We start from the raw sequence: 60948 nt of genomic DNA, 5'->3' as shown, positions 1-60948 counted from the left end.
AGCCCAAAGATTACGCATTTCATTCATTTGACACCCTGCTACATTTGCAAAAAAAAAAAAGAAAGAAAGAAGGAATGGAAAGCAACAGAGTGTATTGCACATAACAAGGATAATCAGCTAGGTGCATGAGATCTGGCACGTTCCTGTGGAGCTTTAATCAGTGTGAAGTCGCCTATAATGTATTAAAGAGTAGATCTTAGACAGCTGACATTCAGGGACAGGGTGAGGTAGCAAACATTTGCAGCAAAAGACCACGTCCTAATAACCCAACACTTTGCATTATACAGATTAAAGCAATGCTAAATCCACACGATGAAACTACATTATTACATAGATTTCGGTTGATTAATCAGAATTTGTACATTACAAATCGATCAATGGTCAAGTGGGAGATGTCACGTGTAGTGATAAGCTTCTGACGCATTGTTTGCTATTCTGGTCCACAAATTGTGCTCTTATCGAAACCATCTCCAGTAGCGGGTGGCTATTTTTAGAAAAAAAAAAAAAAAAAATGTTTGATGAAACAAACGATTGCTACCTGTCCAGCACAAAACTGCTGACAACAGTCATCTAAAAAGTCGTATAATTTTCGCAGGAGTTGGTAGAGACCAAGAACAGAGCTAAAAAGCAAGTGGATATCGGGCTAACATTCATCTCAATGCTAAAAATGCTAATGTTGCACAGTGCCTTCGTCAGCTAAAAGAGCGTTGGTGATGTTTCTCAGTTTGTTTTGAAGTTCTTTAGGCATCCAGTGGGCAAAAACATCAATGCTGCTTAAACTATACAGCCAAGAGACAGGTGACATGCATTCAGGTGTGCAAGGCGGACTTGATAGATGAAAACTAGAAAAGCTTTTCCTCCAGCCTCCTCCTGAAAAGCCTTTTGGTATTGTTGACTTTAATAAGATCTTATGTCCGTGCACGTGTTTGAGGGATCAGTTCTCCTAGCAGCACCTCATTGCTGATTCTTCAAGAGCTCGCTCAAAAAAAAAAAAAGAAAAACAACAAAAAAAAAAAAAAAAGAGCCTTATCTTCTAAATTTAACTGTATAAACCTTTGCTATAAATGGTCAGTCTCTGACTGACTGAACCACATTTGAGAGGCAGGTCCTCACTGTTATTTGAAATGAAATATGGTCTTTGAATGCATTTTAAATGCTTCTAAAAGTTTTCACCTGGATGAATGGAAATCTTTTGACAAACAAAACACGGTTGGACGTAACTACAAGTTGTTTTTATAAAGTGAAGTTAATGTGATAGGAATCAGGTTCAGCAGTTCCCACATTCTTTTTTTTTTAAATGACCTATAGAAGTAACAGGATATTGCACCATCATCATCTTTGAACCACTGTAATACCTTGACCTGCCATTGTGACACAATGCTTCACAAATCCACACCCTGGGTGAGTAATCCAATGAACAGGATCATTGCAGGTAGTGTTGCAAAGTCACAGTGAATCAATTGTGCATCGGAAATTGTCACATGTTAGGGCTAGCAGGCAGTTTTATGGCTAAACGTGCTGTACGTGGTGGGTGCTGTGTGGTTTTCAAATAGGTAAAATAGGTGTAAAGTAAATGCTCTGTGAATGTTTTTGTGCAGCTGCTGTTTGTAAAATGCTTTCATGATTTCAAAAAAACACACAAGAAAGTGGAGAAAAGTTCCATAACTCCTCAACAGAACTGTATTTTAGGAATAAGGGCATCGAGTCTGCCTTGAACGTCACATCTTGACCTTACGTTTAAAAGTGGAAAGCCAACAGAATACACGAGGAAGGAATGTTTATGCAGCAACAGCCTATCATTGCCTCAGGTCCAGAGAGTCATACCAGGGTAAGTCACTGTTTACACAGCAAGAGCCAATCACTTTAAAGACCTGTCATTCCAGGCCCGCCTCCAGCCTGTCACACTCCGGACCACGGCTGGAGAGAAACTATAAAGTTGCCTGACAAATCAAGAGGGAGCAGGAGAGGTGACTGAACCATGAGAGAGAACCTTACTGCTGTTTTATCCCAAAGCATGGCGTTCCCAGACTGTTTGACACCCACTGACCTGCTCGCAGAGAAGAAGGGGATGAAGTAAGTATACATGGTGTTTGAGAGGGATGTTCCTGGTTGTGATGGCCTTGTAAAATACATTACTGAGAATTTGCACTGCCACAGAGCACTGACAAGTGAAGTCTGTCTTTTTTTACAGGAGGAAAAACTGGAGAAACAGAATAAGATTTCTCCTGAAGACAAACTCTTCCAAGTCAGTATTACGTCTGATGAAAAACAGATCCTACAGGTAGAGCACTGCCTTTTTTTTTTTTTGTATTTGAGGATGAAAAGCTCATGATTATGCATAAGATCCCACTTTGTGTGCATACATATAACATGTAGTTTGTGCTTCCTGCTGGTCATAGTCAATTTAGTTCAACTGAAATGCATTTCATTTTATGTAAATCAATTCATTTTTATAGTTTAAAGTTAGATAGCCTAGTCTCAAGTTTTATATCTAATGATTCAATTTCATTTTTTATCTTTACGTAGCCGTAATCCACACTCTTTTATATTGTCTATTTCTGTATGTATGCTATGTGTATAATGTGTTATTACCAAATCAAATTTTATGATTTTATGAAATAAATAACAGGATTCAAATTGTCTTACTGTATAGCAAAATACTGTATTGCAATATGGTATTTCTTTTTAGCAATACCCGACTACAAGTTTGTGAAGGAAGTAGTTGCTCCTACTATAATTATCTCTTATACAATCACTGCTCTCTTCCGTCAGGCCATCTGCTGATGACGTGAACCAATGGGCGCAGTCACTTGAGAAACTACTCAGCCATAAATGTAAGTATCATTCACTGCACTATTGCTACATGATTACATAAAAATTGTCTCGAAAGGTCACACGGTCAGCTGTGTGCTGTGAATGGAAGTGGTTTATTGGCGTCAATAAAACAAAGGCTGTAATGTCTCTGTGCTTACCATACCTTTCATTAATGGGCAAACAGCAAGTGGGTGTGTCACACGGCTTATTTTAGTGGCCTTGTCTTTAATACTTCTCCCCCTCTCTCTCCTTTCTCTCTACCCCACCCCCTGCAGATGGGAAAGCTGCCTTTTGTATCTTCTTGAAGTCAGAGTTCTGCGAAGAGAACATTGAGTTTTGGACAGCATGTGAGGACTTCAGCACACTCACAACACACACAGAGATGGCGTCCAAGGCCAACAGCATTTATGAGGAGTTCATTAAAAGTGAAGCTCCCAAGGAGGTAACAGCTAACAGATGCCTTTGAAATATGTATAAACACTATAAATGTATCGCCGGTAAATCCAAATAAATGTGTTCTCTGATTAGTTTCTTCAGACTAATTTTAATCAGAATTTATGTACCTTCAAGTTTTATCAAGTACACATGATATTGTGTAGTTAAAATGGATGTCAAAGACTCATTCTGGATATTTCTCTTTGTTCAGATAAACCTGGATTTCCACACCAGAAATGCTATCGTCCAGAGCCTCCACGAGCCCACCACGACTAGCTTCCTGGCAGCTCAGAGAAAAGTCTACAGTCTGATGGAGAACAACTCCTACCCCAGGTTTATCCACTCCGACCTCTACAAAGAACTGTGTGTAGCTGCCAGGGGAGAGGGCAAGCACATTAAGTCCTAGTCAAACTAGACACCCACTCCTGAAGTCATTTGTTTACCGGCGTGACTGTGTGAATAGACCACTGATGATGTTCAGTCCAGGCACTGCCTCGGGATAATAGACCTGAACGCAAATCCTGAGCATAAACATTAACAGCAAGTGCGGAAAATGCAAAACTGAAGCCATTTTCAGTCCGTCCTGCTGACAGCTTTCAACAATGAATGAAGTTGGGACGATTGTGCTGGATGCTTTTTGCTGCTGTAGGCAGCACACAGCGTTTCAACCAGATGGGATTAAGGCTACGTTTTCTTCACTGCGCCATTACCTGCACTGTCTTTACTATGCTATTAGATTGCAGTATTTTGAGGAACAGCGTTCAAAGAATGAGAAGAAGCCTTTACATTTAGCTCTGTATCTATTTCCGACAATGCTGTTAGAATGTATTTTATGCTGTACGAAGTCACAGATATACACAGGACCTCCCATGTGAACCTGGTTTTACTTGCCATAATATTCTGCTGGTTTTGCATGAGTTTACACAAAAAGTGCAATTTTAATTTATATAAAATTTCCACTTTAGACTGTTCTTGGCCTGAAATGACTGTGACAATGTTATTTATTGTAAATATTGTGATGCTGCATGACATGTTGAATGTGAATTTTAAGTTTGGGGCAGCTGGACTGCCTAAGAAATAAATTGTATTCTTCAGCACTAAAATATCTCTGATGCATTTATTTCAAAATTCAAAGAAAAATACTTTTTTGGGCATGAAAGTTCCCTGGTGATCTTTGGAAACGTTCAACCACATCTCACAGAGATTTTGTCAAAGCTACATATGAATCTCCAAATATCTATTACTGCTAAAGTGAATATTTAACACTTAATTAACTTGAACTTGCATCAACTGAAAATGTACATATTATCACCTTTGAAGTTGATATGGTTAGCATGCTAGCAAACACATCTACACATCTAACTGATCCTTTTAACTGTTTTTTTCTTCTCCAGGAAATATCTGTTTCTTTGGATGCTAAAATCTTCACTATCTTCAGTAGTTAAATGTGTGTTAGAAATTAAATTAGACTATAAAAATGCACATAGACTCTGTGATGTCACCGATAGGTTTCTGAAGAGCGGTTTTGGAGCTCAGAGTGGGCTGCTCCGCCTCCCGCATCTTGGCAGTGCATGGGTCCACCTAACTCAAATGTAATCCAAAAATGGGCATGAGGTGGGGTATGTGTGGAGCACTTCAGTGCATACGCTTCTGTTAGCGGCGTTAGCAGAGCTGAGTATCGGCGTCGTGCTTGAAGCCTAACCCAAGGCTAACTAATTTTACTGGCTAATTAGTTAACGGGCTAAGCAAACAAGCTTAGGTATGGTGAGCACAGACACCAATACCTGCTAATTAGTAATACTACTAGAATTTCTGTCTGATGTTTGCATGGAAAATCCTCCAAAATGCTGAGGCGATGCTGAGCAGGAAGCTAATGGCTAGACATCTAGCAACTGTGATGGCACCTTCCTGTCATTCACAGTGGCCACGCCCTCAATTATACATAGCTTTCAGTGACTTATACAAGAACTCACGCCTTGTACAGTTGTCATGGAGAGGGAAATTGGCTATTAAGACCAAAATTGTTTTTTGTACAAGGCTGTAACCATGTTTATTTCTGCTGAAAAGTTGGACATTTTAACATGACAGTATATGGGGATTGAATCACTTTTGGAGCCAGGTTCAAATGTTCATTCGAGGAACTGCAGTATGTGGCACTGTGCTTCACTTTACAGACTTGGAGGTTTAGCTAAGCTAAGCTAAGCTTATCTGTGTGTTGGTTGGTGATGTACAGGAATTTTTTTTTGCTGAAAAAATTCTGAGAGTGGTGAGAGTAAATTGAAACAGTTAAGCTGTGGGCCATAAAAGCAAAGCAATGGGCTGAAAGATGCTAAAACGCTTAGTAGAGCAAAGAAGAACACCTGAGCTGGGTGGTAATTAATTGTGAGCATGTCACTTTGACACACTTTCACATATCCAATGTTAATTCCTTGTTGTAGACAGTGCCAACACAGGCTACTTTGTGCTTCAGACAGTCCTAAAATCTATTACTGAAGCACAGTGTTTTGAAATATATTTTCTAGAGAGAGAGAACAATATGTATTTTCTGACAGATAATTATTGTTTGTCTACAATGTCCAAACTGGAAATAGTTTCAGAGAAATGCCGTGCACTTCGGGTCTTTGGCTAAACAAAAAGGTCAGACACATCTACATACTGTACACTGACATATTCCCAGAGACAATGTGCTGGATGTTACACTGCACAAACAAATACAAAATTCCTCATCGTATTAGAACATTGTATTCCTCTTTGTGCAGCCAGTAGGGGTCACGTTATCACAGCTGCGTTGTAATACTGTAACACTGGCCCCTGTACAGAAGAAGAGAGAACACCTTGACTGACAGCAGTGAGTCCTCCTCTGCTTGCTGTGCATCTGCTCTCTGATACCGGGGCTGTTTCCAGCCGTGAACTCATAGCGGAGCCTGACAGTGGCCAGACACCCGGACATTGCTCCTGACAAAGCTGACAGCTCCCGCTCCCTCCTCAGACCTGTGGCCTGCTGTCGTGGTGTAATGAGATCATCTTTTACACCAGCAGCTCTCCAGAACTGTATGCACTGCTGGCTGGCTTACAGGTTACAGGAGCACGTAGATTTGTGTGATCTGAACATGAACGGTTTTGAAACCCACACTGGCTGGAAAAGCATGTAACTGTACTAATAAAGAGTTATTTACTTTAGTGCTGGATTTATTATAAGCCACGCTAGGAGAAAGGCCCTAGAGATGGCAATGGTCAGCTGGTTTGTCCATCTCGTTGGCTCCACAGTGAAATAACTATTGGATGAATTGGCATGAAATCAGGAGATTTAGGTCAGGAGTCAGGAGATCACCACGGTCAGTGGTGATCTCCTGACTCCTGATGTTCTTCTAGCACTTCCACAAGGTTGACGTTTGTGTGTTAAGTGAAATGTTTTGGCAGCTACTTGGTGGACTGCTTTGAAATTTGCTACAGACACTCATGTTCCCCCTCACGATGAACTTTGGTGAACCCTTATCTTATCATAGTGCCATTATCATGTCAAAACGTCCAATACTTTGGTTTGTTACCAAATACCTGCAGAACTAATGACACTCCCGTCAGCCAGCCGTAGCTCGCATCAGATTGATGCTTAAAGACTATTGGCATATATTTGCATGCAAATGAGCTAAGCTAAGATAGCTTCCGTGGTAATTATTATATCTTATAAATTTCAGTTTGTATATCAGCATGCTGATGTTAGCACTTAGCTCAAAATACTGCTGTACCTAAGTACAAGCTCCGAGAGCTACTAGCGTGACTCTATACTCTTGGTTTTATTTGGATTATAAACACTTCATGGGCATTTTATATGAACTTGTTTTCACTTCATTTTCATTTCTGTTTGTCTTTTCAACACCTACTGCATAGTTGATAGTTGAAGGAGAGGGGATTTGTCTTTGAATTGCCTCTCCCAAGGTTTCTTCCATTTATTTATTTTTTCTGTAAATGCTAATTATAAAAACCTATTAATCCTCCTTATCAGCATAAAATGCCAAACATTCGCTGGCTCCAGCTTCTTGACTTTAAAATGATATCAAAAATAACAGTAGCAAAATTAAACGCCTTTGGGTTTTGGACTGCGGTTCAAAGAAAAAAACAAGCAATTTAAGCCCATCTTGGGTAGAGTAAACGATTTAAAAAATCAACAGCAAAAAAAATTATTAGTTGCAGCTCTAATGCTAATGTTATTTTTTAAGGACTGTTCGTTGTCTGGGTTTGGAACCACTGCTTTTATGGGCCTCCAAAGCCCTTTGAGACACTGGATGTGATAATAAGCTGTACAAATAAACTTTCCTTGACCTTCAAAGTAGGCCTACGCAGCACACATTCCATTACGCAGCAGTCTTTGGCTATTTTTAAGCCTTAATTTTTTTTGTAGCATCTGCACCAGCATCCGCCTACCACGGCATACATTTATATGTCATGTGACCTAAGCCAAACAACAAGGATACAATGTCGATTGAAAGACAAGATGTGTTACGTTCAGTGATAAAGCCTGTATGGTGAGGTAGTACCTGAAGAACTGGCACAGCTGCCGTGAATACTTTTTGTTTGCTCATCCATGTGGGCTGCCATCAGATAGGATAATACAACAGACAGACTGTCCTGTCTCTATGAGCTGGTAGTAAAACCTGTGGGTTTTCATTTGTTGCCATGAAGGATCTTGGCAACAGATGACTGGGATCAGATCCAAGGAGTACTTAAGGTGTGTATGTAAACACGAAAGCCAGAAATAGAAAGGGGCCACGTTCTACTTTGGTTGGGAGACTGCAGATACGTCAGACTATACAGGCCTTTAGACACACACACTGTGTACAAGTGTGACCCGCAAGTCAGCAAAGTATGCCGTCTTTGTATAGTACAAGCCAAAAGTTGACTTACAGGACAAATGACAGAGGCCACTTCAGACTGCCATGTTCAAAAACTCAACATACTGCTACGGGAAGCCATCCAAAAAACACACGAGTCACTAAATTTGTACCAGCCCTTTCTTAATGATGCACTTATAAGGACTTGGCAGCTTGTTACTGTGCTCTCTTCGGGTCAGATGGTCTAATAAACACATCTCAATGTTAGATTGTTGGAATAGGTTTTTAAAGGATTTGGTATTTATCTCACCGAATAGATTCTGTAGCTTCACTAGTTAAATCTCGATGCTCGAAGAAAGTTTATCAGATGACTTTTTGTAGTGTACCATAAACAATTCTCATTCCTCTGCTGCACCAGTAGGTGGTGGCAAAGATCTACCACTAAGTCTGTGAACTGCAGTGAACAGCTTTTATTAGAAAAAAAAAAATATCTGGAGACAAATCTATAAATTGAATCTGTCCAAAAGAAAACAATTGTTTTCAAAGTCTGTCCGTAGAATCAAACAATTCACAAACATCTAAACATTTTATTATGAAAATAAGACAGACATAATTTGAGCACATATTTCCTTCAATCATGCAATAGAGCTGATGGACACACATGAAGACAGTGTTTTGCCGACAGTCTCTCTGCTACACCTGCAGTGCAGTTCATAATGTCTGGATGGTTCACGGGATGCCACAGTGAGGAAGTGCTGTGGACCATCCATGGTCATTAATATGAATATGACAAATGATGTACAGTATCTGTATGTGGCTCACTGATGAAAGAGTGACTGTGGGGTTTTCAATGTGTCCGTGTGTGTAATTGGAGGCTTCTCTGTTGGAAGTGTGGTGGTGGTGGTGGTGTTGTTGTTGTTGTTGTTGTTCACTTGGCCTCCTGGGCTTTTTTTGCGCTCTGTTTCTCCTTTGCCTGGTGAGACAAGCCCAGAGAAATCTTCATTAGTATCCCTCATGTACACAGAAATCAGCAAAGAATACAAAATCTAATCACCAAACATGGACACACATATCAGATATTTAATTGTAACTGCTGTGTAAAAACAAAAACAACTTCCACGTCACATTCGTGGACTAGGCACAGCATGCTATGCTTGTGGGACATTACGTCTGCCATCTAGTGGATGGAACAAACATGGAAATGCTGGGTTTTTTGGGGATTAATTTCATTATGTTTTTAAATCCCTTTTCCTCCCTATAACCGTTGACATTGACCAGTCTTTCATTATTTGTCCTTCAATGTCCCTAAAAAAAATTTATCGGCGATCTAAATGAGCCAAGATCATTAAAAATAATGTGCATGTTTTAATAAAGAGAAATATCCAACCATGTTTCAAAATGTAAAGGTCTTCCCTGACACTCGTGCTCTGAAAGCAAATAGGGCTGTGGAAGTAATAAAATAGAAAAAAAGAAAAAAAAGAAAAATTACCTTCTCCACCAAAGGTATTAACTGCTGATACTCTGCCAGCGTCTTCAGTAGCTCCATGATGAAAGGAAGGTAGTTGTGCTTTCGTCGAATATTTTCAATCTGTAAGAACATAATACATAAATCCAATTGGAAAAACTGGGTGAGACTAATTTGGTGGAAGGGAGGAAATGTACAAAACCTCTGTGGCTAAAGTACATTCAGAGGTGGCAGAAAACATTGCAGTAAACACAGTCTCTACATTTATAATAATGCAGAGACTAAAATTGTACTGTAGCATTTTGAGCTATTTCCCTGTACTTCTACCACAAAGAATGTGGCATGAAATGCAGCCTGTAATAGTAGGGAATGTAATGTTGAGGAGAAACCCACCTTATATCTTTTAAGTTTCTGATTTTCCTCTTCAATAAGGAGCTGGTACTTGGCAATTTCTGACTGGATGGAGCTAAGAAACGTGCTGCTCTGGTCTGTATCCATTGGCTCGTCCTGGGAAGAGAAGGGGGGAAAAAAAGGTTTCTATATATCCACGATGCATCCTGACTAGTTGGAACAGAAGTTAGGATAGAAAAATAAAAACTTCAGCACTCTGGTGAGGGAACATTTGGTGATGCTTATGTTGATTAAACTCAAGCCACTCGAGTAATCCCAATATTAATTAAATTGCTTGGCTTTGTCAAATTAGGACTTCCAATGTATATTAAGAAGTGGTATCAAGAAATAAAGTTCCACACTTTAGTTAATCACATCTGACATACCATTTGAAAAACCTTGTTTTTGCTGGCCTCCAGTGGTTGAAGGTTTAACTTTGCAGCAGTAATGCAGGTGTGTGCTCAGGGTGTGATCAGTACATATGGACTGTAGGGTGTGGTTGGCTACACTTGCAGCAGAGCGCATTTCTGACAACACCCAATAATGATGCAGGTGTGTCACCCAATGCAGACCACACCTTTCAAATGATGGCCACTACGGATGGGTGGAAAACTATTACTCTGTACAACACGTCTAAAAGATGTACATTTTCATATGACCCTGAAAATGTGTGAAATACATTATATTCCTTGTGTTATTAGAAATCCCATCTCCCAACTCCCCAACTCTTTTGTCCTGAACATACATACATCACTGGTTTTCAAAATCCCTGCCTTTTCCCTGTTCTGTTCTTCTGGCCTGAAAACACCTCAGAAGCCCCCAGGAGGAGCTGGAACTAGCTTTGTTAGACTGCTGCCACCGCCATCCGACACCGGGTAAAAGGCTGAGGATGGATGGATGGATGGCATTTTCAGTCAGTCACCGCTCCTTCCATCGGGAACAATCTACGTCTTTTTCTAAATGTTGCAACTCAGGACATGATTGCCTCATTACAGCGGGCTTTATAAAAACCAGAGTAACTGTATGTGTGTTGAACAAATATGAGTTGACGAACAAGACTAACAGATGAGTGGATGAAAACAAAACACAGCGCTTAAGCCAGGGTTCCCACACCTTCCTAAACATCTAAGTCAAGGACTTTCAAGGCCCAGTTAACTCAAGTTCAAGGACCCAACACAGCAAAGTTTGAGACATGGATCAAAGTTAATTACTTTTACAACACAAAGAATTTTCATACCGAGAACTGGCAGCTTTAAAGAAGCTCACAAACAACAATTAAAAAGAGAGAGTTTTGAACGCTTCTCAGCTGTGTTGTTGCCTTCTGTAACGCAGCAAAACAATACATTGTGTAAATTGAAAGACAGAGACTTACAATCTGAAGAGAAAATATATAAATTCAAGCACTTTCAATGACCAGATTTATTGATGAGTATTTACAAAAATCTTTCAAGGCTTTGATTTTGTCCCCCCTCAAATTTACAAACTTTCAAGGATATAAAGGACCCATGGGAAGCCCGTAAAGTACACCACAGCTATGATCTGGAACTTTTTGAAAGACTGACAACTGATGAATTTCACATGTGGCCTCCCAGGCAGAAAGCAAAATAATAAATGATTCTTTCTCATGTCTGCGCTGAATCCAGCTCTTTCACTGCCACTCACCTCAGTAAGCTGAGTCTGGAGCTCCGCGATTTTCCTCTCATATATCATCTTTCTGTCAGACACGATGGCCATTAGGTTGAATCGGATCTCGCCTTCACTGTACCTGAGGAGGAAAACAGTAGAAGTTCAGTGAGAACAGAGTGATACCCTGTAAGGAAATCAAGGCAGTATTTAGCTGGCAGAAAAACAAGTCAATATTTTACGGACAGAGTGTCATCTGTGCATGATACGATCTGAATCTATATGCCAATAAACCATAAGAAATGGATGAGAAATGCCCACTACTTAACTTTAAATCATTTCTAGTGTCTAAATCCAACCTGAACATACAGAAAATCATCACGGCTCAGTGTTTTAAAAGTAAAAGATAAAATTACAGCATTAAAATTCCACTTTAATCATCGGTTCAATAAAATAAAATCTATAATAAATGTAAGATATTCACTTCTGTATTCTTTTCTCAATCACTGGGCGAACAGCGCTGATCCAGTCATCCTGGTTGCATGCACCTGGCGAAGAAAAAAAAAACAAAAAAAAAAACAGACGGGAATAAATAACACTGCAGGTGTCTGCGGATACAGTGACTGCAAGCACACACTGTACATCATCATAAAAAACAGACAGTTTTACGGGAAATGGTCCATGGCCAGCAAGACAAAATTTCAGCTTTGCACAGCAGGGCCTCACACAGAGGGACTTCACACATTAAACTGCCAGTTTTTTGCTGCTGAAACCTTAAAGCCATAAGAGAAAAACAACAAATTACATTTTTCTGCTTACCCAGGTCAATTGGTCCCTCTCGAAGTCCATCCAGCTCGTATAGTCTGCCGTTTACAGGAACGTAGCTCACAAAGTGAAAGGCGTCCTCGTCCTTTGCTGAGGACTTTGCATCAAATTCAAACATTTGCTGTCTACAAAATAAATAAAACAAATGAACAAGAGGTGAAATGGAAATGATTTCTGCTCCAAGAATATCATGTGATGTATTGAATGTTAAATATTTATTATCCTCAATTAAATTCGTTACTTGGAAAGTTTGTTGAAGTGCTTTACATGACGAAAACATGTTTTAATTTGCCATTTACTCAACGGCAAATAACTTTTGCAAGTGACCAATAAATGAACCAGCCTCATATGTGCATGTTTCACAAAGGTAGACTGGTGCATTAGCGATAAATGGGCCAGTCGCTTTCCTTCAAGTTAGAATGAGAAGCTAAAAATAACATGAAGCCAATCTCTCTCCAGCTGGATATGATATGAGCAGGAGCTTACCTGGCAAAGCCGTTGTGAACTTGTCGGATCACTTCAGAGTTGCTAAGAGCCAAACCCTTCATCTGAGGAGAGTGGGAGATATATTATTATAATGCTGACGGTATAACCCCTACATTAAAAGATGCTGGTGTTGCAATGAAGCACTGCATGGAACAAATTATACATTTGTCTTCCGAGAAAGTTTAGCATCCAATCAGTATTTCAATTTCAGAAACATTACAGTTACTTATTAAAATAAATGACTTATTTGTTGTTTCTATAACAAGCCAATAAACATACAGATTATAATATGCAACAATCCCAGCCTGGTTTGCCCCCCCCCCCCCCCCCCCCCCTCCCCAATTGCTGCCATGTCTAAAATAACACAAAGCAGCAATGACTGGCAAATTTGAGATTCTCCAAACCAAGGAAGTCGAGCATCATAAATCAGTACAGCTTGCTTCTCCTGAATATCTGTGGGACAGACAACTAAGTCATCTAAGGTTTTAAGAGGTAAGAGGATAAAACTGTCAGTGTTACAGACAGAAGGGGAAATTACTACAGTGAGCTGTGTGTGAGTTACTGCTCAAAAGGGAAAGCAGTACAAATGTTATTTTTAGAAAGTGAGGTGCATATAATGAATCACTTACTGTTAGATTTTTAGCCTAATGTTGGTGATGCTGAACTTAAATGGAAAGGTTTATACACGTTAACATGCAACAAATAAACCAACAGCCTAATAAAAAAGGCTGCATAGTCGTGAACTAAATCACACAGAAAACAAAATCCACGGTTACGTACAGCGGCGTCAAAGCTCTGTGAAAACTCTCTGAACTCTGTCAGTGTGTCTCCAAGCAACATGTCGGAATGGGAACAGTTGAGCAGAACGCTGACAATAGCCTGGGTGGCGCAGGCGTTGTTAATGACCTGTAAATAGACAAGTACACAATAATTACTTGGACAGACAAAGGAAAATCCTTATTTATGCTTAAGATGACTTTAGAAAGAGGGCACACAACATGTATCATAAATTGAATTATCAGATTTTGAGGCAACAGATTACAATTTATGATTTGCTGCAAATCTGTAACAAACAGAGCTTAAAATCTGACAAAGGTATGTTAATGCTCTTGTCCATAAAGAGCAAGATCTTCCTCCCACTTTGTGTGACTCCTCACATTTTGTTATGGGGTGTGCCCTTAATGTCATAGGCCAGTCAATTCATTATCTAATTCATTATTCAATTTGGCTGAACAACTCAGCATTAAAGATAATGTCTTGCAATTGCACTTAAGAGTTCTCTTTTGTTCTGGCCAGTGTGTTACCATCTGATGCACCCCATATTTTTCTAATTGATTTATCGTTTAAGAAGTTGTAATGGGCACTTCCTAAAAAGGTTTTACACCAAGCTGTTAATCAAGAAAACACTTTTTTACTTAATTTTGGAACTGTATTTCAGCTGTAAGATGCTGAGTCAAATGGATCAGGAATGACACACTTTTGCATAAACTTAGAACCAGCCAGGTATAAAATAATACGTACAGAAGCAGATAGAGGCTGCTACTTAGTGATGAACTTGTTTAGAGTTACTTATACTACAGTTACAAAATAACGATATGTTGCTATTATGTAAATAGTTCAATGTGTATGTTTTCTGAAATAACAATGCAGAACATGCCTGTTTTGCAAAGAAGATGTGGTCAAGTCTTGAATCCTGGACAATTGATCCTGCTGGCTCTTCACCTGGCTGCCACTTGAACAGGAAAATCAAGCCGTGAACTGGTCTGGAACAGAACAGATAAATTAAAACGCCAGTCTTTAGAGGGAGCATGCTAAGATAATGAGGCTGCACTATTAACATACTTCAGGTTGTCAAAGTTCTCTGGCTCCATACTCCATATCTCCTCAACCTGGGCTCCTTTGCAGCCTGACAATGACAAGTGAAGCATCAAACACTCATTCACACTTGGAATAACTGTTACAGTAAAAAGAAAACACCTGTCCAATAACAAAAGTTAGTGAGCAGCTTCTCTCAGTGTCGGTTTTACGGCACAACAAATGTCATCATTCATGAGCGACGATTTGTTTTCACGCGCCGTTGTTTTGAACGCTGAGTAATGCTAGCCAGTTAGCTTGCCCAATTAAGTTAGCAAAGACTGCCCAATCAGTACATGCAACTTTATGGAGAATGCAGCGTTTGGTTGGCTGTTGAAAATGCACAGCATCTAAACTGTCTTAGTTCCATCTTTCTCGTTGCATGGGAAATCATTGGTAGCCAACGGTAGCTAATTTAGAAGTTACCGTTAGCTGTAGAGCATCAAGCTAACTAGCACTGTCGCATAGCCACGTTACATTGAATGAGCAGCTAGCATTGAGCTACGGGTCTCTTACCAAAACCTTTTATCAGCTCTGTAAACACCCCGGGGTCACTCTCCATCAGACACCACTCTCCCGCGCTTCCAGCCATTCTTTACAATGTTGTTTATTCAACCTACTGTGCACATAAACAAGGTGCTAATGTCCTAGCTTAGCAGTACACCCGTGAGAAAAGCTAATTTCACTGAAGCACTGAAGTGACGTGACCGAGATGCGGTGCAATGTGGGTAATCTGGATGCATACGTTTTATTTTACAGCGTACACTGTAGTAGGACGACTGTCGTTTTACAAAAACAAAATCCTCAAAATGATAGCGAGACGTGTTTTGTTAAATTATACTAGTGACTGTCATTGTAAGGACAAAACTGAAACGGATTAAATTTGATTGACTAAGTTGAGCTCAGCTCTAAAATAGAACTAATGTCCGCCCTCCTACGAGGACGGGGGGACCAAATGAAGCACTCTTCGGCAAAGCGGCAAAAAAAGACATGAGAAGCTGATAGTGGACTTTCATTCATATTTATTAATAATTATAAATATACATTCAGTGTATCAAAAAACATTTAATATAATTGTGACTTTATACATACGTTCATTCATATATATATATTTATAACACTTTCTGTCATCATGATTCCTAATTCCTACATTTATTTAGCAAAAATCAACTACCTGCCTAAGATTAAACACAACCAAACATAGACACTGCCATAATGTCAGACTGACAGTGAAAAGATTTGACAGGCAAGTAAAAAAAAAAAATACAAAATGGCTATTTTTTCCAAAATCCATTCAAATAAAAAAAAATATATATATTTAAAAAAAAAAAACATTTTTCAATGAGATGCAATGTTCAAATACTTACCACAATAGATTGTGCTAATCAAACAAAAATTAAAGTAATTATTTCAGTGTTACAAGATATGAAAAATTAACGCATATAAATGCCATTAATAGAATAGGCATAAACACTTCATGATGTTCACATGTTTGATTTGATGATACTTAATGCTTAGAGAGATCATGCTTGTTTATGACTGTATCATTGATAAATAAAACAACCATGCAGAAGACAAGTATTTGAAGTAGTTCCACTATTCACAGGTTTTGTTTAAGAGATGGCAGCTTTAATAATAACACTGTACATTCCTGGATGAAAACTTATGTGACTTAAACATCAAGTATCTAATGCACTTTGATAAATATATAACATGGTCATGCTCAAGCAATGTACAACTTGAAGCAAAAGATCAAGTGAACATTTAATAAAGACAGGATTGAAAAAAAACTACAAAAACGGTTAGTCATTTAGCGGACTCAAACTGTCCACTGCCCGAACCCTCGGAGCTGGACGCAGCGCAGCAGGGAGCACACTGTTCGATCAGGGGCACCAACTTTCCCTGCTGATGGAGCTGTTTGGTATCGGAGCCGCCCCCGATGCAGTTTCCGTTAATGAAGACTCTCGGCACCTGAATACACAAATCATGTCATAACATTAGCACAGTGTGAGCGAGTCACAACTTAAAAACATTCTCTTATGGAAGAGTTTCTGAAAAGTTTTTTCATAAAAAAGGAGCTTAAAAAAAGGATTTTTAAATTGATATTTTATATTGCATTTATTTGGCTCTGATGTTTCCCATATTATTTTGACTCTTTTCGACTTTCACTAACATGTTTCAAATTTCTGTTAATACATTTTTTACTATCCTGTGCTTGCGCTTGACCCAAATACCGGTTTGTGAAAAGTGCAATACAAAGACTGACTGACTCACTATAAAATCACTATTAAAACACAACCATTTATTAAGTTGTAAAGTAACCAAAAATACATCTGAAATCGAGAGTTGAACTGTACATATTTTAACTTGTCAAACTCATTGACAACTTTCGCAGTTGTGGAAGAAGTAGAGGAAGGACAAAGTGACTTTACAGTGATTTAAATTGAAGCAGAAATGCGTTTTGCATGTGCAGACCACATTAAAAATGTCAGTTCTTAACTCTCATTTTGCATTTTGTAACTTTCAAACCCTGTTCATGTTGCTCAGTCTATATTATACACTGCTGCACGTGACCTTTCTCCAAACATGTAATTATATGTATATTATATACTATATTTTCAGAGCTTCAGTATTTCATACTCAAAAATTAGTGCTATATGATATTTTATATATCAAACTGAAAATGTCATTACTTTCAATTTACTTTCAATAAATGTTATATATTTTCACATATTAAAGATTATAGTCTGGGAAAAGATGCAACTTGGTTTGCTCTTCATCTTGATTCAGCTGCATCTATTTTGAGTCAGGATAAATACCTAATTTTTGGCTGCAGCCCTAACAAAAACCTCAACAAGTCAACCTAAATTTAACTTTAAGGCAGAACTGCCAGAACAAACAAGCTGTCAAATATCCCTGTTTTGATTCTTTTTTTTAAATTAGGTGCTGAAATAGCATACTGTGAAGTTCCGTGAAATTCCAATCCCAAAATATGATATGAGGTTCTTACTGTTCTGGCACCAGTCATCTGAGCTAAGGCCTCTTGCAGTCTTCTCCCATCATAGTGTTCATCCAGTTCAACCACTTTGTAGGTCGCACCAATTTCGTTGAATACATTCTTGGCCATTTTGCAATAAGGACAGGTGGTCTTGGAAAATATCACAACACAGTTCTGTGACACCACCTCCTGAAAAGTCAGGCAAAAATACGATGTTGTTAAATATCAGCAGAACACAGAAATAGACCACACTAGACACAAAAGAACCTTGACTGCATTTTTATGAAATAATTCCCTGGTTGATCTTTAGACAGTGATTAAACTGAGACAGAGGAAGATAACTTGATGCATTCATCCTCTACAATCAAACAACTTTGTAAATCATACAATTTAAGTTACAATTACAATTTAACCCAAATTTCATCATAAAATAAATGTAGACTTGCTAATCACATCCTGCTATATTCAGTATATTTCAGGGCCTTGTTTGTCATAGCTATTGAAAATTGATGTTAGTTCACATACAGAGTTACAGATGCTACTTCTGGGTCCACTTCCTAACAGATTTGTGATTCAGAGATGCAGAAATATGGAAGTAATATATTGGAACAAACTGACAAAAGATGACAAGATATATGATTGAATAAGAAGCCAAAGAGTGGTGGTGAACTGAAGGAACCACCAGGAAACCAAAATATGTAGACATGTCTCCTGAAATAGCTGTAACTTAAGACATTGTTTTTAATGCCAAATTTATCAGACACAGATAAAACCAGGTTGTAGTGAGATTCACAGCACACTACTGTACCAAAGGCTTCAACAAGCTGACTGCAGGTAAGAGATCTATATGTATATACTTACCCGAACATACTGTACACAGGCTGTGCTGGACAGACCCCCAGTAGTGGAGGATGTGAAATTCCCCATTCTGAAAAAAGACAAATCACAATATTGGAGCAGTCAGTACTTAAGAGCATTCAGTTAACTGTTACATTACTGTATATTAGAGTCTACTGGAGTAAATGACACACACAGCGAGAATTAACAGAAAATGTCCAGGTTATTTGTGCAATAACCTTAGATGGGAGACGATATCATAGGAAGAGACGAACTGAATTAGCATCACAATTATATCTAACTTAAGGATGACTGCTGGTCTGAAAATACACAAGTACATAGTTATGGTCTTCAGTTGCCTTATTTTACTCCTTATAACGCCTGGTCTACAAAAGCAGCACGGTTTATGTGCTAGTTAATCCAGGATAAGTAGTACACATGCTCTTCACCTACTCTGGTAATTGGCTAAGATTTGACGGGGGTAGGCGGCATGGCAAACACCATTAAAAATCCGTCACTATCAAGAAGGCACGTTAAAATGAACACGAATAACATTTCGTACAACCTGGCACTAAGTATTCAATGAAACGTAGGTGTCTTACGGTAAATTCGGTATACATTTCATACACATCGCAGCACTTGTTTTAATTAAATTTAAATGTTTCGTCTTGCTTCGCTGTCGACAAGCGCAAAGCATTTGGTGGAGGTGTCGTTAGCCAACATTGGCAGTAAAAGGCATGCCAAAGGTATAAAGGTTAACTTTTATGAATTCATGTACTAATGATGGATCACATGTATGCCGAATTTGCCAGAGGACCCTACTGAAACATCAAGGCTACGATCAATGTGTGCCTCTCCATGAGCAAGGCACTTTTAAACAGATTGAACTTTGAATTATACGAGATTATTATGAAGATTGGCGTTTAGTAAGCATGTAGCAGTGAATGGACTAGCACTGTTTCAACTTCTCTGAATCGACAATGATTTCCAGCAATGTTTTATTATTTACTGCTGTTGACGGTACATTTTAAATTAGTGGTTTCCCTTTACACTTCTGTGGTTGATTTGTGAACTAGCTAGCTAGCTATGTTTCTAGTCAAGCTAGCGGGAATGACCTTCGACAGCCGGTCCATGCCACTCTAGAAAGACATCCAGCTCGAGAAAACATGGCGAAAAAAGAACAAACGGCCAAAAAATAATCGAGCTGTTGTCCTGGATGAAACATGCGGTTAGTGTACAAACAGTTCTGGCGCTACACACTGCCCTGTCTGGTACTGTACCCTCGCTTTCGCCTCTTATTTGCACTGTTTATGTCTGAAGCCTACCTTACGTGACCAACGGAAGCAGTTTCTGACGCAAGTCGTAACGTCACAACAACACAGCGTGTCAAACAAGTGACCTCACACATTGGCATGATAAAGGTACAGCAAGTTTTCATCCACATTGAACGCGATTTGCGCAAATAAAATAACATTAAAATACGTGTTAACAGTATATTTTCAACGCCTTAAAACAACACAGTTTATTATATATATATATATATATATATATATATATAGCTATATTTTTTTTAATCATTTTATACATTTTAATGGGTAAATATCACACCACTTTTGCAAGATATGTTTATGTTTTAACTCTGCACATTTAAATAGTGTCTAAATATTAATAATAATATATAATATGTGAATATATGTTTATATACATGGTAAATTACATCCTGACTTTATATAGCCTATATGTTTCTTGACAATAAACAATAAAGAATCCTTGACAGTTCTTCTGTGGCTTTTTTCTATCTTCAATGTTTTCGGGACACTTTTCTCCTCCTTTCGTATAGTGTGGTCGAATTGCCAATTAGCCTTCATATTGAAAGAGGAAGAGAGTGCACCAAAATGCACTCAGTACCAGATTTTCAAAGGATTTAGTAAGAGGTTATATTAATATTAAAAATAGTAGCATTGATAGGAGACATCCCAGTGTCAGGGCCGCCTTGAGTAAAACATAACCTGTGCTGAGTGTGTTGAGGTCAAAGAGACCAGTGGCAATCCAGCAGAGAGAAGAGATAACCTTCTTCAGTCATCTCACTCTGTCTGCACAGCACAGGCACCAGTGCTGGTACAAATGCAGATTATTTCTCCCTTTATCCTCAAAGAGTTTCATCTCTCCTCCCTCTTCAAACGCAGGTGGAAATGCATTAGTTCAGAATTAACTGTTCCCCATTCACCAAGTCATCCCAGAATAGGCTCACAGGCTGAGGAATCAATCACAAATCTAAAGATATCTGATGAGGCAGCACCGAACAGCTTCACTTCAAATAAGTTTTTTTTTTTTTTTTGTCAAAGCCAACAGAGAAATGCATCATTTCAGAATGGATTCACACCATCAAAGAGATCTACAGCTTTGCCCTGGAGTGGGTAATATCCTGACACAGAGCCAAAAGTATTATGAAAGACAGTGTAGAGTAACATTAGGGTTCAAATACCTGCTCAAGGCATGATACATATGATAGCAGACAAGAAGGAATGGATAAAATAGTCTGAATGTCTGTACAACCCCAGTTATTTTGGTCCAGCCTGACCAAAATAACTGGGCCTCAACATAAAGCTACAGTCTTTGCCTTGCTGTAAACCCTTTTCCTTCATACAAGAGGTAAGTGCTTCTTTTTGGAGGAAGGCTTCATCTATCATCTTCAGACATGAGTGTGTGTGTTTAGATTACACTTCCTCCCAGGTAGAATCTCAGAATCATCTTTCTTCCAAGTAGATCGAGCCGACATAACCTGCACTGGGGCTATCATACCTTATCAAAGGTTGGTCATGGGGCAAGGGAAAAACTGATTCCCACTGGCCGGCCAAAGGGTTGCCATGGCAATGAACACCACCTCTCACTAAAAGGCATGTAACTTCAGAATAGATCCATGTCATATCATCAGAGCCCGTGTTCCTAGATGGAAAAAGAAGCACATCCTGTATTACAAAGCATCATGGAGGCACTTTGAGCTCAAACTGATTTAGCCACATGTAACAATTTCTAAGATAGAACTAGTGGCATAAAATGCTTTTCCATGTTGGCAAGAGGATATGATAATCGACTAAAAGAAATATTTTTCATGTCTCATATCAGGCACAGTCAGGGAAATGTGACCATAACACATTTGCAGTCTCCTGGCACAGATGTGATGTACACAAATGTATATAGGCATAATCAAGATATCAAAAAGCATTTCATTTGCATATCCTTATAAACTCTAATCATGGAATATCACTTCAACAACACAAGCAACTTTTGGACTGTGTTCACAATATAGAAAGGGACAGACATTTTTTTTGTCAAGATGTGGATGAATTTAAATGTAAAGTATATAACTTCTGCCTCTTGGGGTCTCTCAATCAAAACAAGAACAAAAGACAGCATTTGGTGACGTGTAGCGTAGGATCATGGGAGCTGTTGTCTTCGCCACCTTTGTCATCAGCTTCTCCCGGTTTGGATTCCTTCAGTGTCAGTCATTCAGGAGGTTTTTACTGGAAACCAAATTATCCACAGAGGTCTCCTCCTGTCCAAATCAAACAGACCCATAACTGGTAAAAACACAGTAAAAAGGAGTTTCACATTTAAAGTCAGTGTTTTGCCGATATTGTATTGCGGACACAAGACGAAACAGACGTTCAGGAGGTTTTTACCAGCAGCCAAATCATCTGCAGTCGTGTCCTCATCTCCATAACAAACTACCAGGGGATTAAAATGGGTAGAAACACACAGTAAAGCATTTTCACTATCAGTGATTAACCAATGCGCTTAAGCAGAGACAGGACATCTTGGAGCGGCTGGGAGCTGAGCTGCTTAACATTTGCTTGGCTTTTTTCTCTGATAACTTAAGATCCAGACGTCCAATGACTAAAATCCTTTATCTGGTTGAAATATATAGTTGAAAACAACCAAAGTGTAAAAAGTGTATCTTAAAAATGTGACTCAATTTTGAGCTTCTGGCAACCACAATAGGTGATGTGGTGATGATGTAATTGACAGGAAACGGATTGTTACCATGATTAAAATCACAGATTTCTCTAGGTTTGAGAATTTGGGGATAATTTAACAACACAAGTCAAAAATATAAAACATGGGTCTAGTCATTTTTAGACATTTTAATGTGGAAAAGTTACATATATACACATATATGTAACTGTAAGAGGAACTTAAAAATCAGGACATTATTCAGAAAACAGACTCACTCTTGTTTGTCTTCGGAAAAGAATGAGCAGCCATTAGTGTGATCTTTATCACACAACACAGTGGCATCAGGCGACTGATGCTTCACTTTGACAAATTAGAACCGACGTGGGGTCGGTTGTTGACATTGCCTCTTCTGGTTTAACATTTGTTTGTGATGTGCAAGACATTCACAAAGCGTTTAGCAACAGGCTTCATTTATTTATGTGATTTTTCTTCCACTCAAGGTCATGTGACTTTGGAGCCTATTCCGGTGATACTTCATATTGTGCAGCAGACTGACTCCCATGGGAACCTGCTCATGGATTGGAAAACTGTCCATCACAGCGCTAGTACTGTCACATTCATGCATGTCAGCAATTCAACGCCTCAGATCCACCTCATATGGATCTTCAGTGCTTCGGTGGGGGGAAACCCACACAAACACCAGGCTCATGTTCTCCACAGGGAGGCCATGCAAACAGGCACGACAATAACTCCGTACAACGTGTTTACGGCCACTCTTGAGCTAAAGGGGCGAGACGTGATATAGGTTAAATATGGGGGGCACACGTATTCAGACAATCTCTCTTGGAAGGGTATTCACAGTGTCGCACTTGGTTCTTCACGTGAAAAGTGACAGTTTCATCAGCAATGAGGAAAAATACAAAACAGATAGGGACATTAGTTCAAACCCTGGAGCCGGCTGCACAAAACACCTCAAATGTTTGACACTTAAGGTTTAATTTCTCCTTAGCTGATGGAGTTACACAGAATCTCTCAAAAGGTTTCCTTAGTTAAGCTGTTATGGGCTCCGGGTACAGCTCTTGTTGTTGTTATGTTATGTTGTATGGTGCAGTCTTTCCTTTTTTAAATTAAGGTCGGGTCCACCTGTCAGACCGCTGCTCCGGAAGTGGATTCCCTCCTTGTCAACGCCTTCGCACCGCTCCTCTGTGTCTGTGCCCCGGTGTTCCTCGGGTCCCAGCCGCCTGTCACAAGCCTGCCTGGCCAAGTTAACTTTGGTTATTGTGGTTGTTAATTAATGTTGACTCGTTTGAGGCACCAGGTCGTTGACACGGGGTCATGGGCACTAGGGTTTAATTTAACTTGTTTATTTTTCTGTCTAGCAACACGAGGATGGGTGGCTGCTAGAAGGTTTTTTTTGTTTTGACAGATAAGATTGTAGATAGGCTTTTTACTTTTGTTTGTTTTCTGTAGGAATGGGGATTGGTCGGGTTTAGGAAGCGGGGTTTGTTTTGTTTGTTTTATGATTTGGCGCCACTCGCAGCCTTTTCCCTTTGTCCTTTGCCTCATGTGATTCCTTTGTTTTGTGTTTGTAAAGTGTTTTGGTCACTATGCAATAAAAGGCAGAACTCGCCTGATAACATCGGCAAAATGTTGCTTCCCTCATTCCAAAACATTGGTTGTAACATACGGAAAAAAACTGAGGCATTTGCAGCAGTGAAAGAGATTTTACAGCGGAAAAATTCTATTGTTTCCATGGAGACCGTTGATTTGCTGCCATTAGCACTTGTGATAACTGTTAAAACATTAGGACAGCCGATGACATTAAAGAAGTGTGCTGCAATGTCATCAGACCTTAAGAAAAATCTTAACTTAAGGTATTTTCTGAAACCGGTCCCTGGCTCCTTTCTCACCTCCACTCAGCCGGCCAATCTCTGATGTGAATGTAGGATTGCCCCCCCCCCCCCCCCCAATCCAATGTTGAAAAGGTGTGTGGGAGGGCTATTCAACCATCTGACACTTCAGTAGAAGCACACTCGCCACATTGTGGTGAGTGGGATTATGATTAGGCATTTTGATTTTTAAAATCAAATAGGCCACAATGAAAGAAAGTTTAATTGAAATCATATTCTTGCATGTTTCTCCACTGTACTGAGCTTTTGATGTATTTTTGCTCGCTTTGAAAAATGCAACGAAAATAACATCTTCCTTTTGCTCTTGTATTTTTAATACGTATCGTTCAATTTCTGTCATCTGGACTTCTGAGGACAGAAAGAAAGGCGAATTTTCAGGTGTTTGCCTTCTCAGATTCTCTGCACGATTGTATTTCTTCCACAGTTAGCAGTTGCTTGAGGCCAAGTAGCCTGATACTAAAGAAAAATCTCAATTGTAGTCCCCATTGATCAAAACATAGCTCTCGGCCATAGAGTGATTGAGTGCGGTGGAGTTTCTGCTTAACAGGCAATTGGCAAAGTGTATAATAACTCATTTTTAGTCAGTTCATCAATAAGCTAACACTAAAATCTATAGCACTTATCATGAGGATAAGTAAAGCGTGTGTCACTGTGATTTTTCACTCCATGTGAGTTTCAGTCAGGACTGGAGCCGAGCTGCAGCCACATGTCCTATTTTTATGTGTTGAGAAAACTGTCAGTCAGGACGTCCTGGCTTCAGTCCAAGTCTGCTTAAAACCGGGTCCAGAAGGGTCGAGACTGAGCCATGACCAGAGAAAATCAGGACCTACAGTATTAAGGGTCAAGATTGATTGTAAAAACTGTTCTGGATGGATTTTTCCAAATATAAAGATACTATTCAACTCTATATTGATTTTTGATGCTAAGATTAATTCAAATGACTCCATGGAATTTTTCATCCTCTTTACTGTGAGTCGATTGATCTTGGTTTTCTGGCCACAACTTTTCTGTTATTGTTATAAAACTAAAATTCCTCAAAATACTTTGTTGCTTCTCCTTAATTTAATCTAAGGGTATATTAAGGAGTAATTTATAGATCCCTTAATTTGCTGATTCATTTGAAAAGGCGAAAACAAACCGCCTTGAAACATCTAAATTCACAATAAACAAATTAAGTACAGTCAAAGGGGTATATGACTTTCCCCTTAATTTATCAACTTCAGATATAAAAGGGGTTAAAGGGAAAAAGCTTAACCCCTCAAAAACACCTCAATTTGAGAGACCCTTAATTAACTAATTATGTGAATGGGTGTATGACTTTTCACTTAATGAAAGGGTTCTTAAAAGGAAAAACTAAACCCCTCAAAAAAACTTTGAAACGTTGGACTCAAATTTGAACAATGACTCAGACATATTATTATTTATGGTCAAATAAACCATCTCTGTGTCCTAGAAATTACTTTTATATACTACTAAACAGCAATAGCAAATATTTTTTTGCAGGAAAACGTAATTGCACAGCTGTGGTCACACCAGAGACCAGGTTCACATCCACAGTGCCGTCAGTGGTTTCGGCGACAGACTGGATGGGTTAAGTTGGAGGAAAGATTGTGGCTTTGGATAAATGTAAACAAACACGTGTCTAATGTAATTTCTGTATTAAACCAGACCACAATATTTCTAACCATAACCAAGAGTTGTGAGTTTATTAAAAATGTATTAACGCTGTAGTCACTGCAAATGTACAACAAGATTATATATTTTGGTGGAAAACAAATGTCATCTATGAACATGTCACTGATTTGCTCAGTGTCAACATATTGGTGACTTGCACATAAGTAAATCAACAACATCATCACCAGCCGCAACAGCAGGACTGGTACGGCTTTCACGTTGTAAGTCTGTGTGTGTGTGTGTGTGTGTGTGTCGTCATGGCAAATGGACTCACCTACTGTAGCAGGAACTACCACAGAGGTGGTTTTGAGAACTTTGGCGAGTGTTCGTATGTCTGTCTGTGGACAGATTTTTTATCAGAGTGATAACATCGCAGCTGTGTGAGATACAATCATGAAACTTTGCAGGTGTGTGGCTGACATCCAAATGAAGGCCAAGTTCAAAGACAGGTGCGGTCCGACCCATGAGTACTGACTACTGAGTACTCATGTGTTTGAGCGTCAACATACTGATGGGCGTCACAGCTGGTGTGGTTCATTTAACATCATAATCTGCTCACAATGACAGTATGTTTCCTAAAGAAAACACATTTGCTGTTGCAAATTTGTTGTAGCCTACGTAAACATAATTTACAGCGAACGGGGTTGAATAAACACAAGATTTTGAAAAATTAAAGACGTCAAAAAAATGGCCTAGAGACCAGACTCAAGCGCAAGCACAGCCCTGCAAGTCAGCTAAAAATAGAGACTCTTTTGTTCAGGTGACAGTGAGCAGGTTGTAGAAGCATACAGGGTCAGTGGGATAAAAAGAGACAATGCTGCCAGATTTTTTTCTGATTTCTTTGGTCTCAAACAGCTTAACTTCACATCAGAGGGCTTTAAAAATCTTTACATGGCAAGTGATAATCACTTTTGATGGATCCAGCCAAGCTCCTGCTGTGGGGCAGGTGTATTTTTCTGCACCCACACTCTATTGTTGACTGCTTATCCAACCACTGCCCTTAAAAGCAGAGCGGCCTCCCAGTGCAAACAACGGATACTATGGCAGCAATATATTTCTCAGACAGGACAATTTATGGGACCATCACTATTAATCATTGCTGTGGAAAGGAAGATTGCCTAACTCATCCGGAGCCCCCATAGAAATGTAATTCTCCCAGTGCCTCAAGAGCTTATAGGGGTGAGCTGCAGATGCATTTTGCCCACGCTCGGACTCGGCCCCTACACTGGCATGGCAATAAGCTGTGGTGATTTAATATTCGTTTGCCGCATGCATTTTCTCGGACGTGTAATCAGTCCACAAGGTTCTGCAAGAGGCTGTCATGAATCTCACCCAACCCCCACCCACCACAATCACGGGCTCACCAGCAGGACATGGCAGATCCAGCAGCCACTCCTGATTACATTCATGACTCAGGTTGCCGATTGGCTGTCGGGGTGCAATCACGCATACAGTTTGTTTTCTTTGTTTTCGTTTCTCTAGTTTTCATGGATTTCTTTGGTGGAGCATTGTCTCAGGAAAGTTTTTTGTCACCATGATTGAATGTGATGTTTTGAAATGCAAATATATGTGTGTCTCGCACAAAAAGTCAGAAAAATACTGGATGTTTTATTCCAAGACTAAAAGTATTGAGAGGCGGGAGAAACAGGCGGTAGTTTAAAACCTGACATAATAAAGATGATGTGGACAGATATGGATTTAAAATCACGGGCTCTGTCTTGCCTTTCACAAGCTTGAAGCCTTGCATATTTCATTTACATAGTTGGCTCAAAGTGGACAATTACTTTCTTACAATGCCACTATAATGGTACATGAAAGAGGACTTCATTTCCATAGTGTGTTTCCGTGCAGTATTTTTCTTATTAAAGTCCAGGTAGCCTGATTAAGTTAAGCTATAAAGACTTGGGAAACTGTTGACTGCACGAAAAAGGAGAGAAATCTAATTTTGGTGAAGTTCTTTTACTTTGTTGAGTGGAAAACAACGTGATTTTGTTTTAATTAGGGAATCAAAAGAGCACCAATGTATGTCGCTATTGTCGCTCCCACATATTAGCCCACATTTGCATAAAGATGAACTTCCCCATGTCACGATGGTAGGTAGCATCAGCGTTTTGAAATGTTTTATCTGAACTTTACTCCAGTGTCATAACCTGTAATCATGAAGAGAGGCCTAACAGCAGAGCACTATAGGACAACAATGACTCATAACAATGGCCCACAGTTGTTTTCAACGTTTTCAACCATTCTGTCCGATTAGACCTCTGCTCACCAGTAAGAATGATTTGTGCCACCTCAACAGGTGCAAAACTGCTAACAGGGGTTTGGGGGAGGAGTCAATCAAGCATGATCTGTACACACTCACACGTCCACTCAGGCACTAGTGGAGAAAATGCCTGAATGGGTAGAACAAGGGTGTGTAGACGCCTTAGGGATTCCCCATTGTATTGTTCACCCATTCACACAATGACAAGTTGTTTTATTCCTTAAAGGAGATATTTCTACGTTTTGATATTGCTACGTAGCTAACGACTTACCAGTCTAGAAGAAATGTTGCGAGTTCAGCATCAAGCATTCATTCCGTTACTCACCAAGAGCTGTCTTCAGAGGTAGAGAGAAACGTCAACGCTGCCACGGCCCGTTTCGTCGCTTTCCGAAGGCGACTCACACTCTTAATATAGTCAGTTGTAGACTGGCCTACGTCAGAGTAAACTCAAGTGTTTTTCAACTCTAATCAGACCTTCGTATCATTGTTTATGAATAGCAGCTAATAACCTCAAAACAAGGTACCTCTTTCTGAATGGTATATGTGTGTATTGTTGTGATGGTGTGTGTATTTATGTGAGTGTTTCATAAAGGACATGTTGGACTCTCAGAGACCTTCAGAGACCTTTGCTTCGCTTGAATGAGCAATGAAAACATGAGTTTTCAGACAGCACTTATGGCAGACTGTTTTTCTTTATTTATGAGAGATATTTTCTGGGTTTGGAAAAAGAATGCTTATTTTTTTCAACTATAAATTAACAGGAAGCCCAAACTCTGTAAATAACAAAACAAAACAACAACAATTACGATTACAGATCAAAATGTCACTGCATGGTTTAAACAATGTGGACAACTTGTCCAAGATAACAGTACAAAGTTCAAAAAGGGCACAAAAATATATTCTTGTTTTCCAGAAATCCACCAAGTTGTCATCTAGATGAAGGATTACACTGAAGAAAATCAGGAACATGTGTCCGCTATATTCTATTTGTATGGTTTAAATGAATTCCGTGCTCCTCTCCTGCTACATGTGTCATCTTTAGTTTTTAAATGTCTCGGCTGAAAGATTGGACGTGGCTCGTTGACAGATGATGGTGACATTTGTTTAAGGGAAGGTTACGACAATGTGTCAAGTAAGTATTCTCCTGACCACTGTCAGCACGCATTGCTGTTTTTGTTGTTGTTGTTGTTGCTGGTGTAGAGGGGATGGGTGGAGGGACGGCGGTTGACACAAATTGGATTGGTGGCATGTCAGGTTAGTGTTTAGAAGTCTAAAAAGGACAAGTCCCAATTCTTTTGACTGTGTGTGCGAGAGCGACAGAGGTTCTGTGTGTGTGTGTGTGTGTGTGTGTGTGTGTGTGTGTCCTTGTTATTCAGGTTGGACGCTGGCCGGTGTGTGTCTCTGTGATAGGAGAGGCGGACACCAGTTGTTTTAGTGGCTTGAGGTGTCGGAAGAGATTTCACAGCTCCTTGAGCACAGTAATCCTGGAGCTCTTGATACAAGATGGCAAATAAAAGGGCCCCATGGAAGATGCTGAAACACTTACTGAACGCTGCATCCACTGATCTGTATCGCTCCACAACGTGACACGCTCTTGTCCCCTAAAAATAAGGTCAACAGCTTCTTCCAATCCAGTGTTATTTTCTCTGAATTGATGAAATGCGTGTTTTTTTTTTCCTTATACAAGCTGCACATTAAAATGGTAATGCATGAATACAATTAAATTAAATGGTCAAAGGTGCACAGTGACCCCCCTGCTTTGTTGCTTTTATATTTGATTGATATTTCTCTGTCTCTCTCTCTGTCTCTACAGGCTCTCTCTCTATATACAAAATATACACACACATGAATATATATATATATATGTATATACATTTATATATACACAGTATGTACATAGTATATACACACACATACACAAATGTACATATAAATATGTGCACAAAATTTGTGTTGTATTTTCCTTGTTAGGTAGTTAGTTAGTTAGTTAGTTAGTTAGTTGTTGGTGTCATATTCAATAGATACTCTATCGTCTTGTGTATTATAGCTCTTGATTTATCCTGTAAAGGTATCTGTCAATTTTGTAAAGTGAGCTCAGATGGACATTTACCTAAAATAACACATTTTGGAATACGTGTTTAATTTGAAATATTTTTATAACAGAAACTATGATTAATTGCAGAAACATTTTGAGTAATGTGCAGGAAAAGAAAATGGGAGTAAAAAACAAACTGATGTTCTCAAAAGAATGGACACATAAAGTGAGTTAAACAGGTAAAATGTTTGTTAACAACGCAATGTACAGAGGAAGGTATGAATGCATTATAAAAAAAAATGCAGATAGGCTGGATAAACATTTGACAGATTAAATACTTTTGATATCTCACACACGCTTTCATTCAACTTTAAAAGTGTGAGAGGAACTGGCTTTAAATTCACTCCTCTATCCAGTCTGAGTGAAAGCCAAACAAAGGTGTGTGCTTGGTGTAATGTCCGTTTTAAACTGAAGAGGGCAGAGTTGCTTTGTTGTATTGCTCAACAGCCAAAACTGCAGTGACAAAACCTGACATTGAATATTGAAGTCCTGTGAAAGGACCTGGTCAGTTGAGAAGTGAAAAAAAACTTTGCAGCAGAAACAACCAGACACGTTTGACACTTGCGGCGATCTGTTCTGTTCATACTAACAAACAGCAATAATTGGTTTGCTTTCATTTAATATTACCCGTCAAATGCATTTATCAAATTTAACTTCGGCTTTGTATATACAGAGTGGGCATAAACAGGACTGTTACTAATACAGTTATCTTGTGTGCAGTAGTCCCACACATCAGGGGGAGAAATGCAGCATTTATCTCTAATAATCCTCGACCCCTGAAGCTCAGTAGGCCAAGGTAGATAAGTAAACGGCCTGTCGCTGCTGCTGTTCCTGTGTGGGTGGCCTGCAGCAATCACAGATGACGTCCTGTTGGCTGTGGAAGCTGGCGATCCATCTTTCCCCTTCTTCTTCTACTCCTCCTCTTCTTTTTCTCTCTCTCTTTTTCTTATCTTTTTCATGAATCCCCCCCCCCCAGTGCAGTTTTATCAGTTGGCTTCAGAGCCCCCAAGCAGAGTGCCAGGTCTCTATGTGTTGCTTTATCTGGAGCGGGAATTACGTTGACCTTGCAACAACTTAAACACTTTATCACAAGCACAATAATCTTATTCTCAAGAAAGCGAATCAGCAGAAAAAAGAAAGTAAAATAAAATAAACGAGGTGCGGGCCGGCAGGTCTCCAGGTTGACGGCACGGGGTTAAAGCGCCGCTGGCCTCGAGTCAAACGCGGCAAGGATTCAGCACGCTGAGCCTCGTCGTCCTCAAAGAAAGAAAATGGAAAAAGATGTTCTACTTTATCCGTCCATAATTACTTACAGTGGCAGAAACACATTAATAATTAATGTGTTCCAATATGAGAGATCAGGTACTGGAAAATAAGTGTTATTGTGTGTCTTATTTTTTCCTTTTGAAAAAAGAAAAGTGTGACTGACAGTGAGTCCTTTCATGTTGCCACTGAATTTCGCCTGTGTTATTTTTACATGTGGTGTTGAGACGGGCTGATTTTCCTACAACAGGATTACAAGCGTTTGATCAGAATGAATGGTCGGCACTGTCTGTTCCTATAAAGACTGATGATTGACAGATTTTTTTTTTTTTGCCCATTTTTTTCCACAAAAGATTTTTGCATTTCTTACAAGTCCGCTCTGATAATAAGACGCTCCACCGATGCATCTGTGAGACAATTCTTCTTCATAGGATCCACAATCCACTTATCACTTTCTTCTCCAAGCACTTCTCTTATCTGCAGACTCTGTGTCTTGTTGTTTTATCCCAACATTTCGTGGACTTTGTTCACACTGCATTTGAAAGTATATCGGTTCTGCTTTTTAAAAAAAAAAAGTTTTTATTAACCGTCACAGGTGGTACAAATCTGTTGTGGCAGGGCTGCAAGGATACAGAATGAATCCTAAAGCAAATGACTTTGGATGAGCCTGAATTTGCACATAAGCCATGATATGGAAAAACAACTAGACAGTGGAGATACTGCTGAAAGAACAAGGAACAATCAATGTATTAGAATATGTATGTTTTCAGTTCATCATTTTTCTGCCTCCGCACTGGCAACAGCTAGGCCCGGAGGCATTATGTGTTTGGGTTGTCCGTATGTTCCTCCCATTCTCATGAATGCAATATCTCATGAACACCTTGCGGGAAAACATTCATTTGGACTGAAGGATGAAGTGATTAGATTCGGGTGGTCAAAGGTCAAAGGTCACTGTGACCCCACAAAACACAGTTTTGGCCGTAACTCTCCCGAATACATACACTATGACACAATTTAACTCCAGTGTCCATAAAGATGAAATTAAGTGATGACATTTTATATCCAAATGGTCAAAGGTCAACTTCACTGTGACATCATAATGTTATGGCCATTATTCACTGCTGTAACTGAGGAATGGGAGATTGTGACGATATTTCCTGCAACTTGGCTGGTTGGCAGAGGCATACAACCGCAAGGCGGTAGTTCAACTTTCTTTCTAAAATTACTTTCAGCCACCAAGAGCATCACTGTGAAGGGGACACCAGGACCTTCTTTGTATGAAGGCTTTTGTTTTTTGTCTGAAAACTTATCCATTCCAAGTCCCAACTAATTGTTTACATGATTAAAACAATGAAACCAGGAAATGTGGGCAGCACTGTTGCACTCTGTGTGGAGTTCACAGGTTCTCTGGTTTTTCTCCCAGTTCCTCCCACAATCCAAAGACACGTTTGGTTCATTGGTGACTGCAAACTTCATACACTCAATGCACAGCATAGTAAGACTTGGGTAGAAATTATGAGTACAACTAAACTGCAACACCAAATATGCTGCATATGAAATATAATTGCTGTCTGGATTATGAATGAAGTGCTATTAACAGCGGAGTTGGTTGGGGTGGATGGAGAACGTACAAAGGGCACAACTGTGACACCAGAGACTGAGATTCGCATTCAGAAATAAGTAATTAATAGGAGACAGAGCTGCGGTAGTTCCTCCCTTTGCTCAGACTCAGTTCTTCGTGGCATGGATTCAACAAGCTGTTGGAAACATTCAGATCTGGTGACTAAGGAGGCCACTGACATTCACTGAACTCACTGTTCATGAAACCAGTTGTGATGACTTCCCTGCATTATCCTGTTGGGAGTAGCCATTTGAAGATGGTAAACTGTGGCCATAGAGGGATGCACATGGTCAGCAGCAATACTCAGTTATACTGTGGTATTCACAACTATGTTTAAAGAGCCCAAAGTGAGACAAGAAAATCTTCCCCACACCATTACACCACCACCACCACCAAACTGGAGTGTTGACACAAGGCAGGTTTGATCAATGGATTCATGCAGTTGAAACATTTTTCCCCATCCTAATAATGTTTGATGTCAACATTGAAGCTTCAGACGTGTATCTGCATGATTTTACACATTGCACTGCTGCCATATGATGCTGATTTGATAATGCATTAATAAGCAGGTAAATAAATAAAATGCTCGGGGAGTGGATGTTGAACCTGTGATGTGCCTGCCAGTGTGTACCACACCTCTATCCCAATTTGACCTGTTACAGGTATCGTGTACTTACTAGTTGAATGGATGGAAACTGGAAACGATTGCTGCCCCTTCACAAACGTCTCTGTTACATACAAAATGCATACATAAGTTTAATTGGCTGCAGGTCCTATTAATTCATCTGTTTAGGCTCTGGTAACTCGTGCTTGTTGGATTAAGTAATCAATAGTAAGGAGATATCCTAGCTTTTAGTCCTTAGTGTGCAGCTGCCATGCCAAGTACAAACAGTGGAGCTGACTGCAGCGCCAGCCTGTGCCTCTCACAGATAGCCGGTAGCACTGAGAGATGACATTGTGAATGAACCGGGTATATTTCACACGGGTCCGCCGATAACTGTGCTGTATTCAGAGGGGCTAACGAACAGCAACATGAACTTAACCATGATAAACACGGGGCGAATAGCTGCATGTGCACCAGCACTCCCACACAGTAACTCTCTCTAATGGGCATAAATGTGCTTCCACTGAGCGTAAAAGTTCACAGCCTCCCTATCTTTACAGAGGAGACATGGTGACCCCAGCAATAAACATCACTTTTTTTCAGACCTGACAAAGATCCTCCAGAGCAACCACAGACACTATCCCAGAGATGAAATGGTATAAAAATTTTATATCAGGATTATAGTGACCAAAATTATCAGGCTTATTATTGTTGTGATAACCATGCTGAAAATGAACAAGGGAATAACAAATGTATTATTATTATTATTTCCCGAGCTGTAACGCCTTTCAGAGCACAGACTCTATGAACAGACCTGTCACCTGTCCGGCACGGTGCCGTTAAACCAGAAACACCGCAGCTACACTACGAGTTCGGGGGTGAAAGAGTGAGCTGCAGCCCCGAAATAAGTTTCAAAAACACACAACACAGCGCCTCACATGGAGGCTCCGACACTTACAGGAGCACCAACCCGGCTGTGAGACGCAAAAGGTTATGTTTTACCAGTTTCCACAACGACCAGCAGCTCACTGTTTCTCCGTCTGTGTGTTTGTGTGTGTGCTCTGTAAAAGTGCATGTGATGTCATGTAATCGCTTGTTGTGTATCCTGAGTCCGAACAGAAAGGCAAACTTGTCTGGCAGCGTAAAAGGAGTCAATCACTTCTTTTTAGCAGGTTTACCCGCGTTTAAAAAATCTGCTTACATCCATTCACTTTGGTGTAAAAAGGGTGTTAAAAGACTGAAAAATATCTGGAGGATCGCTGTCGTGTCACGGCCTTCCACCATAACAAACCTGACACATAACAAACCCAACTTGCTTGCCATGCATGCATCTGAGAGACTTGCTGCCTGATGTCATACAGCACCTGACGTGAGTTTAATTAACCACAGTAATCGACCACGATTATAGTGGATTTAAACGGTAATACTCACAGTCTGACATTTTAATTGTGATTTAGCGTGAAACCGGTAGCCATTTCATCTCTAACACTGTCCATACAGCTGTTTTCATGATCTGGATTTTAAAATCGTCCTTTGGCAACAAAACAAGATTTCAAAAACTGGAAAAAAAAAAAAGAAAAAAAAGAAAGAAAATGCTTTGTGAAATAGATAAAAAAATTTCATGGGATTTTTTATTTTCATCACATGCCAATGTGGGTTACAGCCACCAGTTCATACATAACATTAGAACAGTCAACCTCACAATCAGCAGCGAGCAGCGGTTTAAAAATCGAGCATGAAAGCCTGCAGTGTGACAGTGTCGCCTTGCAGACATGGCCAAACACAAATCATTCTACATGCTGCTTCCTTTGATCCTTCCCTCGGCACATTAGTGAGCCTCTGTGTGCGTATTAGCTGTTTTCTCACTCACTGTCCCATCCTCTGTCGCTCCTCCCTCCCACCGTCATTAATATTCTCCCTCTCTCACACGGCATAACTCAGGGGATCAATCACCGGTTACCATGGCGATGAAACCTCCCATGCAGGTGGTATGTGTGTATGTGTGTGTGTGTGTGTGTGTGTGCGCGCATGTGGGTGTGCATGCTAGCGTGACTCTTCCGCCGTGTGTCTGTTTGTGTGTTTGCTGTACACTGACTGTACCTGCTTCTCACCAGTCAGGGCGGTGAGGCCTCCGCTGGTGATGCTGCGCTCCTGCACTGCCCTTACATTCAGAGTGGCTTTGACAGCTGTCTAGTCGAGATGCTCTCACCTGCCACACTTGGCTTCCTCTCAGCTCTGTGCAGAATAATGACCAAATTCAAAGGAAAGGGGAAAAACACACACACACACACACACACACACAGAAAGAGAGAGAGAGTGCTGTCAGGCTTGTTTTGTTTCTTTCTAGTTAAAGAAACACTCTTTGTGTGAAGGCTATTTATTGAAATATCTCTAAAAGAAGGACTTGAATAAAAGTAGCTCCACAATGGAGAAGCCTGTCATCATAAAACAAAGTTTTTGCTCTCTGATGGCACGTCTTTCGGTATTTAGAGTTAACGCTGAATGATGATAAAAAAAATAAATAAATAAAAAAGCAGCTTAGGGGTTATACATCTCTCTCCCAGAGGCACACAGCGAATTGTAGTCACACAAACTTGTGTGTGGCCTGGTTGTTTAGAGAGAATAATCTCTTTCTTTTTTTTTTTTTTTTGCAGAACCACTGCAGTTTAGGAGGACGTGATCCTTTCTCTCTCTCTTTCATCCCTTCTCTCAAATCACTCTCCTCCCCATGCCATGTCTTCCTTCAGATTTCACACCTTTACTTATCTCTCCCCTCCCACATATTTTTTTTTTCTGCTTACTTTGTCACTTCCTGCAATGCAATGCATCCCCCCCTTTTCTCTTTTCTATCCTTCCCCAGCTCCTTGATTCCTCTGCTTTCTCCCCTTTCAACTGTCTCAGCGATGACTGATCCGGTGTATTTATAGAAAGACAGACTTGGATAATTAGAATAAACGGAGAATGATGTCGCTCCCTTCTCCAAACGATTTGACTCTATCGTCTCTGCGGAGTGGTAATGGTGAACTGTAGTTACTGTTGTACATCACATGCAAAGAGCTGACCTTGTGAAAGAAAGGTTGCTGTGCATGGTAATGAGAATGAGTGTACAGCGAGAGAGAGAGAAAGGGGTGGTGGTGGGGGGGCTGGCAGAGACAGACTGCATCATATTCATCAGGCCTCAGGACGCACCACATACACCAACCGGGTTCCAAGTAAATTAATCATGTTTTGTAATTGCAGGGAGCGCCAGAGGAAGGTGGTCATCGGACGGTCAGGGGGATGTCAGAGGAGGAGGATTCGAAGAAATATGAGCCAAACACAAAGCTACACCAGAAACTAATATGACTGAAAATAAAGTGGAAAAAATGAGAGGGAAATGAAATGGCAGCGTTGGCTACATGCCCCAGCTTAATCTTTCGAAATCTTTGGGTCAATTAACTTAATTTGGGAAAATGAACCGAGCGGAGCATCTTGTTGGTAGATAAGTCAGAGATTAAAATTACATTAATTCTCCTCTTGATGCCTGTGGTTCTGCGATCAGTTTTTCATCATTTGCTGAAATACTCTTGCATCTTTTAGAATTCATGTCCTAGAGAGGATTCAAAGAAGAGGAGTCAACATCCCAAAGCCTGCTGAAAAAAAAAAGAAAAAAAAAAAAAACACACACACACACACACACACACACACACACACACTTTAAGTCTTCCTTCAAAGGGAATGGTCTTATTTTATTTTGCATTTTGTCTGAAGATATTTAAAATTTTGTTTTTCATGTTTTTTGATGCAATTTGGAACTTTGGAGAACCGTAATAATGAAAAGATGTGGTTTAGCCAAAAAAAAAAGAGGAAATATAAATAAATAAATAAACAAAAACCTCCCCGGCTGCAGACACAGGCTTTTGTTCCTGCAGACAAGCGAGATTGATGCCTCCTCCCTCCAGAGGGTAATATCGCCCAGACCAGGAACCAACCAACCTTGAATTCCTGCATCACTTTTGAAATTTGTGCCTTTGGTGTAGTAGCAGCAGCAGCAGCTGCAGTTGCACTTCATAAAATGTTACAGTGGATGGATAGGCGGTGAAGGATGTACTGAATAAAGAGTCTTTAGAGGTTGAACAGGCTGTTCGGCGGCACATCAAAATCTCTCAAAACTCTCAGCCAATGAGCACAAAGTGTTGAGTCTGTTTACCCAAACGCTTTTATTCCTACAAATCTAATCCTGACAAAGCTTTTCCACTACGGTGACAAATAGAGATGTAAATACACATGTATCCTCAGTGTTTGGTATTAAGTCATTTATAAAGAACACAGCAGCATTGAAGAATTTCACATTTTGTGGTGCTTTGACCTATTTCGAGAGTATCCTTGAATTGAATGTTAGTGTCTTGAAGTGCAGCAGCTCTATCCTCTGATAATAGGACTCGTTCAAGTCATTTCTTGAGATCAAAAAGCAGCAGATATGGATCACAGTATATCCAGGGCTTATATGGATACCAAGTCAATATGATAAAAAGTAGTGCATAGCGAGTAGCATATTTTTGCTATTCAGAGTTTGTTTTATTGCAGCCTGTGAAGCTGATTTACCTCGTTGACCCTGGAAGTTTGTTCTTGAACTTTGGGACCAGAATATGATTCATAAAAGGGGCTATTTGTAAGTTTTCTCTGCCGCCGAACGTGGTGGTTTCTTGTTGGGAGTGGGTGGTGGAGATCGACAAAAGCTTCACCATCATCAAGAGGTTATAATATGTCCTCTGAGTAGTGCTATCTCTTCAAGGCAAACTGGAGGCTACAGTGAGTCGCTATCGGAAAGTGACGAGATGCGCCCAGGCTAGCAAGTTAGCATGCGAACTATCGTAGAAGAAAAGACGTGATAGAGACAAGATGTTTGAGCCTCAGTCAGACCCAGACTCAGATGAGGAGTCTGTTGAGACCAGAATCAGAGACTAGCAGACGTATCAGAGCGGTTAGCGTAATTAGCATCTTTTATTTGTTTATGTTGTTTGTTAGCTTGGAATGACAGTGGCTGACACAGTGTTAGTGGTTGTGCAAATGTAAACTTTCACTCTCTGTACTGACAAGGTTTCTGCTTTATTTAGCCCCACCCGCCCATCCACACATCCAAGTTGATAGGATTGGTTCTTTAGGTTTGTGACGTATCAAACCCTGGCTGTCTGAATCTGTTTTTATGAGACTGTCATTAGTTGAATACAGTTCCAAGGTGGAAATGCGCAGTCATGGTGTTGAGTGTTTATTACGCTCATGAGGCCTTGTATATATGGACATGTTAACAAGGTTAAACACTAGATCTTCATCTTTAACAACAGCTTTTTGTGAGTAAAAGAATGATATTTGATGCTGAACTCACATTTCTTCTATTCTGGTAGGTTAAGAGCTGTTAATGCTATTGTTAGATATGTAGCAATAGCAAAACTTATAAATAGCTCCTTCAAGTCCATAAGGTCACATTTCTGAGCTTTTAACCACATTCTATCTTTTCCTCTTTTGGTTCAAAGGTTCATTTTTGATTATCATGTTTATTTGTTTAAAAATGTGAATAATTCTCAACACAAGGCTCCAAGGTAACATCTTCAAGTTTGTCAGAATGCCTGTCCAAAACACGACATTCAGTTTACAGTGAAATAACAAAGAGAAAACCCATAACTTTCTATATTTGAGTCTGAAGTGTATAGTGACACTAGGCAATTTGCATTGCAAAATGGCATCAGAGGAAGCTGGAAATTTTCATCCTCATTACCTAGAAATGATGTGAAGTGATATCAGTAAACTGCACACAGCACACAGATAATTACCAACACAGCTGGTCTGTGATACTTGATGATAAAGGATAGCATAGGCATGATTATGGAAAGATCAAATGGCTCCGAGTCCCAGTTTCTTTGGGTGGCGCGCTCTGTCGTCACTGTTTTGTCTCTCGTTTTGTCTGTAGTTCAGTGTCAGAAGAGGCATTTTCTGGTATGCCAGTTAATTGTACTAATTAGTCAAAATGGAACAGTTTTCTCAAATGAGTTCTCACTTTGTACATATCATGGAAAACAGGGAGTGACTTTACACTCCTGCTGATAGTATAGGAAGGTCATTAGACCATCAGGGGGAAGGTGGGGGTGGTGGTGGGGCAGGTTTGTAGACTGGGTTGAGTGATGTCCAGGCCACCGTGGGGAAGGAAGAGCTGCCAGTTATTATGGAGAGAAGATGACTGAAATCTGTAACAATACGAAGTTACACTTCCATAACAGCAGGGTTTTGGATTTGATATGAGCAGCCAACAGGAAACAGCAGAGAGAGTGGATGAAGGAAAAACTGAGGCTTGCACATCAGGATGTATTCTTAAAGCAGCCTTTTTCTACACTGAATCAGCAACTTAAAACTCAGTGGTTGAATGTAATTAATGTAATGTGCATTTACTCAAGTGCTGTAATTAGGTGCAAATTTGAGGTTATACTTGTAATTTACTTCAATATTTCTATTCAATGCCATTTTAATACATGAAACTACATTTCAGAGTGAAACACTGTAGCCTACTTGTTACTTCATGACATTTCTTTAAAAACTTCTATGTAAAATATGTATTGTAAATCTAATTGAATTATAAGTATAAAAGAGTCCTTGACAAAGTCTGTAAGAGTATCACTTAAAATCAATAGATGTTTTCTTTTGAGTACATCTTATGTCTTGAGTACAACTCTTATGCATCCTAATGCCTTTGTGATGTTCCATCTTTTGATTTGTTTTTGTTTTCGTTGACTCCTCCACTGATGAATCTTCTCTCATGATGATTGTTGCGGAATCAATAAACATTTTGGTAGTTTCCTCAACAACGGTTGCTTTTACTGTCATAGATGTCTTTTAATATAGAAAAGCATCGTCAAAACCAGATGTTGATTTAAGCTTTAATCGAAAAGAGAGATAGTGAAGCGCTAATGTCTCCCATCTGTCTCACTGACACAGCATCCTTTATGGTTGCAATTAGAGCAAGTTCCAATGATTTGAGTTCTGAAATACAAACCAACACTGCCCTTGGACTTGGAGGTTTTGGTGCTTTGTACCATAGTTATAGCTACATATGTCAATGTTGCCGCCATATTGGACTGGCCTGTAAACAAACGCAAGTAAAAGTTTAGTTCAGTTTTTCTGTATGAAAAGCACAATAACGTTTACATTTCAATGAGTCATTTTTATATTCAAGGGTTTATGATCTACATGGAGTATAAATACAAGTTTTGTCTCCACTTACTTGTAACCACAATAGTTTAGACGATAATCACTGTTTTCTATAAGGAGGAGTGTGTATCAATGTTAGGTTTAATGAACTGAATTACTTGGAAAATAATTCATTATCTTAATTGTTAAAACTCATATTACTGTATTTTTTAGTAAGTAATTATACTATGTTAACGATTTACTATTCCTAATAAAATATCATGCTGCTCCTATAATATTACACTATATTCATGTTGCACTTCATTGTACACTTATATTCCATATTATACTGGAGTATACTTTATTTGTAAATATGTTATATTGATTTAACACCTGAATTTCCCCTTTGGGATCAATAAACACGTATCTCATCTCATATCCTTTCACTCCTATACAAATATGGAAAGCAGACCGACTGCCACTATCTTACTTCATTTATTTTATTCACTAGTTTTAACAATTCCTTATGACAATTGATTTTTTTACACCTTGAAAGTAATTCAGTTCATGTAAGACTAACCTTGATGTGTTGACATATAGCAGCAATGCTAATGCAGCCAATGTGGCCTCTACGTATACACATCTATGCCTTGTACAGTCTTGTACAATGAAAATGCGAGTTCAACTTCTTTCTTGGCCATCTGTGTGTTAAAATGAGGGAGATAGAAATGTTTGTGGTGTGAAGAAATGCTTAAAAAAAAGCACCCAATTAGGTTTGTTTGGGGGTAGCGCACTAATTAAGGGAAATGCTGAGATTTTTTTGGGGGGCTATTTTTGCCTTAATTTGGACAGTACAGTGAGAGATAGACAGGAAACTCAGGGAGAGAGAGAAAGGGGACGACATGCAACAAAGGGCCACGGGTTGGACTCCAGGACCAAGCCCATGCGGTACACGCTCCACCAGGTGAGCCACCAAAGCGCCCCGAAATGCTGATATTTTACAAGCCTGACTCAGGTTTTGGGATAGCCAACAGTATAGCAGTCTGACATTGGACTAAACCTGTGCAGTGCAATGGCAACCAGAGTTTGGCCTCAGGCAATTCGTTCAGTACAGGTGTCGTTCCTCATGTTGCATTTTTATATGTATGAATCTGAAAAAAATGGTGTGGAAAGAAAGCCTAGCCTCAGCGCTGCTGCCATGAATAATGAAAATGTTGACTTTCCCTTTTATCATCAAGTCTGTGACAAGAGGGAAAGACCTCCATCTGGAATTTGAGAAAAACAGGAGTAATAAAACCATACAATGGAGAGAATCATAATAAGGTAGACTTAACTAGACTCCTTTTGGCTAGAGTTGGTGGAAATGCTGAGAAGTAATTTGTTTATTAGCCTTTTTCACACTTATTGACCCAGTTTCAGCTGGTTTTCCATTCAGCCTTTTTTTGTGGTATAATCACTGTTTGTCTGTGCATTTAAACCTTTTGAAAGCACAAGTACCACTTCCTTTCCCCATCAGGTCCCATGGGGTCGACTAATCTAACAGCTTGTCCAAATGCTTTTTTATTTACTCAACAAACAACAGTCCAGTGGCTTAGTCAGGTTTCTCATTTATTTACATGCTGCACTCCCCAGACATTTTTTAATTTTTTTGTTTGTGTGTGTTTTCACCTCAATCTGCCTTTGCTTTAGCCTAATCAAGTTTGATTATCTCCTGAGAATTTCTCCCTACTTTGGTCAGATGAGAAAAAACCTTTCTCCAAACAGACATTTTGACTTGTCAAACAGAACTGTAGCATATACTATTAATAATGGTGCTGGCCCAGTTAGTAAGCCTTGTCTGTAGGCAAATTCCTTGGACAAATTCCAACTAATTTTCCGGAAAATATGCAAAAGAAAATGCAAATTAGCGCTACTTTCCATCCTCTGCTGTTATGCAAATATTAGGGGGCTGGGCACATCGAGATAAACAGCTGGTGGTGCTAATTCCCCAGTCAGATGCCATTCAACCACTGCAGAAGAGGAAGGTGCAACAAGATCAAAAAGAGCTCCAGTTAAACCGTAAATGATGGAAAATATGGAAAATATAATTCCAACTGCTAATTCAAAGACAGAAAGAAGAGAAAGTCTCACCGGTCCACACAGATCTGATGTTTTCATCTGCTGCCTTTTCTAAAATGTAGCAGATGTGATTGTAAACACACATGGTTGAGCAAATGTGCACAATACAAGGAAACTGGAACAGATATTGTGGTCAGGTTTGCAAAGCTGAAAGAGCCAAAAAATAAGAATGTGAAGATAAAGCATTATTATGCAGTTCAATACCACATATGTCTTTATTTTGCATGTTTTGGGTCTGTCCTTTTTACTTAAATATTAGTCTATATTTGAGTATCTCAGTTTTATGTAACATGAACACATTTATCCTAAACAGTTAACTGCTACATTTGGAATATTGATAATATTACTATTATTAAAGTCTTAAAGAAAAGCCCTAACATTTGTAAGTCTTGGCTCAGTTATTAACACTTAGAAATTGGAAGTCTGATACACCTCCTTCCTCTATGCTTGCCACAAACCAAGCAAACACAAGACACAAGACAAGAAGAGTCTCTGCTCCATACACACCCGACATCTTTATCCATTTTAGGATTAGCTGGGAATTATGCGGAGTCAGGCACTGGCAAGATGGCGACAGCAGAGCAGCCCACTCTGAGCTTCAAAACCACTCTTCAGAAAGCTGTGGGTGACCTCACAGAGGCTACGTCCATCTTTATATACAGTCTGTCTTACTTTTCCTTAAGTCAAAAATAATCTGCACGACCTCTACAAGCTGCTACATGTAGCAGCATTTGTCACATATCCAAAAAAACTGTGTTGCTTCTTTTTCAAATATTTATCAAAATTGATTTAAGTATTAAACTGAGCTGCAACTAATACAACAGATGCGTCTGATTCAGGGGTGTCAATAAGTCAGTAATATAGCCATCAGCATTGTTCAAGGCCTGTCAGGTACACTTTAGTTGGGTTATGCAGGAGTTCAGTTTCCCTACCTCGGGTTGTTCTCATAATATAACACAGACTACATCTAAATCAATCTCTTGCACTGTCTAGTTCATCAGTAGGAAAAATTTGTGATGGATTCTGGGTAAATTAAGAATTCTTTTTCAAACTAAAAAAACATGGCAGACTTAGCAAATCCGTTTACTCAAGGGGATAATGTTTACCTTTTTGGAACAATGGGACATTGTACTGTGAAAATACAGCAAAGAGCTGTTGATGTAGCAGTCTAGGGCTAACAGGAAGTACTTCTTTCAGTCAGGCTTAGGATAGTTTCTAATAAATATGTCCTCATGGGTTTCTACAGTCTCTCAATACTCTTACCTTTCTCATTGCCTTCACAGAACATCACAAATTTACTGTTTTTTTTTTTTATCATTTGGTGCCTGGTGGTACCTGCAAGTGTCAGTGACTGTTACCATGGTAATGCAGGCTAGCAGGTGTCACTGACTGTTACCATGGAAATAAAGCTCTTAGTTCTGAAATAGCCTAGGGGGTAAGGTGGCTAACTATTTAGGGCTAGAACTAGCCAGTCAAACTTCACCAGGCACAGCTTTCACAAAGATATTTTAGACTGGTGTGTAGTGTTGGTCCAGTCTTAATTTTACAAACATTACTCACCTTACCCTCAGGCCAGCTCAGGTCTAAGACCAATGTTGCCACGGTAACAATCAGTGACACCTGCGCTGAGGAGTTGCGCCCAACAACAAAAAACAGTAAAACTTGGCTCATAATTTGTGTTTTTCTAACATTGTTATGGAGAGAGCAGCATTTTTTTTCCAAAATAGATTTTTCTTTTGATTGTTACACTCTTGTAACTGTTGAATTCTTCCAAAAGACAAACATTTTTTGATAGGGTAAATGGAGCCGAGTGGTTGGATGTGGTTCCTTGGCCAGTTTCACAAAGACAGACTTTGACTGTGGGATACATATCAAATAGTCAGACTTCAGATAAACGTCTCAATTCATACATTGTACAAAACAGTTTAGTTCTTGACTATCTTGAGTGTTGTGAAATGGTCTTACTTGCATTAGACTAATCTATGAGCAAAATTAAGACTGGACCAACAGTACACACCAGTCTGAAATATCTTTGTGAAACTGGCCCCAGTTCTTTAACATGTTGAATATCTTATATATAATATAGCAGCAGATGCTCATTTCCCTTTGATTAAACTGGAACCTAGTGTGTGTAGTGGTCAGACAGGTGTAAGGAGGTATCTGTGGAATAAACATACACAGTCACTCAGAACATCTCCATAGTAAACACCGTCCTCTGACTGTGTGTTAATCCAGCTGGTACTGTTTGTCTGCAAGTCAGTGGCATTGTTTGTATCGACAGATATAATGGTTAAACCATTACGGAACCTTAGTTAATTTTTTATCCTGCAAGTTACCTTATAAACAAATTGGTGACCTATGAAGACCAAAGGTGTAATTTATCCACACAGACAAATAAAAATGTATGATACAGGTTATCAAGGGCGTAGGTTTGGTCTCAACATAGGGACACAACAACCCTGCCACCCCTCCAAAACAAAGAGGACTTTTTAATGCTGCCAACCAAAAGGTTTATTAACATATAAGATCTGAATTTAAATTCAGAAATGAATTTATATTTAAATAAAACTACACACTATCAGATCAAAGACTAAAACTTTAGGATATTATCATGTGTTATAGAAACTTACAAGTTAACATCAGAATAGGTGGACTATGGTTATGTTAGATATAAGTTAGCAATTTTGAAATTAATCCATAATAGTGCATATTTAATCACACTATCATTTTAAAACCTCATGTAAAACCCTGACAATGCACCTGTTTTCTCATCAGCCTCCTCTATTTCCCTGGTCTGGTTCCAGCAGACAAAAGAATTCCTCAAAAATGTTCATACAGTTGAATCAACAACAGTCTAAAACAATTTTAATAAAAATGTAACATTATAATCTTATCTTCATGAAGGAGGATTTACTGCAGGACAGTTGTATTAGGCTACATTAGTTTTAGCTGAATGTTTCAAATAAATTGCTAACTGAGTGTATATTATTAATTGTCAGTTGTATGCACAGGCTGCAAAGTGCCTGACTGGAATTAATTGGTTGATTTCAGTGCTGTTCTCACCTGTGCACTGATACACCTGGCAGCCTAACGATGCTCTTTAATTAAAATAGTTTTAACATATATTATTTTCACCATATACACACGTGGACAAAATTGTTGGTACCCTTCCGTTAAAGAAAGAAAAACCCACAATGGTCACTGAAATAACTTGAAACTGACAAAAGTAATAATAAATAAAAATTTACTGAAAATTAACTAATGAAAATCAGACATTGCTTTCGAATTGTGGTTCAGTAGAATCATTTTAAAAAACAAACTAATGAAACCGGCCTGGACAAAAATGATGGTACCCCTAGAAAAGATTGAAAATAATTTGACCATAGGGACATGTTAAACTAAGGTGTGTCCTGTAATTAGCGTCACAGGTGTGTTCAATCTTGTAATCAGTCCGGCTGCCTATTTAAAGGGTGAAAAGTAGTCACTGCTCTGTTTGGTACCATGGTGTGTACCACACTGAACATAGACCACAGAAAGCCAAGGAGAGAGTTGTCTCAGGAGATTAGAAAGAAAATTATAGACAAGCACGTTAAAGGTGAAGGCTATAAGACCATCTCCAAGCAGCTTGATGTTCCTGTGACTACAGTTGCACATATTATTCAGAAGTTTAAGGTCCACAGGCTGTCGCACATGTGGATACTCGATACGAGATTCATGCTGTGGCTTCAAACATTAACATTTTTTCCCCCTCCTGAAATAAACTATTTTCAGCCCACAGTGGAATACCAAACAACATCGATGAACATTTTTTTGTTATTCGTGAACATCTGCTCATATTTCTAGGTTGTGTTTGGTGGGGGATTGACATTGTTTTGATGTGGCATGTGCAGGTTTTCATTCCAACCAAAAGTATTACTTCAACAGCTGATTTCAATGATTAGCACACATTCAACCACATGAGTTAATCAGTAAAAGCACCTGCTGTTGTTGCTGCTGCTGTTTTTAGGAATTCATATGGCTCCTCAATGACAAACGCATGAACGGTGCTACTGGAGGAACGACAGGAGCCTATTATGAGGTGTGCGTGTGTTTACATTTGTGTGACAACCTGACAAAGTGAGACGGAGACAGATGAGGAGCTGCACACAGCTCATGTGGATTGAAGAAAAAATAGTTCTAATAACAGTTGGGATTTTTATGTATTACCTGCTTTTTTTTTTCACTTATTGAAGTCCACTCAAAACATGTCAATCTTAACAGGAATAAAGTTACTTATACATGAAATTCTCAGTTGGATTCTGTAATTCTGATGGACCTGTCTATTCTGTATACCAACAGTTCCCAACCTTTCTAACTCATGGCCCATTTGAAAAATGTTGGCAGCCCATGTACATCAGACCCAATAACAGAAAAGAGGCCAAATAATGATAAGAATCGAAATGATGAAATGAAAGCAGGGGAAACATATAGGAAGCTCCACAGTTACTAACACAACATCTGAGCTGGACTGTCTCAGAATTTGTCTTTTTTGTATGACAGGGGGAAGGGGATCACTGGTCGACTCACCGTCTGTCTCTGGGGTCTCCTTCCTATTAATTCTTTCTGTTGCCAACCAGTTTTCCCTTTTTTAACTCAAGTTTTTACCATGCATGTAATCTTTTAGTGCACAATCACACTGAGCTAGCAAACAAGTAGGCTGTAAGATGTGGTCTGGCCTGCTACATCATAAAAATTCCTATCATTGGCTTATCACATTGATAGGCCTTGATACAAAAATAGTTTTAAAAAACTGGAATTACCACCTCAATGTTGTATGCCGCCACCACTCATATTAGTTACAGGCTTACAGCCCTGTGAAGGCTTGAGTTATGGCCAAAAAGGGTTTTGTACGTTCACGCTAACCTTTGACCTTTTACCACCAAACTCGAATCAGTTCACCCTTGCGTCCAAGTGAACAACAGAATGCACAATTTTGAGTGAAATAAATAAACTTGACTTGAGAAACAGACAGAGATTGTACTGTATCAACTGCTTTTTCTTTGTCAGGTGAACATGCCAATATCCCTGTAGGGAGTATGAACCATATTAGACAATGCTACACCTCACGCTTCACTTCCAATAACCAGTGTTCAAAACCAATACAGGAGGTAATATTTGCCTCATATGCAGTGAGGCAGAAAATGTGTGAAGGGCAGGATGAGCATGTGACTTCATGCAGGAGACCAGAGTTTGTAAATATAACTATTGTTGTCCATCATAATGCGCACGAGCCGGAATTCTGTATTTTATTTTTATCAGAAGCACAGCAGTTATCAGCTGTTGTCACAAAAGGAACCATTTGTCTGCAGCTGCCATTATTTGCATAAGCAAAACTGGTGTGACGGACAACATGGGTGATATGCGAGCTAGCTAGATAGCTTTTCTGTTTGTCAGCACAAAATTTACTGTACTTCATTTTGCACATTAAAACCACAACAAATGATCTTTTTCCCAAGCCCTTCTCCCAGCTAAAAAGCATGCAGCCATGATTACGGCTGTGACCTTTCTTCTGTCACCGATAATACCCAACTAATTACAAACAGAAAGTTAGAAAAGCCTCAACTATGTTGTTTGTCTCAAATAGTGCGTTTTAGGAATTAAGTGAGAACTGGGACTTATACCTGCTCCAATTTCAAGGCTGCCATTTTTATTTAGGCCCCCTGTGCCATTATCTTGATTCCTGCATTTTGTTTTAATGAAACTCTGGATGTTACAAGTTCGTGCACAGCATCAATCACCTCAATTAGGCAAGAGGGAGCTCAGGTTATAGTCTGTGCATCCTTTATTCCTCTGAGTGTGTGGAGGTTGCAAAGAGATTCTTTTAAAATAAAGTAAACTTAAAGAGGCTCTACATCTTGGTGCCCTATATTCAGTTCTTGCACCTTTCTTCATACTTTATATACTTTTGCAAATGTGGGAGCTGCTAAATCTGTCTGTCTGGATGGTGTCACTGTAAATTTGTGTCCTGACTTTTCCTCTCAGCTCCTCACACATCTTTTCTTTTTCTGCTTACCTGTCTTTCTTTTCCTTTTTTTTTATTGCTACTGTTAACCCACACCGTTCAGCAGATAGGAACACAATGCGAGATTGTCAGACCTGTCTACCATATGCAAAGAGCCTTGTCACAATCTCCTCTCTCAGCCATAGATCTGGTGATGCTGGAAATGGCTGCCCGCTCTCCTGTGTTATCCAGCTGCCTGGATCCACCAACAAGGTCTTATGAAGGTCTCTGAAAGGAGTCAGCAGTAGTTCTACAGAAGGGATTGTGGATGAAATGTGTGAGGGAAAATGGGGTGGGGGATTGATATGTGTGTTTTTGTGTGTGGTCTCGGTTGTGTGTGTGTTGAAAGAGATGAAGGGCACGCTGCCAAACTGATGTCAGCATTCAAACTAAATCTAGTAGCGATTGACAGTGTTGGCTGCCAGCACTTGTGATCACTGGATTATTTGAAACAAATAAAGTGTAACACGTTATACATGTTATGGGTGACACATTTTTGATACATTATTTTTTTTTTATGTCAGATAACATTTGCATATTAAAAACACCATTTAAAGCAATAGGCTGACACATACACTTACTCGCTTCTTTGCCGAGCGTTAGATGAGAAGACAAATACAACTTTCTGTCTGGTAAATATGAAGTCTGGAGTCAAGATGGTTAGCGTAGCTTAGCATAAAGACTGGAAGCAGGGGTGAACGGCAAACCTGGCTCTGTCTGTAGGTAACAAAATCCACCATTACATTTAAAATTCATAAGCCAACATGTTATATATTGTTGGTTTAATCCATACAAAGAACAAAGTGTAAAAATGTGGTTTTACATGGGGGTTGTGCAGGACTATTTCTTGGCCTAAAGTAGTGATATCCTGAAGTCTTATAGCGACAGTGAGGTTGCCTATTGCTTTATTTCACCCATCTAACCAAAAGCCCATTCAAAAAACCCATAGACTACAGGAAGAGTAGGGAAGTGCTAAAATGCTCATTCCTGCAGTACTTAGTTTAACGACAGACATGTGACTGTTATCAATCATGCGTTGCAATCAAAAGATGTCAGTGTACCTTTAAATTCACAGGATCCACTGCTCAACTCAGGAACTGCTCAACTGCAACCTGAGCAGTTGTCTAACCCATAGACTGGACATAACGATGGATGTAGCCTCCGTGAAATCACCCAGAAGGTTTCTGAGGAGTGGTTTTGAAGCTAAGTGTGAGCTGCTCCGTCGTCGCCATCTTGGCAGTACCTGACTTGCCTAACTCCTGGCTAATCCAAAAATGGGCAAAGAGATGGGGCATGTGTGGAGCCGAGACTCATTCCCCGGTTTTGTAGATGAATCAAAGCATCAATTATACATAACTTTAAGCCTTAATAAAAACAGTTATCATGAATGAGGAAGTTAGCTATAGAGATGAAAACAGTTTTGTGTACCAGGCTGTAAACATGTTTATTTCTGCTGTAAAGTTGGACATTTTAACATGGGAGTCAATGGGTATTAACTCGCTGTTGAAGCCATTAGAGGAACCTCAATTTTTGTCTTCATTTTTCAGGCCCGGAGGTTGCTGCTTGGTCTAACCAGACAGAATGAGTGAAAACACCAGCGTGGGTTTGCATGTTCTCTAATAGTTTTAGAATTCACACAGCTTGCAGGGAGGGATGCAATTCTTCAACCGATGTAAAAACAGCAAAACCTCCAAAATTGGGTAAAATCCTCATATTGTCAGTTTCATTCTTGTTCTTGAGGAGATCTTTACCTCTAATAGTGGAGCATTTTTTAGCAGCTGAACAGACAGATATTTCCCTCAGGAGTTGGTGGGACCAAAACGAAGCTAAAAGGAGAGAGAATATCAGATTTATATCTGTCAGGATGGCGGGAACATTGCTCGAAATGAACATGGGGTCACTCTATCAACTTTTAAAAACTTGATATTACTGTATGTCAGCATCGTGTTTAAAGCCAGTTAACTTTCCCATAGGGGCCAGAAAATCAGTTTAATGGAGAAAACAAATTTGAAAACTTGGGTTTTCTTTTCAAGACACCACATCTAACATCTGCTTGATGTCATCCGAATTCTAAGTGTTGCTTCTTAAAGGAAGAAATTGGGACAGACTGAGTGTGTGGTGAGGAATGAATCAGCAAAGTTACTTTAATGTCTATGGAGAAACAGGCTCGACATTTTGAGGACATCACTAGCTCGCTGCACAGATTTGATCCTTTGGGAGAGACTTAGTCATGTAAGTTCACTTGATGAAAGTATTATACACTGGAACAAAGGAATTACAACAATGGATTGTTAAACCGAGGGGTAGGTCACTGCAAATGATGAATTGATCCACCAGAGCCCTAATACTTTTTTTTTTTTTTACATTAGATTCCTTGGTGACATTACAGCTAAGCCCCACTTTCATCGTGTAAAGTATGCACTAGGTATTAATCTAATTATATTTTGGCAGTTAAAGCCTTTACGAGAAATTAGTGCAGTTTCCCATTAGAGCAAATGACATTAGATGTACCTCCCCAGATGTCAATCAAACTAATTTTGGAGAGCTACTGGCAGTGTAAAGCCTTTTTTTAATTTTTCAGTGTTATTTTTCATGAAATATTACTGAACGTGTAGCCTGTAAAATGTGCTCTTAAGTATTTTTTTCCAGCTCAGGGGTCTTCTGAGTACATCACTTTATGGGACAATAACGTTCATCGAAGGCCACTCAAATTATAAGAAGAATACTGACATCTTAACGTATTAAATCTAATCAGATTTTGAGTATGTGGCATGGGATTGAGAAACTGCTGAGCTCTGTGTTTCTCAGGTCCCACAGTGAAAAGGTTTAGGAAGCCACACTGCTAGAGCCTCCTAATTAAAATGGGTACCATGCCAAAGTTCCCAAACGTCTATCACCAGACATTTGCCTGAAGCACAAAGGAGGATTGTTACAAAGCACTTTGTTGGATGACACCGCTGAGATTCTCCAGGAATAAAAAAGCATTTTGTCAGGCTTATATTTTACCGGCACATAACCCAATAACCCTACTAATGCACTCTTGGCCTGTGATTCGTTCTCGTTTGTCATCACAGAAAGTGCAAGGATGAACGCCATGCTGAAACCCGAACCGGCAGAGGTGGACGAGCTGTCTCGGCTGCTGCCCTCCACAACCTCCCATCAGGGAGAGGGCGGACAGGCCTGAGGAGAGATAATTAGTACCACCACCACCACCCCACCCCCCCTGAATTGTGTAGATTAATGTACTTTTAAAAAAAGCTTTGATTCTATTTTTGCTTGCTGATAATGGAGATAATGGTTTCAAGTTGTTCAAGCATTAATGTCCCGTATCAAATAGTCAAATTGTACTTTCCAACGGGTAGCAGGATTGGCTGCATTAATAAAATGAAGAACACTGTCACTCAGTTTTTCAGATGCTTTTATAAGCTCAGATACGTAAGCCTATATGGTCTTACCATGTTAATACTGCACTTGTGTTTTTTCTCTCTCTCTCTCTGTTGTCACCATCTGTGGTGTGAATCACTCATTGGTGTGGTGTTTCAGCTATGCTCCTGGCAGTCAGAGATCGCCTGTCAATCAATGAGGGTGCTACTGTGGTGTATCTCCTGCCTTGGATTTTCTCTCTTGATGAAGTTTCTCTTTGTCTCTCTTTAACTGGCTCTTGTATCATCCTGTGGTTCCACTTCTATTTTCGATCAAAGGGGGAAAACAAAAAAACGAAAATCTATCTGCGTGTGCACTGGAGGATAGATCATACCTGTGTTACGCAGGGCGGATTTTAACTATTAGAAGAGTAATACATTTTTTATTGTGGTGACTCTGCACTCGAGCATATTGAATTTGAAATGAAACTTCGCTGTGGGGTTAAAGTGCTGACTTTCAGTTTTAATTTAAATGTGCTTACATGCAAATCAAATAAATAATGTGGGCACTGTATTTAAACATATGTAGAATTCGATTTTAAAGGACCAAAAGTAAATTAACAAATCAACAAACTTAAAGGTTCATTGAGATTAATGGGCTGAAATCGACGAAGACGACGACTGCACCAAATTTCACCAGGACTGTTTCAACAAAACAAAAACGTAGGCAATCAGAAAAACTTTAAAGATTCCATGATCACATGAATGTTCTGCATATTATCGATTATTGGTTTTAAATAAAATCATACACTGCGTTCCATTTACCCCGGAGGTCAGATGTTGGGGCTGGGAATGAGTTCACCGTGTTCCAGGACAGGTTATTGTTGTTGCTTACTTCTTGTTGTTATTGTTAGATATGCCAGTTGATATCATCCTCTGGCCTCATCAATCATCAACAACCACATACAGTGACACCTTGGAGTATTATTCCTGCACATAACAGATATTGTCTATACTGTGATTTTTGCACATCCTGCTCAGCAGGTGTTTTGTCAACACTTTTGTACATAGTTTTTTTCATTGTTTTATTTTTTAATATGTGTGTCTATGTATGTTTATCTTTTTGACTGTTGCAATATTTTACCATTTTATTGTTATTTCCTATAAACGCGTTAATTGTTTACTGCACCAAACACCAAGCCAAATATCTTGTAAGTAAAAACCTACCTGGCAATAAACCTTATTTTCTGATTCCGCCCTGTGATGATGTCATCATCCCTTCCTCATGCTGCTGTAGCCTGAAACCCATGTGTCATGCAGTATCCCCTTGTGTTCATATTTTTATAGGTAAATAAAAACGTACTGTACAAGTACTCATAATTTGTTTCAGTGTTATCAACAATTTTAACTATCAACAATAAATGCACATATAAATACTGAATTATATGGAACAGGAGGAAAACAACAACATGTTTAACTGGACAGAGGGCAGAAATGCTGCCCCCTATGGAGGTGGAGCAAGTAGCACCATCTTACACATTATACCTTTAAAGCAAAGTATCAGCACTCTAACCACATAGTCACATAGTGCCTACCTACTGCAAAGTAAGTCAGTGATAGTTGCAAAACAATAGTATATCAAATGCTGCCATTTGTAACCTTAATAATAAAAATTCAAATTGATGTCTGCATGCACCCAACACTGAGAAAACACACCTCTTCACATTGCATGGTGTTAGCTAGTCTGCTCCTCATGACCCTAACAGACTGTGTGCAAGTTACCCATTATATAACAATGACCAGCTCCCCTTGTAACTGCTTTATGTGGCTAATGGCCAGAGTGCCACACAAACAGCACCACACACATGTCTTCAGAGGGCCCTTCAAAGTGCTAACAGGGTTGGATTTGTTTATCTGGGCCCTGGCAGGTTGGATGTCCAGCAGTTCTCCTGCATTGAGGACTGTCTCTGTCAAATTACATTTATAAATAGATTTTGGCTCAATGCTGGCACCACCCCATCATTGAGTCCTTGAGTCCTGGCTGGAATCTGCCATCTGTCTGAAAGCGTTAGGGAGTTCTGCCTCGGCTGATAGGACGTGATGTTGCCTGCGTCCTGTAAAAATGACTGTAAGGGATTTGTGTGGAGGTTGATGTACATAGATAGATTTTAAAACTACAGCTTTATGAGTTACATGTTTAATGATATGTTATTCTGTTTTTTCAGGCGGGTAAGAGAATCGCAATTATAGAAAGAGTTGGGTTGACGGGGGAAGAAGGGGTTTAGTTTTCAGGTTTAGGCTTGGCAGGCAAAATGTAATGGATTATTTAGATTTAGTTTCATCCCCAAATCATACACCACATATTATACCTGAAAATGCAGATGCTGCAGTCTGCCTTCAGATAATATGCAGAGGAAAAAACAATCAAAATGTGCTATTTCAGCTTTCCATGCTAGTTTGTGTAAGAAAATGATCTTTATTTTGATTACCTGCATCAGAGCTCACAGGGATGAAATGTATCTACATTTTAGTATGCTTCCATCTTTTTCAATAGCCTATTAAATATTGAAATCTACCTGTAAGTAATCTACAATTTAATTTTAACCAATGAATTAGAGATAGCTGGCCCAAATCATGCAAATACCATAAAGTCAGAGGCCGAGATGGCAGTTTGTCCGGTAAACAAGGCTACTTACTTTGTAGTGAGACATAGCAAATGTCATCAGATCTGTCAGTCTGCCTGCTATTAATATTTAGCTTATTTAAATATAAAATCATATCAATATATAATTTGATACATAAATGTGATTTTGATTTTGACTTCTGGCCCAACATATGCCTTTGTCCAAGGGAGAGTGTGGCTCACTTCCACATCCAGCCGGAAAATTTTCTGTGTGTGCAGCAGAATTGGTCCAGATGTGGAAGTAGCATCTGGCAATCATGCCATATATGGGCCAGATTTGGGCCATGGAACTAGACCTATACTGAGCCAGAAGAAGAGGATATGGCCCAAGTACGGGCCAGATTTATTTTGCTATCTGGGATCATAAGTCAGAGGCTGTGGTGGCAATTACTCTTAAGTTAGGCTATAGTTAGCCTTTAGCAGGACTATCGTTTTGTGGGCGTTACTTACCTTACCAAACCTGTTGTTTTGTTGATGTTTGTATTGAAATATAATGAATTAATCAACAATATAAAATATTTTAATGTGACTTAGACATGGTGCAAATCACATGAATTATTCTAGAGGTCATGGCAATTATTTTTACTCTGCTAAGATATTTTAGCTAGTTTAGCAGGTCTTAATTCTCTACACTGACTGAATTTAGTTACTGCCTGCCTTTGTGGTAAAAATTACCAGGATGTCACGTCATTCCAATTCGGTTGGAATGACCTGACATGTTAGTAGTGAATTACATTTTCTTGCTAGCTAGACATGGCCATTGCAGATAGATGCCAGAGTGCAGTTTCTGTGGCTTCATCTTGCAGTTTCTACAAATGTTAACTGCAGTTGCTTTGTTTTCATGAAAATTATAGGCCATTTCTATCAGCCTCTTTACAGATCCCAGTCTTATTTTGTCTTATTTTGGCATTTTGGGTTTATACTGTAAGGCACAAATTATTATCATGCAAATATGTTTTCTGTACTTTAAAATGTCTCTTCCCCTGCTGCGGAAATGAGCTAATGGCTTTTCAGTTGTGACATTTATCATTTCCTCTGTCAAATTCAGTTATTCTTCATCTAAAACTTCCATTAGGATTCATCAGTCATGCCCACAGAGAGATATTAGTCAGGTTCCAGTCCTGGCTGTTACGGAAAGGTCAGGAGATTTGTCTCTTCCTCAAGTGTATTTTCTCTTCTCTGCTTTCTGAGGAACAGTGAGCTGTGATGTTAAAGCCGGGCCACAGCCTCCACTCCATCATGGCAGACATCTCAATCCGTTTCCACTGTTAGCCTTTTATACCACGTTTACAGCAGCACAGGTTTTCAATACTGATCAGTCACTGCTCCTTTCCCCTTCATTCATCACTACCTCCTTCCTGCTATTTTTCTCTTTCCTCCTCATCCTTTTCTCTTTTACCTGTACCATCGGCTGCCTTCACTCCCCACTCCCCTACACTTCATCCTGCAAAGCCTCTTCCTCTCCCCAGTAGCAGACCAGTCTATCGATCTATGCCTCGTTTTTACTCCCACCTCTTTTACCTCTTCGTTCCCTCTCCCTCCCCCCGCCCTCCTTCGTTTTCATTATTTGTTGAAGGGCTGACTGCAGCCGGATGCTGGTAATCTGGCGTTCTGATTGCATAGGACATGCATGAATGATACCCAACCTTGTTCCCAATATCCTTTCACTTTGAGTCATGACTTTAATCATTACTAATGGAGGGTGATGAATACCAGGAACCAGTTGAGTATTTCATGAATTGCGCCGAATCACAGGGGCTTTAAGGAGGAAACTGGATTTCCTTGTATCCCAGTGTGGTGACTGCAAGGTTTGGTTTAAACCAGCAGAGAAAAACCTTCAAATATTACACACTTACCCTTTAAGCTGATTCTACAGTCGTGTCATTAAAGCAGCAATAAGCACGGCTATAAGCGCTTGCAATTTGATGACACCTACCACCACCACTGTGGCCAAAACCCATGATCTCACAGCTTTAGCAATAGGCTGTGGTTGAGAGTTTACTGTATGACGGCTTGGTTTTTACCCAGCACAGGAAACAGAAAAAGGGAATTATTTTTATCTTTGACATATTAATCTTGAAAGATTTTTAAACCTAGGCCTTATTTACCCATCTTTTGGAGTTTAAACAAATTATGGGGACAAACATTTTAGAAATTGTGTCCAGGAATTTTTTAGTCTGTCTGCTTAAAGTGCTTGTTTTTGCCACTGAGAGGTTCAGAAGGTTACTGTAAGTGTCTGACAACATTATAGAAAGGATTCCTACAGAGGGAGACTTTCATGTAAAAGAATAAAATCTTCCCAGAAACAGCCATTATTTCATTCTGTTTTAATTCACTATATCACTATATATATAAATATCACTATATTTCGACATCAACCCAGTCATGAGCAGAGTGTTAAGACCGGCCTACTGTGAGTTGGCTGGAACCCAGATGGTGGATTCTCCTGGAGGCCGTGTCCCATTATCACGATGACGGATTCTGCCGGTGTCTCAGCGGTTCAGCTCTGGTGGAGTTTGCCAGGAGACTTTCTGTCTCGGGCACTTTTGATTTCTGGACGGCTTCTCTGCAGGCGGTCGTGCAGAGGTGTTATCTGCCGGCGTCTCTTGTGGGTTGATGCGAAATAAACTCTAATGTTCTTCACTTTGGCTGGATAACTTTAGAGGAGACTGGCGTTGACCAAATGACTCTAAAGTTCTCAAAATTCTTCAAAAAGGAAAACTTGATAATAATTAAAAGTAACAAAATTACTCTGAGGCACTTCTGTTGTTTCGGTTCAGTTGGTCTTGACTTGGCTTATAATATAAAAGGTTATGTATGTAGACAAAAGGAATGTTACTTGGAGCACGTGGCAAAGAACAAATAAAGGACGTGGACAAGTGCAAAAATGGGTAAGAGTCATGAGTTTGTGGCTAGCAGCTTAGAGCTAAGAGCCAGGCTGTTGGTAAGGGCCTAGACTACAGAGCTAACAGAGCTATTGAGCAAAGTTTTCAGCTTCTAGCTTCTAGCAATGTGTGAATTGATCACGACTGTTTTATCCCCTGGGGGCTGGCGCATGTTTCAGGGGCGTCACCTGTCTTCTCCTGTGAACTTTGAACTTTTGAATAGTTTAATTCTATAGTTTACCTATAAACTCGCACATCCTTCTTCCACCATGACCACAAAACATTAAATGAAATAACACATAAACCTAATGGCACTAATAATGACAGAGAGGAGTAATAGGAGTGTTGATTTCATATTACATCCTTCAAACCTGGAATTAATCATGATACAAGTGGTTAACTGATCAAACAACAATATAAACATTTCCCAAAGCTAATAGTCTATAAATGTGGATTACACAGCAGTTCTTTGACTGTAATAATAATAATATGGACATTCTGGATGTCATGTAGTGTGTGTTACCTTGTGTGAAGGATGCTGACAGTACGGTCACATGAAGGACATCGTCTTAAAATCTACATGTTACATTTCAAACATTCTATGGGATAGAAGTTTGGGATTGAACTACTATATAGAAACATCTCATGAGTTATAGAACAGTTAGATATTTAATTTTACATTCTTCCTTAGATCTGCGTCTGTGAAGAGTGTTCTTCTCTGGGTTGTGGTTTATGACTCTTTGACCTTTGGTCTGGTTCTGTGTCTCTCTGACATGCTAAAAGCTGGTCTGTTTGTGAGAGAAGGGTCCTTTGTCTCTGTTTCCTATCAATTTGATACTTTGATTGTGGGAAGAGTCACAAAGTGTCAATTTTGGGTCTGTAACTCTGCATGTCCTTATAATGAACTTCCTTAACGGCTTGTGACTGATGCCAGGTCAGTTATGTCTGCTACAAGAAACTGGTTGGTTGAACTATGAACGGTAGATTTTATTGCATAGTATTGTATTGTCTCCAACCTGAATTCATTTCAGTTCCAGTCAATTAATTTTTATATTGAATTTGATATTTCTATTAAAAGACACACAAACTACAGTGTTGTGAAAAATGTGCATGGAGCATTATTTCCAAATATTCCAGAATCAAATATTTATTGACTCAGTAATTGCAATTTTAGCCATGTAGCTCTATTATCGCTCATAAGAGCTTGTGTAATTTGAATATGCCATTGAGAGTATATTTTAGGTGGGACATCATGTTCAGGAATGTTGAACGATGACCTATGCCCTGAAACAGCTGGTGTGGCACTAAAAAAATCCTTAATGATTGACTGGAGTGTTTTGAATAGTCTATAGCAGACACTGGCCCTTTTCTACCTTCACGTACTTCTTGTCAAACATATGAGCGTTGCCAAGTTAACAGCAAACCGATTTAAAGTACATCAGCTAATCTGTTTTTAAGAATAAGGGCTATGTGGGCTACGGCATTTCTTGTCTGTAGTCTTCTCCTGCCTCGTCTCTAACTGCCCTCATGAAGTGCACCTTTAACTCTACCTTCACTTCCTGCTAAATTGGAACACATTTGTACCTTAACCTGTCAGAATCTACTTGGGCGAATCCAAACGTACGTGTTTCTGGTCTTTTTTCTACAGATTTAACTTGTGCCTGCTATAGGGGTACATCTGTGAAAAATGTACTTTTGTAGTACAGGGGTATGCTGCTCCTGTGCATCTGTTTTTGTACCAGTTGTTCTGGACTGTCACACATCTCTCCAAGGAGCCAGGAGAAAGGTACAGAATACTATAGGGATGTCTTTCAAGGATGTTTTTCACAACACGAAAAGATTCTCACCACAAGACCTGAGGGATGCTGAAGCTCATGTTATTGTCAAAGAACGTACATACATGCATAATATATAAGTAGATCCCTTACTTATTTCCAGAGAAACATCTGAAAGAAAATATACTTTTGCTGTTTAGAAATAGATACAGCTGACAGTTTGCATCAGCAATGTGAAGCAGACCGCAGTGGTAAATATTATGTGATTATGTGTGCTGATAGGAGTCCTCTGTTTCGAGATAATGATGTGATATCTCCCTAAAAATCAACCTAAGCTATGTAACTGTTGCGATAACTGGTGAGCTGAGGTTGATACAGCAGCACAAACTCTTACATGGGCGCATACAAAGTAACAAATAAAGCTGTTGTCTCTTTGCCTGTGGCCCCGGCATCAAATAAGTCCTTGCCGCTGTGCAGTTTATCTGAGATGAACATCTCGATATTCTCACCCTCCGCTGTCTTCGCCGTGTTTCAGCTTCCTCCTTCCCAAAGACTCCCCCGCTCAGTGATTAGCGGCTTAAAATATACCGCGGTGTGAACTTTACTCATTTTACTGCTCCCCAAACAGAGTCACTCAAATGTACAGGTGATTAAAACGAGACTGACAGGTGTGCGGTGAAGTCTGTGGAAAAAGTGCAGGAGCCCCTGCTCTCCATTAGTTTAATTAAATTACCTTAATCTGATATAGGCTATTTCAAGTCATCACCCAATTATATGCTCTTTTTCGTTGGTGGCCCTGAGCACTGGAGTGTATATTTATTTATTGCCTCCCTCCACCCCAACACACACACACACACATGCCCATAAATACACACACACTTAGGCAAGCTGAAAGTTCAGTTCTGTCTGGCAGCCTTTCAAAATTATGTGCATTCATTTTTAATTAAAATCTAAATTTAGGTGTTTTGCGGCAGAATATTTTAT

At 39.5% G+C, this 60948-nt stretch overlaps 3 protein-coding genes across 7 annotated transcripts; 1 reads left to right on the top strand and 2 right to left on the bottom strand.

The window, feature by feature from the left end:
- The first annotated feature begins 1941 nt into the window (after positions 1–1941).
- rgs2 (regulator of G protein signaling 2) lies at positions 1942–4369 on the top strand. Its single transcript, XM_056377664.1, has 5 exons — positions 1942–2073; positions 2192–2281; positions 2773–2834; positions 3090–3256; positions 3461–4369. Exons 1-5 carry the CDS (start codon positions 1979–1981, stop codon positions 3653–3655), a joined length of 609 nt encoding a protein of 202 aa, XP_056233639.1. The 5' UTR covers positions 1942–1978; the 3' UTR covers positions 3656–4369.
- A 4282-nt stretch (positions 4370–8651) lies between these two features.
- uchl5 (ubiquitin carboxyl-terminal hydrolase L5) lies at positions 8652–15439 on the bottom strand. The gene is made up of 11 exons (XM_056379328.1): positions 15238–15439; positions 14710–14773; positions 14525–14630; positions 13648–13773; positions 12868–12929; positions 12376–12506; positions 12041–12104; positions 11596–11698; positions 9937–10050; positions 9568–9666; positions 8652–9051 (listed from the first exon to the last, which is right to left on the bottom strand). The coding sequence occupies exons 1-11, from the start codon at positions 15311–15313 to the stop codon at positions 9007–9009; spliced, it is 990 nt and encodes a 329-aa protein (XP_056235303.1). The 5' UTR covers positions 15314–15439; the 3' UTR covers positions 8652–9006.
- Positions 15440–15726: 287 nt separating this feature from the next.
- glrx2 (glutaredoxin 2) lies at positions 15727–19907 on the bottom strand. Of its 5 annotated transcripts, none has more exons than XM_056379333.1 (4): positions 19882–19907; positions 18581–18647; positions 17732–17908; positions 15727–16692 (listed from the first exon to the last, which is right to left on the bottom strand). In XM_056379333.1, exons 2-4 carry the CDS (start codon positions 18644–18646, stop codon positions 16528–16530), a joined length of 408 nt encoding a protein of 135 aa, XP_056235308.1. In that variant the 5' UTR covers position 18647; positions 19882–19907; the 3' UTR covers positions 15727–16527. The 5 variants fall into 5 exon arrangements, with proteins under 5 accessions (XP_056235308.1, XP_056235304.1, XP_056235307.1 ...); XM_056379329.1 differs by lacking the exon at positions 19882–19907 and adding an exon at positions 19672–19875; XM_056379332.1 differs by lacking the exon at positions 19882–19907 and adding an exon at positions 19837–19870.
- Between the last annotated feature and the right edge of the window lie 41041 nt (positions 19908–60948).

This window comes from Seriola aureovittata, chromosome 6 (genome assembly GCF_021018895.1).
Source record: "Seriola aureovittata isolate HTS-2021-v1 ecotype China chromosome 6, ASM2101889v1, whole genome shotgun sequence".
NCBI lineage: Eukaryota > Metazoa > Chordata > Actinopteri > Carangiformes > Carangidae > Seriola > Seriola aureovittata.
This window is presented reverse-complemented; position numbering and strand designations above follow the sequence as displayed.

Bases quoted from the DNA above. Each gene is read 5' to 3' on its own strand.
- glrx2 (XM_056379329.1), bottom strand. From the start codon at position 19,781: ATGTTTCATCCAGGACAACAGCTCGATTATTTTTTGGCCGTTTGTTCT. The intron at 17,909-18,580 runs GTAAGTATATAC...CTGACTTTTCAG, and splicing joins CCTGTGTACAGTATGTTCGG to GAGGTGGTGTCACAGAACTG. The intron at 16,693-17,731 runs GTAAGAACCTCA...TTGTGTATTCAG, and splicing joins AGATGACTGGTGCCAGAACA to GTGCCGAGAGTCTTCATTAA.
- uchl5 (XM_056379328.1), bottom strand. From the start codon at position 15,313: ATGGCTGGAAGCGCGGGAGAGTGGTGTCTGATGGAGAGTGACCCCGGG. The intron at 14,774-15,237 runs GTAAGAGACCCG...TGTCATTGTCAG, and splicing joins AGAGCTGATAAAAGGTTTTG to GCTGCAAAGGAGCCCAGGTT. The intron at 12,930-13,647 runs GTACGTAACCGT...CACTCTCCTCAG, and splicing joins CACAGAGCTTTGACGCCGCT to ATGAAGGGTTTGGCTCTTAG.
- rgs2 (XM_056377664.1), top strand. From the start codon at position 1,979: ATGAGAGAGAACCTTACTGCTGTTTTATCCCAAAGCATGGCGTTCCCA. The intron at 2,074-2,191 runs GTAAGTATACAT...CTTTTTTTACAG, and splicing joins GCAGAGAAGAAGGGGATGAA to GAGGAAAAACTGGAGAAACA. The intron at 2,282-2,772 runs GTAGAGCACTGC...CTCTTCCGTCAG, and splicing joins ATGAAAAACAGATCCTACAG to GCCATCTGCTGATGACGTGA.